Source organism: Pinus tabuliformis, chromosome J (assembly GCF_031772625.1).
Source record: "Pinus tabuliformis cultivar Carrire ecotype Pingquan chromosome J, CPIR1, whole genome shotgun sequence".
NCBI classification, from domain to species: Eukaryota; Viridiplantae; Streptophyta; class Pinopsida; order Pinales; family Pinaceae; genus Pinus; species Pinus tabuliformis.
The window spans coordinates 405,215,515-405,287,603 of record NC_142295.1 but is presented as its reverse complement, the minus strand read 5'-3'; the positions used below and the strand labels follow the sequence as shown (position 1 = coordinate 405,287,603).

The window sequence follows — 72,089 nt, the reverse complement described above, 5'->3', positions numbered from 1 at the left end:
GGTCGTATTTCATGGGCCCTCAGGGCCTCTATCTGAACAAATGGACTCCGGATTTTGATCCGGCTGTCGATGTTCCCAAGGCTGTCCCGGTGTGGGTTCGCCTCCCAAATCTGCCAGTTCATTGCTGGAACTGGGATTCCTTGAAGCACATAGGCAACTCTCTCGGGAAATTCATAGATCGGGCAAATAACAAGGATCAGTACGACTATGCTAGGATCTGCATAGAGGTAGATCTAGAGGTGGGTCTCCCAGAGGCAATCAAAATCAAAGTCAGCAGTTGGTCTCATGTGAAGATCTTGGATTATGAGCAACTGCCATTCAAATGCAGGAAATGTCATGTTCATGGACACTTTGCTAGAAACTGTCCATCCAACGCAAAGCCAGAGAAAGGGAACGAAGAGGGTTGGAACCAAGTCAAGCGAGCAAAAATTAATCACAAAGGACAGAAACCGGGAGGACCCTCTGGAAAAGGTTATCTTCAGGCTAATGTCCAACGTCCCCCTCCCAAAAAGGTGCAAGAAAACAAATTTGATCCACTAAGCCAGCAGACAGAAGACACTCTGGAGATCGAGACCCAAAAACCAGTTTCTCCAAGCAAATGTACTCCCTCAGCCTCCCTCAAAGGAGCTGAAGATCCAAAAGGTATGACTATAGAAGCTGAGGAAGAAGAGCAGGAAATGGACGAGTCAGAGGAGGAAGGAGAAATAGGAGAGTCCCAAACTTCGGTAAGAAGATCTACAAGAGGCCGTAAAACAGACAGGGAAAAAAGAGAGCAGGAGACTTACAAAGACAAGCTACAGGGCAGCCAACCAACTCTGGAAAAATTGCTAGCCTCAAAGCCCAGGATGTTGAAAAATCAGCCCCAAGGCTCCAAGGGAGCCCACCAGAAACATAAATAATGAAGGTCATCTCCTGGAATTGTAGAGGTATGGGGAGTAAAGTTAAGGAAGAAGCCATGAGAAGCTTAATAAGAACAGAAACTCCAGACATACTTCTCGTCCAGGAGACTAAGCTGGAAGACATAGTCTTCCTGCAAGCAAGAAAGAAAATTTGGTCTAAAAGTGAAGCAAGATCAATCTCAGTGTAGGGTGCCTCGGGAGGGATTGGTACTCTATGGAACGCCAACAAATTTGCAGTCATCTTTGAGGAGAGTAATACTCACTGGTTGCTGCTGAAAATGCAGAACTTGGATACTAAGGAAATCTTTTGCCTTTTCAATGTATACTCTCCAGTCAATATCGGGGAAAAAAAGGATTGTTGGGATTCTATAAGGCACCAAGCAGACTTGATAAATCTGGAAAATATAATTATTGCTGGAGACCTCAACCTCACTCTTCATTCGTCTGAAAAAAGGGGAGGCAGCGCAGTCCGAGATCCGGCAAGAGAATGGGTGGAGGATCTTATGCAGGACTGGGACTTGCTGGATATCAAGCCTTCTTCCGGTAAGTTCACTTGGTCTAACAAAAGAATAGGTCCTAGTCATATTGCTACCAGATTAGATAGATTTTTCATTCAAAGCTCATATCTGTTACTAGGTTTAGAACCCAGAATGCACATTCTTGCCAGCAGTGTCTCTGACCATAAGCCCTTAAAGCTAGAGCTCCTAGCCCATCGAGATCTGGGTCCTATCCCCTTTCGATTTAGTCCCCTCTGGGTCAAGGAGCCAAACTTCATGCAAACAATCAAGGATTGTTGGAGTCAGCCTGTCAAAGGATCACCTTTCTTCATCTGGGAGGAAAAGCTGAGAAGGGTAAAAGGAGTTCTAAAACGTTGGGCCAAATCCCTGTCCAACCCTGTTACAGAAAGGAAAGTCATTAAAGCCTCTCTTGCCTCTCATCAAACTCATATGGAGAGCGCTACAGTCACAGAGGAGCTGTTAGAACAAGAAACTCAGCTGCAACAGAGCTTTCATAAGGCCTGCTTAGCTGAAGAAGAATACTGGAGATTGAAATCTCGAAATCTCTGGCTCAAAGCAGGGGACAGGAACACTGCTTTTTTTCACAAACAAGCCCAGGCCAGGAAGTGCTTCAACACTATTTCTGAGATCAAGGAGGATAACGACACGCACAAGGACTTTGCAGACATCAAGAAAGCAACCTTTTCTCACTTCCAAAACTTGTACAATGATGATAAGGATCCGTTCCAATACCCAGAGCTGTTAGACGTCATCCCTTCAGCAATCTCTCCTCGTATGAACGGGATACTTGAGGCCAAAATCACTAAAGATGAAGTTAAAAAGGCCCTCTTTGATATGGATCCGGACAAGGCCCCGGGGCCAGATGGCTTCTCCGCCAGGTTTCTCCAAGTTTGTTGGCCGATTGTTGAAAAGGACCTTCTCAAAATGGTTCAAAAGTCTCAAAACATTCAGAAAATAGGAGGCAGCACAAACTCGGCTTTCTTAGCCCTCATACCCAAGGAAAAAGGCGCCAACAACTTCAGCAGATTCCGCCCGATTTCCTTATGCAACACTGGGTACAAGTTAATCACCAAAGTAATTGCAAATAGACTGAAGCCCATTCTTCCCAGAATAATTCCAGAAAACCAAGGAGGCTTCATCCAAGGAAGGCAGATCGTGGACAACTTCACACTCGTACAAGAGGCAATCCATTCAAGTCTTCTTCGAAAAGAACAAGGTATGGTGGTCAAACTCGATTTAGCAAATGCCTTTGATCAAGTAAACCATAGCTTTCTTTTAAAAGTCATGAGAAAGTTTGGTTTTGCAGCAAATTTCATTAAATGGGTCCAAGCATGCATCTCAGAGCCATGGATTACTCCTCTTGTAAATGGAAGAGCCACTAATTATTTCAAAGCTTCTAGAGGGCTTAGGCAGGGGTGTCCCCTATCCCCTCTGCTATTTGTCATCCAAGCCTCTGTTCTCAGCTTCCTGTTAGAAAAAAAGATGCAAGGTCAAGAAATTAATGGACTGTGTATTGCAAGAGGGGTCAAAAACATAAACCATGCCTTATTTGCGGATGATACTCTGCTTTTAGGTAATGCCTCTCTTTCCTCCGCCTCTAAATTTAAAGCAGTTTTGGATGAATTCAGTGAGGCCTCAGGCAGCGCTGTAAATAAGAACAAATGCCACATCTTCAGCTGGAACACTTCGCCCAGATTGCTCTCCACTATTTCTAGATGTTTGGGTTTTGCAGCCTCCTCTTCTTGGACCTCTTTCAAATATTTGGGCCTCCCTGTTTTTCATAAGAGACTTACAAGCAAAGACTGGCTCCCTCAGCTTGAAAAATTCAAATCTAGGATCCAAGCCTGGGGCTTCTCCTGGCTCAACTCTGCTGGAAAATCTGTCCTAATAAAATCTATGCTCACCAGCCTCCCTCTATTTCAATTTGCTGGACTTCTAGCTCCTGCAATCATATTAAAAAAAATGGAAGAGTTCATGCACAGGTTCTTTTGGAAGGGCGGAAAATAGAATGAAAAAAAGATTCCCCTTATCAGCTTGGAAACCATCTCCAAGCCACTGTGGGAGGGTGGATTGAATTTCAAAAATCTCTGTCAGTAGAATGTGGCTATGGCAGCTAAGATTATCTTGAGGATCATTGCGCCCAAGCCTGGCTGGGCCCAATTGGCTCTCTGGAAAAAGTATTTCAGAGGTCCTCGTTCAAGTTGTTTAGACAATGTGATCCATTTGCCTAACTCGCCTTTCCTCAAACTGTATTTTAAAGCTGCTCCTTTAATCAAAGCGCACTCCTACTGGATCCCAGGAAACGGCAAAAAGATCAATATCTGGACTGATAAAATCATGAATATGGATCCAATCGAAGACAGAGCCTCCATTAGAGCGCTGCGATGCTGGATGGATAGAGAGGGGCTGTGTTCGTTGTGGGATATCTCTCTTTGGAGCGACTCGGTTTGGGCAGGCTAGAAACGTATTGAGGTGCCGGCTCATCTGCTCAACGAATGGACCACGTTGCTAGATCTCCTTCACGGCTTGGCGCCCACGCACATGAGAAAAAGAGACTCAAAAGGCCGAGGGCTGAATGACAGAGGTTACATTGTCTCCATGGGTTATACCAAGCTGAATGAGAGGCCTCACGTCCCCCCTGACCCAGCACCTTGGCAGGGAGTCTGGCGTTTTCCTTCATGGCCCAAGGTCGACTTTTTTGCATGGCTTCTTTGCCATGGCAGAATTCTAACGTATGACGTTTTGCAGAGGAAAGGGTTCCACAGTCCCTCCATCTGCTCGTTGTGCAAAGAAAATGCAGAAACAGCAGTCCATTTAATTCTTGATTGCAATTTCTCTAAGCAGATCTGGTTCTCTTTTATCCACAATTTGGATCCCAACTTTCTGCTGCCCTGTTCCACTGCTGATCTTTTTTCTAATTGGGCTATCAGATATCCTGGCCCACCTCCTAAAAATCAGGTAATCAAAACTGCATGGGCTATCCTTCCAAAGGTTATTTGTTGGCAGATATGGCTAGAAAGAAATAGAAGAATTTTCAGAAATACTAATCAGAATCACAAGGCCTTAGAAATCAAGATTAAATGCCATATAAAGGAGTGCTTGACTGATATAAAAGATGACTCTAATCTCAGCCAACAGGACATTGCTTGGGGATCATTCCTTGACTTGCAATTTCATCCAACAGTCAGAAACGCCCCTCCTCTTAAAGACTGGCAAATAAGAAAATCTGAAACTAACTTTCAAGACTGGCTCAAATCGCACTCAAGGCACTCTCTCTTCTTTGATGGGGCAGCAAAGGGCAATCCGGGCAAAGCTGGTGCAGGAGGTGTTGTTGTAAATCCATTTGGGGAAAAAATTCATTCATTTGCTTGGGGGCTTGGACATTCATCCAGCATTCAAGCTGAGGCTTTGGCCCTCTTTCAAGGCCTCAAGATCCTCAAAGATTTAAATATAAGTGAAGCTAATGTTATAGGTGACTCCCAGATCATTATAAATGCAATGATTTCCAACTCCCCAGCATTGGATCTTAAACTAGCAAGGCTGATATCCAGAATCAAGGGCTTGGAAAACGCTTTTCAGAAGCTGAATTACTACCATGTGTTGAGAACTCATAATAAAGAGGCGGACATTGAAGCCAACAAAGTTGCCCTCCTCTCTACAGGGGTCAAGATGAAAGATGAAGAAGAATCATGGCAACCCATCCCATAAGCAAATTACTGCCATGTATTACTGCCTGCTCTTAAATAAATTTGTTTGTATCTTCAAGTGGGGAAAAATATCTGAAATCGAAAATATAGATTCCTTATCAAGGAAGAAGTCTTCAAGTTTCAGCTGCATTCTCTTTCTTAGCAGTGAGATGCAACAGGACACAGATGTCCTCATTGTAATCAGATTTTCGGCATTCAGGCCAAGATGAATATAAATACCCCATAACCGTTTCTGTCAAAAAAAAAAAACATTATTTTTAAACCAACATATAAGTAACGCAAATCTTCCTTAATCCCTTTCAATCTTTAATACTCCATTTTATAGATAATTAATCTCACAAAAACGCTACCCATTAATAGAAACTTTGTTAAATCAACCCGCTTATAAGTGTTAATTCTTAACATTGATTACAATACCAACTCCATTATTACAAACCCAAAAAGAATACCAAGAATAAGTTTACAAGATCATGCTAGTAGTATGAGAACTTATTAGGAATCATTTTGTATAACACATGAAATGAGGTTTGTGACTTTTTGTACCTTATAAACCACGGGATACGTGACTAGGACTAGCACTAGCATTCACTACCTTTGTATTGCTATGCGAGAATCAAACTCACAACAATGACCATGAATTATAGCCTACCCACAGCCATGAAATGAATCTGAGGGTATTGAACATGGCAATGCGATCAATGGGGAAATTATAATAATGTTGGATATATGAGAGTGAATGTTTTAGGTTTAGTTGGTTAGAAATAGTGGAAATATTTTTATTTATTTATTTATTTTTATTTTTATTTTTAAATTTAAAATAAATTAAATTTTAGTTCATGTATAAAACATAAAATAAAATAAATTATTGATTTTATATGTTTTATTGTGTTGAGAAATTCTTTACAATCTAGTATAAGGTAGATGTATAAGTGTTAGGTGCTAGATGTGTAGTCAAATATGTGAATATTTTGTAAATGTTTGGTTTATAAGTATATATTTGTTATATTATGTAAATATTTTGGCTTATTCAAATTAGATAAAATAAATAAATAAATAATTAATAATCAATGATTAAAATAAATTTGAGATAAAATAATAATTTTACTAGAGGTTTTTGGGTTTAGGTTTTCGCAACTCATGGTTTTTCCTATAGTATTTTCTCTAATTGTCAAATTACATACAAAAAATTAAAAAAAATGAAATAAAATAAAAATTAATGGCTAATAATTTTAATAAAATTAATATGAAATAGTAAATTTATGGATGAATGTTTTTGGGGTCTAGGTTTTCACAACCCATGGTTTTTTCTTATGGTATTTTTCTGTAATGTTCAAATTACATTTAAAATAAAAAATAAAAAAAATTAATTAATTAATAATTAAAATAAAATTGAGATAAAATAGTAAATTCATAGATCGAAGTTTTTGGGCTAGAGGTTTTCACAACCCATGATTTTTCCCATGGTATTCTTCTCTAATGTACAGCTTATTCAAAGGTATTCTTCACTAATGTGAGATATTCATTGCAATAAAAGCTTTTAGCTAGATCAAAATAAATCATAATTTCCACAACAAATATCATAACCCTGAGCAATTTTCATATTCGATTTGGCAAAGAAAACCACTCAATAAAGAAACTTTACACAAAGACTTTATAGCTCTGAGGATGCATGTCTTCCAAGTAAAACTTGGGAAAAACAACCTTGCTCACTTTGTTACATAGCCTTCAAAGATTAGATTTTTCCAAGTTGTTTGTATGTTATTCATTTTATTTTATATGTTTGAAATTTTACTCTTGAGTCTAAAGAGAAACGTGAGCACGACAAAAAAATAAAATATGTTGCATGTAGTCTTACATTTTGTTTATATTTTTTTATCCACATTAAAATTGACTGGAGTTGCTCAGATTAGTTGTGTCAATTGTGAACCTCCCTATGAAAATTCACTGGAATATGTCTCTCAGATGTTCATAATAACTTAGTTTAGATGTAATTGTTATTGAGTTTTATTTGGGAGATCAAATGATAACATAAAAATAATAATTAAACCAAGGATAGTTAATATCCTCGACTCTGCAAAGACAAAGGTATATATTCTTATTATGTTTTACGTTTAACAACAAAGCTTCAAGTAGATTGCCTTAATTATCGAGCTTATATATATCAAACCAACCTAGATCTTTCTTAACTCGAGATCTATTAAGCGTCGAGAGGGATCAAATCTTTTGAGGTGTAAACAGGTTGGTTAATATTCAAATTAAAATACATATAAATATACAATGTAAAATGTAAAGTAACGTCAAATCATTTCACCTTGTTCATTTTAATTTATATAAAAAAAAAAAATAAGAAACAAAAATTAATAAATTAGATAAATATAAAGTACAAAGCTCTAACAAAACCATGGACAAAAACTAATAGATTAAATAAATATAAAGTACAAAACCTACCTTCGTCATCTTAATTTATAAAAGAAAATTTAAGAAACAAAAATTAATAAATTGGATAAATATAAATTATTAACAAAACCACAGGCAAAATTGGGTGCTTTTTTTTCGCTCTGCAATAGCGCGCACGATTCCGCTGAGGAGTTTAGGTCTGCGCTGTAGGTCGCAGCCTCTTGCCGCTGATTGCCCTTGCTGGGCCTTACCCAAGGTCGCCCGCCTCCATGGAGGTGTTGGGTTCTCCTAAGGGGCCACCCATCTCCCCTCCTCCGCCTTCTACCTCTGAAGCATTCAACTCTCTGCTTGCATCCTTGCCTAAGAAGAAGAAAGTCGAAGCTGCAAAGTTTGTGAAGAAACTGGATGAAATCCCTGAGATTTCTCTCCCGCCAGAAGGGCTGATCCAAGTCGCTCTGTCTCTAGCAGATCGAGCCCTCATCGACCAATTCACAGGGCTTTGGCCTTCCCCTAAATCCATAGAGAACTGGGTCGCCAAGAACTAGGCACCCTTGATTAAAAAAAGAGTAACCTCATACTTTCTTAGGAGAGGCTACTTTCTGTTTGAGTTCACTGCAAAAGAGGACAAGGATTTGACTTTCCGAAATGGACCTTACTTCATGGGCCCTCAGGGATTGTATCTGAATAAATGGACGCCAGACTTCGATCCGGCAGTGGATGTTCCCACAGCGGTCCCAGTGTGGGTGAGACTCCCCAACCTCTTAGTGCATTGTTGGAATTGGGATTCATTGAAGCACATAGGCAACACTCTAGGAAAATTCATTGATTGAGCTAACAACAAAGACCAGTACGACTGCGCCAGAATCTGCGTGGAGGTAGATCTAGAGGTAGGGCTCCCGGAAGCCATCAAAATCATCGTAGGTCCCTGGACTCATTTGCAAAAACTCGACTATGAGCAGCTGCCCTTCAAATGCCGGAAATGCCATGTCTACGGCCACTTTGCCAGAGGTTGTCCGTCCAATGGGGCGAAAGAAAAAGGGAAAGAAGAAGGCTAGAACCAAGTCAAGCACACCAAGACCTCTCACAAGAAGACTGCAAATGCAAATGTTAAAGCCTCTTAGATGGCTCCTGTTCAGCAACCAACAATGGAAGGTCAAGGGAACAAATTCGAACTCCTAAGATATGAAACTGTGACCTCCCAAGAGGTTGAGATCCCAAAGGAAATTTCTCCTGCCATAGCTTCCCCCTCCTTCTCGATCAAAGATGGAAGTTCAATAGAAAGATCCAAAGGGAAGCTCTCAGAAGAGGAGGAGGAAGTCCAAGAATCTGAGGAATCGAAAGAAGAAGGAGAAATAGGAGACTCTCAATCTTCTCCCTGAAGATCCACAAGAGGACGCAAGTATGCCAAGGAAAAAAGAGAGCAAGAAACCTACAAAGACAAGCTTCAAGGTAGCCAACCAACTCTAGAGAAGCTACTGGCAAAAACCCCGAAGACGACGAGGAATCAACCTCAAGGCTCCAAGGGAGCTCACCATAACAAAAATAAATGATGAATATCGTCTCCTGGAATTGTAGGGGTATGGGCACTAGATCCAAGGAAGAAGTAATGAAAATCTTAACAAGATTGGAAGCCCCGGATATCCTCCTCATCCAGGAGACCAAACTAGAGGATACAACTTTCCTCCAAGTAAGCAAAAAAATTTGGAATAAAAGCGAAGCGCAAGCTATCTCTGCTCGTGGAGCCTCGGGAGGGCTTGGATCACTCTGGAATGCCAACAAGTTCTCAATAATCTCTGAGACTTTGAACACCCACTAGATTTTCTTAAAGATGCAGCATCTAGTTACCAAGGAGATCATTTGTCTATTCAATGTGTATGTTCCTAATAATGCAGGGGAGAAAAATATTTGCTGGGACTCCATAAAAAATCTGGCAGACCTAGAGAATCTAGAAAATATCATCATCGCTGGAGACCTCAACCTCACCCTTCTTTCGTCAGAAAAAAGAGGAGGCAACATTGTAAGGGATTCGGCAAGGGAATGGGTGGAGGATCTGATGCAGGACTGGGACCTGCTAGACATTAAGCCTTTAACTGGTAAGTACACTTGGTCAAATAAGAGAGTCGATCCTGGTCATATAGCTGCAAGACTAGATAGATTTCTTGTTCAAAGCTCCTTTCTTCTTCTCGATCTAGAGGCTAGAATGCACATCCTCCACAGCAGTGTTTCAGATCACAAGCCCATCAGACTTGAGCTGCTGGCTCCCAAGGACCTGGGCCCTATCCCTTTCAGATTCAGTCCCCTATGGATCAAAGAGGCAAATTTCATGCAAAAGATTAGGGATTGTTGGAAGGACCCAGTCAAGGGTTCCCCCTTTTTTGTTTGGGAAGAAAAACTCAGAAGAGTAAAAGCAATGCTGAAAAGCTGGGCCAAGACCTTGCCCAATCCTGCAACTGAAAGGAAAAAAATCCAAAGCTCCTTAGAACTGCACCATCTTCACCTAGAAGAAACTGAAATCACAAAAGAAGATCTGGACAAGGAGACGCAGCTTCAGCAGAAATTACACAAGGCTTGCTTGGCCGAGGAAGAATTCTGGAGGCTTAAATCCAAGAGCCTTTGGCTCAAAGCTGGGGATAGAAACTCCTCCTTTTTTCATAAGCAAGCTCAAGCCAGGAAATGCTCTAACTCCATCTCTGAAATTAAAGAAGAGAACTACATCCTAAAGGATTTTACCAGCATAAAAAAGGCAGCTTCCGATCATTTTAAGAATTTGTATAGTGAGGGAATGGAGGTTGGTCATAGTTCTAAACTCCTGGATGTAGTTCCTCACCTTATCACTGCTAGAATGAATCAACTGTTAGAAGCTAAAATCAACAAAAATGAAGCCAGGGATGCCCTCTTTGATATGGACCCCGACAAAACCCCAGGACTGGACGGTTTCACAACCAGATTTCTCCAAACTGTTGGAAGATTGTGGAGAAGGAGTTCCTTAAAATGATCCTTAAATCCCAAGATTGCCAGAAAATTGGAGGTTGCACAAATTCAGCATTCCTCGCTCTTATCGCCAAGGAAAAAGGAGCAAACTCCTTCAACGGATTCCGCCCGATATCCTTATGCAACATTAGATACAAAGTGATAACCAAAGTTATAGCGAACAGATTGAGGAACATTCTCCCCAAAATCATCCTGGAGAACCAAGGGGGATTCATTCATGGCAGACAGATAGTGGACAACTTCATTTTGGTCCAAGAGGCGATCCACTCCAGCCTGCATCGAAAAGAAAAAGGTATGGTCATCAAGCTCGACCTAGCAAATACATTTGATCGAGTTAGACATAGTTTTTTGATGGATGTTCTGCACAAGATGGGTTTTGGACTAAAATTTATAAACTCGATTCAGGCTTGTATTTTGGAGCCCTAGATTGCTCCCTGGGTAAATGGTAGGGCTGCAAATTTCTTCAAAGCCTCTAGAGGACTGAGGCAGGGGTGCCCCCTCTCACCCCTCCTCTTTGTGCTACAGGCTTCTTTCCTTAGCTTTTATCTAGATAAGAAATAGCAAGACCAAGAGATAGCTGGGCTTAGCATAGCAAGAGGGGTTAAAAACATCAACCACGCCCTCTTCGCTGATGACACCTTGTTGCTGGGGGCTGCAACTTCGCTTTCAGCTGCCAGATTTAAAGAAGTGTTGGACGATTTCTGTGAAGTCTCGAGCAACAAATTAAATAATGGGAAATGTCATATTTATTGCTGGAATATTTCTCCATCTTCCTCAAACTCCATTGCTAGATGTCTAGGCTTTGCAGCCTCTTCAAATTGGACCTCTTTCAAATATCTTGGCCTTCCTATCTTCCTCAAGAGGGCCTTGAGCAAAGATTGGAACCCGCAGCTAGAGAAATTCAAAACAAAAATGCAGGCCTGGGGATCCTCCTGGCTCAATATTGTAGGCAAAGCAGTCCTTATCAAAGCAGTTCTCAATAGTCTTCCATTATTCCAATTTTCTGTTCTCTTAGTACCTGTGGGTATTCTCAAGAAGATGGAGGATCTTATTAGAAAATTTTTCTGGAAGGGAGGCAAGCAAAATGAAAAGAAAATCCCACTTGTCAACTGGGAAATTGTTTCCAAGCCACTTCAGGAGGGAGGACTGAATTTTAAAAACCTCTGTGCTCAAAATTTAGCCATGGGAGCGAAACTGATTTGGAGAATTATAGCTCCCAATCCAGGCTGGGCGCATTTAGCATTATGGAAAAAATACTTCAGAGGAAGGCGACTTAGCTACTTGGATAAGCCCAAATCCCACCTCAGATCTCCCTTCAGCATTCTTAGCAACAAAGTAGCTCCTTTGGTGAATGCGCAGGCCTTCTGGATCCCTGGGAACGACCAACACATTAACCTTTGGGAATATCGCATCATGAATAGACCCCCGTTGGCTGAAACAAACCCCTTGCACGCGCTGTGGACGTGGATGACAGACGCCCATATTATCTCGTTGTGGGATATATCGTGTTGGAGAGGTAATAGTTGGACAGGTTGGAAGCAGCTCCTGGTCCCTCTTGCTCTCGAAAGTGACCTCGAAAAGCTCTATAACCTCTTGCACGGGTTGGCTTCCATTCACGCTCGGAGGAAAGATGCCTGAGGTTGGGGTCTGCAACGTGAAGGCTACTAGGTGGCACAGGGGTTCATTAAAAGCTTGGAAAGGCCATACATTCAGCCAGACCCTACTCCTTGGATTGGGATATGGAAATTCCCCTCCATCACGAAAATTGATCATTTCTGTTGGTTGCTATGCCATAAAAATACTTTAACGGATGACAGGTTGCAGAAGAGGGGATTTTTTGGCCCTTCAAGATGCATGTTATGTAAAGACAAGCCTGAATCCGCCCTTCATCTCATGCTGGAGTGTAGATTTGCAGTCCATATCTGGCAAGAGCTCCTTAGAGCTTGGAAATCTAGCTTCACTCTCCCCTGCACTATCCTAGATTTGTTTGCTGGATCGCTGGCCAGATACCCAGGTCCAAACCCAAAAATCATAGCAGCTTGGACTACTCTGCCCAAATTCATCAGTTAGCAGATTTTGTTAGAGAGGAATAGAAGGATATTCAGAAACAAAGAACATGATTTCAAAGTTGTTGCAACCACAGTAAAATGTCAGCTAAATGAATTCTTGAATGACAAAATGGATGATTCAAACCTATGCCAACAAGACATTGAGTTGGGTGCTGCACTCAATCTCCAATTCCAAAAATCGACCATCATCCCCGTTTCTCCCAAAGAATGGAAAATCAGAAAAAATGAAGAAGACTTTAAGACCTGGATTTCCAAGCAAACAATTCCCTCTCTCTTCTTTGACAGGGCAGCCAAGGGAAATCCAGGAATCGTTGGCACAGGAGGGCTCATAATAAATATAGAAGGAACTCCTACTCATAGATATGCTTGGGCATTGGGACACTCCTCTCGCATGCAAGCTGAAGCGTTGGCCCTTCTCCAAGGGGTCAAGCTGCTTAAAGAATTGGGACTTAAGGAGGTTAATGCTTTTGGCAATTCGCAGGTCATCATCAAAATAATGGCGACAAACTCTACTCCAGTAGCTTTGCGTCTTGCAAGGACGATCACAAGAGTCAAAGATATGGCAACGCCCCTGAAATTGGAATTTTTCCATGTGCTGAGAATACATAACAAAGAGGCAGACATTGAAGTAAACAAGGCAGTCCAGCTACCTGCTAGGACTATTCTTAGAGACAAAGAAACATCGTGGGACCCAATTCCTTAATCTTTCATGTTTTACTGCATTTTATTGAAGCAATTTGTATGCATTCACAAGCTCGAGCAAATAAAAAAAATAGATCTCATTGTAAAATGTATGAGGAGACGAAGCATATGCGCCTTGATCCTTTTGTTGGAGAAGTGCTCAGAAATCAGCTCCATTATATGTAATCTGAGTTGTGGCTTTATGCCAAGTATCTAATGAAATCCCATAACCGTTTCTGTAAAAAAAACAAAAAAACAAAGCCACGAGCAAAAATTAATAGATTAAATGAATATAAAGTACAAAACCATTGGTTATAACCGAACCATAAGCCATAACACTTTCCTCTAAAGCTACTTTAACACAATCAAATGCACTGAATAAAAATAAATGGTTTAATAAATTAACCATTGGTTAAAACCGAACAATAGGCCATAACACTTTCCTCTAAAGCTACTTTAACACAATCAAGTGCAATGAATAAATATATATGGTTTAATAAATTATAGACAAACCATTGGTTATAAGAGAACTATAGGCCATAACACTTTCCTCTAAAGCTACTTTAACACGATCAAATGCAACTAATAAAAATAAATGATTTAATAAATTATAGACAAACTATTGGTTATAACAGAACCATAGGCCATAACACTTTCCTCTAAAGCTACTTTAACAATTAAATGCAGCTAAGAAAACTAAATGGTTTAATAAATCATAGATTCAATTGATATTTATAATTTAATAGAAATTAAAAAAATCGTAATTTAATAATATTTTTAAAATTAATTAAAAAAATAATTAATATTAATGTAAAGTAGTTAAGTTTAACCATCAAAATTTAACACATTAGTAAATTTATTATACAAATTAGGTGTAATATATATGAAAATGTCCATCTTAAATTGAAAAATTACAAATAATAAATCAAGAATTAAACACTATAATTTATAAATAGATTAATAATTAAATGTTATGACATTTTTTAATCAAGATTATGAATTAAGTTTGGGTAGTCTAATAAATAGATGAAATGACTTCATTTGAAGCATTATTCTTTGGTCAATTTATTCAAATTCTTGTACAAATTTTTAAAAATCATATGTTTCAGCTGTTTAATTTGCAAAGATCAAGTGCTTATCTTGCTAGAAATTGTATTGCCGCCAAAAATAAATCATCTATTCATTAGACTACCCCAAATTAAGTTATAATAATTAATTTTTATTAATTTACAAATTTAAATTTCAACAATTAAAAATTAATAATTTTAAAAAATAATAAATATTCATTTATTATATATATTTTTTCAAAATTTTCAAGATAAGTTATATTATAATTTGTATTAATTTATAAAAATAATATTTACCAAACAAAACACTGATATTAAGTATATTTGAGACATTAAATAAAAACTATAAATTATATTATTTTTAAAACCAGCTTAGATATAGATTGATGCATGTTGTTTACAAGTCATTTAATTTACATGGCTATGTTAATTTAGTTATTACTAGTCTAGATCCATCTTAACTTTGGATCTACCAAGGGCCAAGAGGGATTAAATCTCTTGAAATACAATCCTCTTTTAAAGTGAAAAGAGATTTGATCCCTCTAGGCCCTTGGTAGATCGATAGATCAGGAGTTCAGATGGAACTAAGCTATAATAACTAAACTAGCATAGCCATGTAAATTAAATGACTTGTAAGCAATAGACATCAATCTATAATAAACATCAAAACATAGGTTTATATCTCAAGAGATTTGATTTCTCTTGGCTCTTGGTAGATCTCGAGTTAAGATGGATCTAGGCTAGTAATAATGAAACTAGCATAGCCATTGTAAATTAAATTACTTGTAAACAATATGCATCAATCTATAATAAACATCAGAGCACTTACTTTATTTTACATCTCAAGTTGCTAAAATTTAAATAAATCATAAAACTAACTAAATTATACTTTATTATTAATTATAAGAAATAATAGTATATAAGTTAAACATCCATACATTTAAAAAATATGGAACAAGAATTTTAACCATGCATTATCATGGAGATTATTAATTTATGAATAAGTTTTGTTATAATACTATGAGCCAATACCATAACTTATCAATACCACATGTCCAAAAAAACCATTAAAACTTTTCTATGGTACTTGTTCATATAATAATTTTTTTAATTAATCAATTTGATTAAAAAACAAAAAAAAACATAGTCTATTCACCTAACAACTTTATATAAATCTATTATATTCTTTACTTCTAAAAAGACATGACATAATGTTTTTATCTATACAATTTTTTATAAAATTATAAAATTTTATTATTTAAATTTAATTTTCAAATAAATATAAATCTAAATCTAAATCTAAATCTGACCCCAAAATTATAAAACATTTAAATTATATACCTACTAAATAATTTAAAATTACATTTTTGGTATATTTTAATAAAATTTCAACTTCAAAAGAAATGCCCCATTAAAATAAACCTAACGATCACATCAAGTAAGATTCAAGGACTACTGTAAATAGCTTTGAAAGAAATTGCAGTGGCAACAGTGTTTGAATCATATTTTAAAGTAAGATTCAAGGACTAATGTAAATAGCTTTGAGAGAAATTGCAGTGGCAACAGTGTTTGAATCATATTTTTTGATGGTGGAAATAGCTTCAGCAAAATTAAAACTTTTTGGGGTACTCTAAATCTTGTAATTTAACAGCTTTAACTTGAATTTAAAAAAACAATTTTTATCAAAATCTTACCCACATTTTCATGATTTTGAAAGAAAAACCAATTGGTTTAAACTACGGAGATATCCCAAAACGCATTTCATATTGCACTACTTTCCGTAAACTGCGAGAGACCTCCATCGAAAACTGTGTTTCAAGGGAGAGGCGACCTTAGAAGGGCAAACAATACTTGTCAAATTTCAATTAACATGAGTGTCCTCGAATGATGTTGAATGGAAGTACGTGAAGGGTTAAATGGGCATCACAGTGGAGGAATCGATTCCTTGTTCGTACACGATTGCCGGGAAAATATCACGGTTTTTATTTTGTAGATTATAGAAAAGTAAATGCTGGCTGATATATCAGGCATTTACCTTTCGTCTTCTTTCTCCAGGCTGTTATTTCGATTCGTATGCTATGAGAGAAAAACTAAAAGTAAATGCTTGACATGTCAGTCAGCGTTTACTTTCTATAGTTTACGAAATAAAAATTTCCAAATATCACACTGATCCCATGGTATTATCGTGTCTGGATTGTTTTCGTAAAAAAATGAGTTTTTTTTAAGTGGTAGTTTATCGTTTGAAGTTATCTTGGGCACATTTTTAAGTGGTAGTTTATCGTTTGAAGTTATCTTGGGCACATTTTTGGATTGAAATTTAAACTTTGGTTAGAGATTTGTTTAAATTATGAGTTGAATTTGTGAACTCTATAATTTACCATTTATCTAAGTGTTTCAGAATTTTTTTAAATAATCTATATATATATAAAAAGAAATTATTAAAAAACTAAAAAAATTATTTAATAATCTAAACATATAATAATAAAAGTCTATAACAAATCACAGTTCTCAACCAACTTCTACACTGAAAAATCCATTCAAAATTAAACAAAAATTTCTTCAAAACATTAAATACAATAGATAATTAAAAATAAACATTAAATCAAATAAATAATAAAAAAATAAGGAAGAAACTCTTTAAAAACATCCATTTTTTTATAACTCAAGGATTCATTTGCCACAGAACTAGGTTTGGGATCTAATTCCAAAATAATCTCATTAGTTTCACGTGGTTTTCAAAATTAATTTATTTTTTTTTTTTCTCGGTTTTTACCAATCAATCAAATCTCTTTTCGGACTGTTTGGCAATCAATAGTGTTGGGATATTCAGAGGACTTTAATGCAGTTGTCTATAATCAGATTTTTTGGAAGTTTTTTTGTTGGGTTTTTCTGGTCAAAATTTGGCAGCAATTTATTGGAATCGCAAGTTTGTTAATTAGTTTTTGCACAATCAAAGCGTTCCAGAAGTTTTTCAGAATGCTGAATCCAAATATACAATTAAAAAACCATTTTAAATAATACAAATCAAGATTTAACCTCAATATTTTCCGCTAAATTCAATTACCAGAGAGAAAACATGGTTCATGAGAGTGAATTACAGCTGACCGCTTACGTTCATGTACGTTGCCATACGTTCATGTACGTTGCCAGTCATTGGACAGAGCGGTCAACTCATAATAATCTCGACAACTGGGAGGTATGTTACGTACTCTCTTAATGTTTACAGTAAAGTAATATTTAATAATTCACCACTGTCCTACCATGTCCGTACGCACGCTGAACCGCTTCGAATCCTAGGCAGTGAGCCAGCTGTATTTTAATGTCCCCCAGATCCCCTGTTACTTTTTGAACCCGACCCTGGTTAAATTAACTGCGGTTCCTTGAAACAGAAAAAAAATGGAACCGTTGCTTAAGACACCTGTTATCAGGCATGTAGATAGGTGCCCCATAGTTGTCACCAATAATGGAGCATGTCGTGAGCACAAACGGAAATTGGCAGCAATGCAGCCGAAGTTGGTCGACTAGACGGTAAACAATAATACATGCCAGCAGGGCGCTCTTCTGTCAATCACCTTCACCTCTTGATAATCGCGCCCCACTTGCACAACTCCCCTACTTAAATCTTGTTCATCCCTGTGCTTCCTCGCAACAATCGATTTTCTCTTCTTGCCTATTTGTTTTTTCACCTTGTGTTTGTAACGAGTTATCGAGGTTACTGTGGTTTGTTCCACTGAATCGAAGGGAGTTCGCGTCTTTTAGTTGTGTGATAGATAGATAGTGGTAAAATGGCTTGTTATTTTTCTTGACTTTGCCTTGCTACAAATAACGCTATGTATAGTAATATTATTTGCAGTTCTTGCTTTTGTACCCGAGAAAACTTGGGGCTTTGGTGGAAGGGTGTTGGAAGAATCACCGCACCTCTATAGAATGCGTAATTTCCACTCTGGGGATCCTAGTTACTGGCTTGTAATGTTTACCAATACCTGCGGGTTTTGGTGTAAGGGCAAACCTCCACATGGTATCAGAGCTTGGACCCAGGTTCGATTCCCCCAAGTTGCGTTTGAGGGGAGGTGTTGGAAGAATCACCGCACCTCTATAGAATCCGTAATTTCCACCCTGTGGATCCTAGTTACTGTCTTGTAATGTTTACCAATACCTGCGGGTTTTGGTGTAACGGCAAACCTCCACAAAGGGCCATATGTTGTCTTGACTTACAACGATGTCCCTTCGGTCTCTGCCAACGGGTTGACCCACGTCCACATAATCTGGTATGGCAAATTCACCCCTGTTCAACGCTCCATTGTGGGGGATTTTCTCCAATCTCTTGGGGCAGTGGCATTAGAGGGGACAAGAAGTAAACCCTTCGCATCTACTTGGTGGAAGACCATTGAAAAGTATGTGGGCACTGCCTCTAACAAGGCTGAGCCTTCTAGTGTTATAATGCTCGGAAAGCAGAAGGTAGACCAAGATTATTCCCTTGACAAGTCGCTCAAGAGGGCTGACATTGTTGCTCTAGTTGAAGTTGTTGTTAAGTTGAGATCTTTGCCTCGACCTCTACACGAGAATAAAGCGACAAAAGAAAATGTTGTATATTTGGTGCTTATCTCTGAGGATGTTGTCATTGAGGGTTTCTGCATGAGTTCCTGTGGATTTCATGACACTCTCAATGTATTTTCGCACCAAAGTCAACAAGAAGTCGAATGATTTATGGAGAAGATTTATGATTTATCACCAATGACGTGGACTAGTGCCTTTTCCTTTAGGCATATGGAGTCAAGGATGAGATAAATACGAAAAATTGATGTCCTAGGTATCAATTGCTAACATTTAGCAACTTTTAAAGAAAATGGAGTTTGATGGAGAGATTTAATATTTCTTCCACTAAGAACATTCACTACATGTTTTACAATGAATAACATATACAATATTCAACTAGATAGCCTTTCAAAATTAATTTTCAACAATTAGAGCACAAAATAACATAACCTAGAAGCAACAATTCCATTCATTAGACAATTTCAAAATAGAAAATATTCAACAATAAGCACTTACAAAACAACATTCAGTGTATCCATTCATTGTCCAAAGAAGTAGCTCCAAGGACAATAAAAAATAGCTTCCAAATATCAAAATGCATCCAATAGATATCTAATAGCCAAGAAGGAAAAACTGTGAAATTCCTCTAAGAGGTTGAATTCCAAGTGTGATGATGATGAGAGACTAAATGAGGTCTCTCATATTTATACATGTCTAATCAAGTCTAATTTTAGCCTAAATCCCCTCTTAGTTGTCAAATGGACAGCGAAAAGTAATTGTTGTTACAAGCCAATCACATAGCCAATTTAAAATCATAAAGATAAACCCACAAGAGGGCCAATGTGATAACAACATCACTGCATGGGCCTATTGGAGGCATGTGTTGAGCTCTCTTGGTGCCAAACTGAAGGAAGAGGGCTCCAAAAATCATTCTCTAGGGGTTGGCATTTAGATATTCTTGCAAATCATCATGTGGACCCCAGATTTGTATTTGGGTCACACAATGGGTCTCGTGGGTCTCATGGTGATCAAATAGCCAGGATTTGCTCCATCATTGAGGGCTCGAATAATGGTGCTAACCCTCCCATGTCTAGAGGGGTGAGACAACCACATTTAGGCCTCGGATCTATTGTCAAACCATAGGTGCACTACTAAGCCAAGTGGGGGCATACTAGTCCAAGTGCATCATCTCATGAATAATGTGGGGGAAAGCGTATACTGTTGTGGTGATGTAGGTGCCCATGGAGTGGAATGATGATGCTTTGCAAGTAATAGGAGTCTCATGGCTCTCAAAGCTTCACTTGTAGCGTGTCATATGCTCCTCTAGTGGACTTAAGTTTCTCAACCCATGACGAAAGCACCCACCAATCACACATAATGTCCAGTGTTGCATCTTCGCGATCAAGTACAATAATCCGTTAGTGTATCTAAGTGAACCAAGCTTGTTAATCAAGGGAAAATTGAGACTTCATATGGGGTTCCCTTCCAAAGTTGGGGTTTTAATCTTGAAGTAGTGTTACCTCCCTAGGTAGGAGTGGTTAGTAAACGATCCTATTATGTGTTCCTAGCCCCTAAGGGGAAAGGCATCGTGGTTACATGAGTTACCCCAACATTTGTTTTTCCACCCCTTTTTATTTGTCTTTTTCCTTTTTTTGCTTTTTCTTTGTATTACTGCTCAAAGATTGAGGAAATGAGAGCATGTTGTGAATGATATAAACTAGTTATCACCCTCTTAAGGTGGGGAAGTTCATTGCCCACCAAGGGTTGAGACATGGATGGGTTCCTTTAATGATGTAAGGGTTACTTAGGGGCCCTAGGAACCACGGTGATGGCCATAATGATAAGGGGTAGAGCTCATGTTTGGATTTTTCTCACGTGATATATTAAATGTCTCGTCCATCTTTTGCATTTTGTAATTGTCTCTTATTTTTCTTCTTGCTTGAGGCCATGATATGTTTTTGAGTTTCTTTTGGCTGCATTAACCTCTGAGGTAATGTTTCCAAGCCTGACCTAAATATGTGAAAAAGGGGGGGGGGGGGGTATGTGCCTATGCCTTATGGACCTAGTGGTCATGTGGAGCAATGAAGGGAAATGGTGGAATAGGACTCGCAATGTGTGGAGGGGAGTGAAAATTGTGGAATAGGAAAACAAGACCACACTAACAAAATTGGAGTTTCCCAAGTAGTGTCCTTCCTAAAGCCATAGGCCAATAGGGGAGCTCCCATAGAACTAGGGTTGAATATTAACCCCCTATTTAAGGTGGGGAAACATGACCATGATCAAAGCCCTTCCTTCTTCCAAGTCACCCAATAATCCATGCCGAAGATGCCCAAATTATAAACAAGCATAAGCACCTGATTTCACAATGAAAACACATACATTTTTGGGTCGGATTGCCCACCTTCTAACATATGCTCTCAATAGATGGGTGAGGAAACATATCACTAATGCAAGGAGCAGAGATAAAGTGACACATCACATCAGCGCTCGCGTAGGGGTACCCACTTTTAGTGGACAACACAACCTTAACCATAATATCTCAAGTCTTAAGGGTCTATTGAGAAGCCATTAATATTTAGTAAGTAAAAAAAGACTTATACCAAATATGGTTTCAAATGATAGAAATATCTATGAATCATGTGAAATATTGGAAAAACAAATGAAAAACCTTTGAATGAAATCTTTAAATCAGATTTCATACATATGTGATTTATAGGATGGAAAAAAATTATTGTTAAACAAGTTTGATTTCTTAAAAAGAGAAGTAGAAAATGATCAAATGATAAATAGATTTAATAAAAGTTGAAAAGTACATCCTCGTATTGAAGTAAGAAAAGTAATCTTTAAAAAAATAGAAGTGTAATTTCTCCATAAATAGAAGAGTGCAGTTAAAATATGTTATGATCTTAATATTTTTGTCACATTTTTTCAATCGTTTTTGTGCAATATTTTGGTAAAAATTTGGAAGAGTTGCTAGAATTGCGAATGTCAATTATTGAGATTTCACAATCCACATGCACTAAGGGTTTTTGAGGGGGATATCCATTTATGTATTTAAAAATGCAATTTCAACAATAAAAAACTACAATTTCACCAAAATTTTATAAATAGATTTTGGTAATCTAAGATGACTTGGAAAAATCCAAATCATAAAATATTTAAACTTATTAAAAAATACTCTATAATTTAAAAAATTTAAAACTAAATACAATTTTTTTTAAAACATATTTGAAATCAAAATAAGAAATGTTCAATTGGAGAATTTTATTAATAAATTTTTTCAATAAAAGCCTATTTAGGATGAATTGGTAACTCTACAATACGCCAAAATTACTTAAAAGGTTTCGATGATCGTTTCCCATTGTTTCCCGTTGTGCTTAGAGGGAGAATCTTTCATGAACTAAAGGGCATGTAATCTACTTAATTATTAGCATTCTAATTAATAATACCCCTGACTTATTGCCACTTACTTGCACTGCCAACCCTTGAAGCACTTGCGGGTCTGCCTCATGCAGATCTCGTTCTTCACCAAAACACTTAGAACTAAACTATAATGCCTTAGACACTTTTGCACAACGGAAGCAGGGGTAATGGTAGAAGTTTAAGGGCCAGTACCCCGTACAAATTCTGTTCCAGGTTGTCCTTTATTATTTTTTTAATCTTAAGTACTATATATGTTAGTCTCATTCACTGTAAACTTTGGATAATATGTGTTTTGGCTCCTTTATTTTAATGTCCATGGCATTTAGGGACTACTACAAAGTATGTCACAAGTCGTATCCTCTTTTGCACAAAAAACTCTTGTTACTTGGATTGAATGCATGTTTGTCTTCTCAAAATGTTATTGACCTTTAATGGATTACTCACTTTAAGTTCCCCTCCTACGCCGATCTGTTCCAATGAGCAATCACTCCCTCAACCTTCACCAGATCGATAAACCACTATGAGCACAGATTGTTGAGAATATTTTGCTTATCAGGAAAGAAGGGAGAAGATCGTTTCACGGAGAAAGGTTGTCTTCGATCCGTTCCGGTCCAATCTGATCCTCTTACCATCAAGGGTTCCTGCTGTAATGATCCAAGGATGGGCAAACCAAAAAACAAAAGCAAAAGATGAACAAACAAACTCTCTATTTCCCTTGGCCCACGAGGGGCCAAGGCCCAGGCCCATTCAGGCTCTGATACTAAGATAAAATTTGATACTGCAGACTATCTTTATCAATTATAATATTACATATATACACGAAGTGTTGTCTCAAGATAGGGAAACTATCTTGGACACACAATCAGTTGGTTGAGAGAATATCTCAACCACACACCAAACTAGGGACATATAGATATAACCACTCCTATATAATAGGAACATACTCCTTTACGTAGAAGGTCACAACTGAGACAAGTAGGAATTACATTTTCCAACTTTTATCATGTCTAAAATGCTTCCTCTTTCCTAATGGAGATTTTATAATTATTGTGAAAGAGTCATTTAAATATTTCTCTTTCTAGATTTATTTGTGAAATGGAATTTCTAAAAGGTTTCCCTAACTTCAAAATCGTCATCTTTGTTGTATAAATACACTTTTATTTCTTAAGAACATTAAAAAATAATATTTTTTCTATAAAGGAATTCATTGCTACATTACTTTGATATGTGCAATTCTTTTAGTTTTATTAGTAAGCAATAACCATGATAAACAAGTGACTTTTTGTACTTTCTATATAAGGTATTGCTTCCTTTCAGAGTATTCAAAAGGCCCTTGCTTTGAATGGATTCAGGCACCTTCACTATATAATCATTTTGGTGGTCATTAACTAGCATGGATGGACATGATAGTAGAATTATGGCTAGAAGGGTCAGTTTTGGATGCCCTTGTACATTGGTAAGGTGCATCATGGACATATTGGGCACCCTCACTCATAGATTCTACACACCATCAACATTGGTAGGTCACAGTAGTTGGATGTACCAAGAGAAGCTTGGAAGGGAGCTTGGTGAGGAAAGGAAAAGAAGGTTGTCACAGACAACCTCATTTGCAAGCATGTATTTTGCATGACAAACAAGATTGGCATAAAGAGCTTGACTAGCTTGGGTGCTTGGACTATTAGTGAACCAATGCTGTTGGGTGGCTCACGCTTGGAGGTTGAGATGGTAAAGAGCCTCCAAACACAAGCAAGGAAAATTTTAAGGATGGAAAATTTTCTTGAAGTTTAAAAACATTGGCGAATCTCACTAATCCCTAATATGCAAACTGTAAAAAATTTATTGATATATTTGTAAAATTGTTCAAATTTATAATGATTTTATATATAGTCTCTATATAACGTTGGTGATTTTTAAGGTAAAATAATTTTATATTCTAAAATTTGGGTGAATCGTCTTTTATAAAAATTGGAAATTGGCGAATCCTTTTTGTGGAAAAATCATGGGAAATTAGCCCACTCGGCGAACATTAGCCCCTAAAATTTCCATGGACACAAGTATATGTGGATCGCAATCATAAGATTCACATGATGCATGCACATCTACCAAGCATGCATCCACCAAGCATACATTTTCCAGAAACGCTTGAGTTTAGTTGAGTGAATCAAACGGTTTGGGAGTATTGTGGGCACTCCAATGACTGGGGGATATTTAGATGGACTCAAATGATCTAGATGCAATCGTGGAAACTTAGATGGTTTGGGACGAGTTCGACATATGGACTAGGAAAACTTAGGACATATTGGATGGATGAACTGGGGGGGGCTTGGGACAAGTTAGACAAGATGAATTAACATGACTTCATATGATTTCCAGACTCGAGATGATTTGGGATAACTGTGAAAATTCAAGAATCCTCACCCGAATCTACTTACTGCAACAACTGATTAAACTTCTCCTATTTTTTAATGACTGAAACAAATTATTTATTGTTTTCTACATAAAATATCGAAGCTAACGCACTACAGTATTCACTTAATTAATTAAATTGCCCAAAACAAGAACAAAACAAATAGAGAAAAATGCACAAGTGGCATAATATTTTTTGGACAAATATCCAAGGAAAAACCAAATGCAGGAAAATTGATGCAACAACTTTGAGGGTATTTAATATTAGGTAGTAATTTTTGAATACAACTCTGGATGCCATTCCGACAATCCAGTTATAGAGAAAATAAAATGGCAGAAAAAACTTAGTGAGATTACCTCACTCTACTTGGCAATTACGGTTGTTTCGACAACTGAACCAACTGTCCTTGACCTTCTCTACATTGGCCCTGCGTCAGCCTCAACAGGTTCTATGTCAGCCCAAGTGGGAAACGTTTACCCTCTGGAGCAGTTTCCAGCCCTCCCGGCGCAGAAATCTCAGCTCCCCGGCAGATTTTTGATTTCTGCACTAGAAGACTGCTCTGCTTCTGCATGAGTCCTTCTGGCTCTGCATCAGCTCTGCGTGGGCCCTTTTGTCCCAACGTTAACCCCTCCTGGGTCTGTGTTACCTCCTCTTGGTGTCTCTCTGCCTCTCTGCTGCTGATCCTGGTGCCTGACGAAGATACTTCAACCCAACTATCCCTACCCCTCACTGCAAAATCTCACTATCAAAAATCTCTTGGCAGCTACTCTGCTTCGGAAAATCGATTCTCCGAACTCTGTGTGTGTTTTCTCCAAGTGCCCATCAAGCCTTCTGTTATAATCCTTTCGTTGATCAATCAACGACCCAGATTAGATCCTAATCAATATCTAGGTTCATATTGACTTGATCCTAATTAATTGGCCATGATCTTTATCCAGATGCATTATTTTGCAGTGTGCAGTGACAAAAGCTACTCAAGATTGAGGTTGTTCTCGATTTGTTCTCGTACTTTCTAGTTACAAAATGAATTTGCGAGAGAATTCGAAGAAATCTTGTCATGAATCTGATTGAATGAGTTTTTGTTTACTTTGCTTTGTTTGTATTACTTAAAACCAACAAAATCCTTGATTAGAAAAATCAATTTTTTAGTGTGATTATTGTGAATGTGGTGGAAGTTCCAAAGTTTTCCCTAGTTTCTTATTAAATTTTAATGAAATCTAGGATCTGGTGGATCACTCTCTAGATCTTCACCACCTACAACCAGAACTTCTGCTAGCTAAGGAGATAATGGAACAGGTAGGCTCAAAATGAATGGAGTATCTACGTATAGTATAGTTATTCAATCATGCATGCTCAACAAATGGAGATTTATTCCCCCTATCCAATTAATGGAGCAATTCCCTTCCTAAATTCGCTGAGGGCTTTAGAGATGGTTACACCTTCCATGTAAAGGCTTTCCTAAAAGGATAGATTCTTTGTACTAAGAGTGAGTAAAAGGTCCACCCACATAACACACTCCGTAAGGATTTTGCATTATGATATTTTTTTGAGCATCGATAACCATTGCATCATTCATAATCAACTTTACGTGATTATGCTTGAAATCAATGTCTTAAAAACAATTTGGGTACTCAGTGCTTAATTCCTTGCTTCATATATATATATATATATATATATATGAAGCGAGGAATTAAGCACTTAGTACCCAAATTGTATATCTATATATATATATATGATTTGCTTATATTTCATCATTGAATAGAGATTCTTTGTTTATATTTCATAATTGAACTTAAAGTTTACGATGAGAGGAAGCTTTTCTCACGAGCCTATGAATATAGTAGGATTGAGTTGCTCTTATCATTGAAAACATAAAAGCAAATAAGGTGTGAGTGGTTGCTATAAATTTTCTTTATTTTAATCCTTTCCATTCTAAACATAAAAGCAAATAATGTGTGAGTGGTTGCTAGAAGTTTTATTTATTTTAATCCTTTCTATTATGTTCTTAGCTTTAGTGAGAGTGGTATGGTTAGTCTTCAAATGGTTGGACCTAAGTGCATTGGTTTGTGATTTTTCATTTTATTAAATGGCTGCACTGGATTTTGAAAATTTCTGGAATTTGAGAGATAGAAAGTTAATATTTTTCAAATATGATTGAAAAAAAACAAGGTCAATAAACCTTAACTCTTGTCTATTATATTTTGGAATATTTTTAAAATTTCTAATCTACATAAAATACCTCAATGATATTTTGTTTATATTGTATTTTGTGAGAGCAACAAAATGAAATTTATATTTTTAAGAGAGAAAACAAATTCTACAAATTAATAACCACAAGCCACATGACTTATTTAAAAATAACCATGTAACTATTCAAGTTTTTAAAAGAAAATGGTAAAAATATTGTTTAGTAACATTATTTTTAAACCAATATATAAGCAACACAAATCTTCCTTAATCCAATATAGATTTTTCATATAAAAAAAATCCACATATTTTCCATAAATGTTGTAATGACATACATTTAAAAAAAATAATAATTAAATAATATTAAAATAAATAATTGAACCCCATGAAGTCTTGAATAGATGGTGATTGGGTGCTCTGTTAAGATACTTTTTGATGTGAAGTCACTAGTTCAATTCTCCGCTCTAATTAAAATGATAGACTAGACATGATAAAAATGTGGTCCTGCAAAACTTATAATTTTTCACTGAATCTTCCATTACCTAAATAGCGGTTGTAATTCGTTACACACGTAAATTTTGATTCATTAACTCCATATTTGTGGAAGGACATGTTGTTCACAAAATATATCTTATCATGAGGGTGCCTCAAGGAAAGTATATGTGCCTCGGTGTGCCTCGGTGCTTTTATGGTATTGTAATAATATTTAAACTATAAAACAAAGGATTTTTTTTTTTAAATTTTTATATAGGAAAAGTAATATTTAAAATAGCAAGATACATACGTTATAATTTGGTGGAGATTTTATATAGAAATAAAAATGATGATATTTAAAAAATAATTTAATTTATTTTAAATAATGAAAAAATAAATTGAAAATTTTATTTATATGTGTTTTTGATATATTTTATAATGTGTTTTTTTATTTAAGTAAAAAAATTTTGACTTAGAGAGTTGAGTTATTAATTTTATAAAAATTAAAAATGTTTAAAGTTTTATATGTTTATCTACTAAAAATATATTTCAAAAAATAATTAAATGTATTATACTAAAAAAGCTCATTAAGTAATCTCAATAAAAATGCTCACCAAATAATTTCAAAAAAAAAAAATATCTCTCTATTGCAATTAAAAAAATATCTAAATTTATTTATATATTTAAAAACATTGAAAAAAAAATTAAATACATTTTATGAAAAGAAATCACTCACCAAAAAATATACAACTTTACTTTAAAAAAAATACAGAAACTTAAAATGAGTAAACTTTATCTATGTATATTTATATGCATCTTAAAAATTAAATCAAATCAAATCTTATATATATTTATATACATTTTAAAAATTAAATTAAATCAAATCTATCTTAAATAAATATCAAAAACCTTTAAAAAAATTATACATTAAAAAATTTAATCCCTTTTCATCTTTATTTTATAGACAATTAATTTAAAAAAAAAAAAAACTTTTCTAAATCAACCCGTTTCTAAATGTTAATTCTTAACATTGATTACAATACCAACTCCCTTATCACAAACCCAAAGGCTACTTGAATTCCAATAATAAGTTTACAAGTTCATGCATAATACTATGAGAACTTTTTTGTATAACACATGAAATGAGGTTTGTGACTTTTAATACCTTATAAACCAAGGGATACGGGACTAGGACTAGCATTAGCATTCACTACCTTTGTATTGCTATGCGAGAATCAAACTCACAACAATGACCATGAATTACAGCTACCCACAGCCATGAAATGAATCCCAGGGTATTGAACATGGCAACGCGATGAATGGGGTAATTATAATAATGCTGGATATATGAGAGTGAATGTGGGGTAATTATAATAATGCTGGATATATGTGAGTGAATGTTTTATGTTTAGTTGGTTAGAAATGGAAAGGAAGGAAATATTTTTATTTATTTATTTATTTTTTAATTTAAAATAAGTTAATTTTTATTTTGGTAAAAAATAAAATAAAATATTGGTTTTATATGTTTTATTGTGTTGAGAGGTGTTCTATTGTTTAATATAAAGTAGATGTATAAGTGTTAGATGTGTAATTAAATATGTGAATATTTTGTAAATGTTTGGTTCATAAGTATACATATATTATATTATAATTAATAATCAATAATTAAAATAAATTTGAGATAAAATAGTAATTTTATTAAAGGTTTTTGGGTTCAAGTTTTTATAATTTATGGTTTTTCCCATTGTATTTTTTCTAATTGTCAAATTACGTAAATAAAATTAATAAAATTAATAAAATTAAATAAAATTAAAATTAATGATTAATAATTTTAATAAAATTGACATAAAATAGTAAATTTATGGATAGATGTTTTTGGGGTCTAGATTTTCACAACCCATGATTTTCCCTACGATATTTTTCTGTAATGTTCAAATTACATTTAAAAATTTAAAAAACAAAACAAAATAAATAATTAATAATTAAAATAAAATTGAGATAAAATAGTAAATTTATAGATCGAGGTTTTCACAACCTATGATTTTTTCCATAGTATTCTTCTCTAATGTAGCTTATTCAAAGGTATTCTTCATTAATGAGAGATATTCATTGCAATAAAAGCTTTTAGCTAAATCAAAATAAATCATAATTTCCACAACAAATATCATATACCCTGAGTAATTTTCATATTCGATTTGGTAAATAAAACCACTCAATACACAAGGACTTTATAGCTCTGCGGATGTATGTCTTCCAAGTAAAACTTGTGAAAAACAACCTTACTCACTTTGTTACATAGTCTTCAAAGATTAGATTTTTCCAGGTTGTTTGTATGTTATTCATTTTATTTTATATGTTTGAAATTTTACTCTTGACTTTAAATAAAAACGTGAGCACGACAAAAAAATAAAATATGTTGCATGCCGTCTTACATTTTGTTTATATTTTTTTATCCACATTAAAATTTATTGGAGTTGTTCAGTTTAGTTGTGTTAATCGTGAACCTCCCTATGAAAATTCATTGGAATATGTCTCTCAGATGTTCATAACAACTTAGTTTAGATATAATTGTTATTGAGTTTTATTTAGGAGATCAAATGATAACATAAAAATAATTAAACCAATGATAGTTAATATCCTAGACTCTGCAAAGACAAAGATATATATTATATCTTATTGTGTTTTACGTTTAACAACAGAGCTTCAAGTAGACTGTCTTAATTATCAAGCTTATATATATCAAACCAGCCTAGATTCATCTTAACTCGAGATCTATTAAGTATCAAGAGAGATCAAATCTCTTGAGGTGCAAACATGCTCGTTAATATTCAAATTAAAAAATATATAAGTATACAATGTAAAATGTAAAGTAACATCAAATAAATTCACCTTATTCATTTTAATTTATAAAAAGATAAGAAACAAAAATTAATAAATTAGATAAATATAAAGTACAAAGCTCTAACAAAACCATGGACAAAAACTAATAGATTAAATAAATATAAAGTACAAAATCTTTCTTCTTCATCTTAATTTATAAAAGAAAATTTAAGAAACAAAAATTAATAAATTAGATAAATATAAATTATTAATAAAACCATGAGCAAAAACTAATAGATTAAATGAATATAAAGTACAAAACCATTGGTTATAACCGAACCATAGGCCATAACACTTTCCTGTAAAGCTACTTTAACACAATAAAATGTAGTGAATAAAAATAAATGGTTTAATAAATTATAGACAAACCATTGGTTATAATCAAACCATAGGCCATAACACTTTCCTCCAAAGCTACTTTAACACAATCAAATGCAGTGAATAAAAATAAATGGTTTAATAAATTATAGACAAATCATTGGTTATAACATAACCATAGGCCATAACACTTTCCTCTAAAGCTACTTTAACACAATCAATAAATGGCTTAATCAGTTATAGACTCAATTGATATTTATATATAATATTTGATTTAATAGAAATTAAAAAATTCATAATTTAATAATATTTTTAAAATTAATTAAAAATAACCAATATTAATGTAAATTAGTTAAGTTTAACTAAAAAAATTTAATATATTAATAAATTTATTTAACATATTAGTAAATTTATTAGACAAATTATGTGTAATATATATGAAAATATCCATCTGAAATTGAAAAATTATAAATAATAAATCAAGAATTAAACATTATAATTTATAAATAGATTAATAATTAAATGTTATGACATTTTTTTTTATCAAGACTATGAATTAAGTTTGGGTAGTCTAATTAATAGATGAAATGACTTCATTTGAAAAATTATTTTTTGGTCAATTTATTCAAATTCTAGTACAAATTTTTAAAAATCATGTGTTTAAGTTGTTTAATTTACAAAGGTCAAGTGTCTTAGAGGCCTTTCAGTATGAGAATCCATTTATGCATTCAAAAATGTATTTTAAATAATAAGAAATTGCAATCTTTGCTAGAAATTGAATTATGAGAAGCCATAAAGATTTTTCCTCTATTCATTAGACTAGCCCAAGTTAAATTTAAGATAATAATTAAATTTTATTAATTTACAAATTTAAATTTCATCAATTAAAAATTAATAATTTAAAAAAATAATAAATAAATATTTATTACATTTTTTTTTTCAAAAATTTCAACAAATTATAATATAATTTGTATTAATTTATAAAAATAATATTTACCAAACAAAATACTAATATTAAGTATATTTGAGACATAAAAAAAACTATAAATTATATTATTTTTAAAACCAGTGTAGATATAGATTGATGCCTATTGTTTACAAGTCAATTAATTTATATGGCTATGCTACTTTAGTTATTACTAGTCTATATCCATAATAACTTTGGATCTACCAAGGGCCAAGAGGGATCAAATCTCTTGAGATACAAACCTCTTTTAAAGTGAAAAGAGATTTGATCCCTCTAGGCCCTTGGTAGATTGGTAGATCGGGAGTTAAGATGGATCTAAGCTATAATAACTAAACTAGCATAGCCATGTAAATTAAATCTCTTGAGATACAAACCTCTTTTAAAGTGAAAATAAATTGATCCCTCTAGACCCTTGGTAGATTGGTAGATCGGAAGTTAAGATGGATCTAAGCTATAATAACTAAACTAGCATAGCCATGTAAATTAAATGATTTGTAAACAATAGACAACAATCTATAATAAACATCAAAACATAGGTTTATATCTAAAGAGATTTGATCCCTCTTGGGTCTTAGGTAGATCCGAGTTAAGATGGATCTAGGCTAGTAATAATTAAATTAGCATATCCATGTAAATTAAATGACTTGTAAACAATATGCATCAATCTATAATAAACATCATAACACTTACTTTATTTTACATCCCAGAATAAATCATAAAACTAACTAAATTATAATTTATTATTAAATATAAAAAAATAATAATATATAAGTTAAATATCCATACATTTAGATAATATGGAACAAGAATTTTAACCATACATATTTACCCCTACTTTATCATAAAGACTATTAATTTATGAATAGGTTTTGTTATAATACTATGAGCCAATACCATAACTTATCAATACCACATGTCCAAAAAAACCATTAAAACCTTTCTATAACACTTGTTCACATGATATTGTTTTAATTAATCAATTTAATTAAAAAAACAAAAAAAACATAATCTATTCACCTAACAACTTTATATATATATATTTTTAATTCTAAAAAAGACATAATTTTTTATCTATATAGTTTCTAATAAAATTATAAAATTTCATTATTTAAATTTAATTTTTAAATATAAATAAGTATATATTTCACTCAAAATTATAAAACATTTAAATTATATACCTACTAAATAATTTAAAATTATGTTTTTGGTATATTTTAAGATGACTTGGAAAAATCCAAATCATAAAATATTTAAACTTATTCAAAAATACTTTATAATTTCAAAAATTTAAAACTAAATACATTTTTTTTTAGACATATTTGGAATCAAAATAAGAAATGTTCAATTAGAGAATTTTATTAATAAATTTTTTCAATAAAAGTCTATTTACTATGATGAATTGGTAACTCTGCAATGCGCCAATATTACTTAAAAGGTTTTGATGATCGTTTCCCATTGTTTCCCATTGTGCTTAGAGGGAGAATCTTTCATGAACTAAAGGGCATGTAATCTACTTAATTATTAGCATTCTAATTAATAATACACCTGACTTATTGCCACTTACTTGCACTGCCAACCCCTGAAGCACTTGCGGGTCTGCCTCATGCAGATCTCGTTCTTCACCAAAACACTTAGAACTAAACTATAATGCCTTAGACACTTTTGCACAACGGAAGCAGGGGTAATGGTAGAAGTTTAAGGGTCAGTACCCCATACAAATTCTGTTCCAGGTTGTCCTTTATTATTGTTTTAATCTTAAGTACTATATATGCTAGTCTTATTCACTGTAAACTTTGGATAATATGTGTTTTGGCTCCTTTATTTTAATGTCCATGGCATTTAGGGACTACTGCAAAGTATGTCACAAGTCATATCCTCTTTTGCACAAAAAACTCTTGTTACTTGGATTGAATGCATGTTGGTCTTCTCAAAATGTTACTGACCTTTAATGGATTACTCACTTTAAGTTCTCCTCCTATGTTGATCTGTTCCAATGAGCAATCACTCCCCCAACCTTCACCAGATCGATAAACCACTATGAGCATAGATCGTTGAGAATATTTTGCTTATCAGGAAAGAAGGGAGAAGATCTTTTCATGGAGAAAGGTTGTCATTGATCTGTTCTGATCCAATCCGATCCTCTTACCATCGAGGGTTCCAGCTGTAATGATCCAAGGATGGGAAAACCAAAAAACAAAAGCAAAAGATGAACAAACAAACTCTCTATTTCCCTTGGCCCATGAGGGGCCAAGGCCCAGGTCCATTCAGGCTCTGATACTAAGATAAAATTTGATACTGCAAACTATCTTTGTCAATTATAATATTACATATATACACGAAGTGTTGTCTCAAGATAGGGAAACTATCTTAGACACACAATCAGTTGGTTGAGAGAATATCTCAACCACACACCAAACTAGGGACATATAGATATAACCACTCCTATAGAATAGGAACATACTCCTTTACATAGAAGGTCACAACTGAGACAAGTAGGAATTACATTTTCCAACATTTATCATGTCTAAAATGCTTCCTCTTTCCTAATGGAGATTTTATAATTATTGTGAAAGAGTCATTTAAATATTTCTCTTTCTGGATTTATTTGTGAAATGGAATTTCTAAAAGATTTCCCTAACTTGAAAATCATCATCTTTGTTGTATAAATACACATTTAGTTCTTAAGAACATTAAAAAATAATATTTTTTCTATAAAGGAATTCATTGCTACATTACTTTGATATGTGCAATTCTTTTAATTTTATTAGTAAGCAATAACCACGATAAACAAGTGACTTTTTGTACTTTCTATATAAGGTATTGCTTCCTTTCAGAGTATTAAAAGGCCCTAGCTTTGAATGGATTCAAGCACCTTCACTATATAATCAGTTTGGTGGTCATTAACTAGCATGGATGGACATGATAGTAGAATGATGGCTAGAAGGGTCAGTTTTGGATGCCCTTGTACATTGGTAAGATGCATCATGGACATATTGGGCACCCTCACTCATAGATTTTGCACACCATCAACATTGGTAGGTCACAGTAGTTGGATGTACCAAGAGAAGCTTGGAAGGGAACTTGGTGAGGAAAGGAAAAGAAGGTTGTCACAGACAACCTCATTTGCAAACATGTATTTTGCATGACAAACAAGATTGGCATAGAGAGCTTGACTAGCTTGGGTGCTTGGACTATTAGTGAACCAATGTTGTTGGGCGGCTCACACTTGGAGGTTGAGATGGTAAAGAGCCTCCAGACACAAGCAAGGAAAATTTTAAGGATGGAAAAGTTTCTTGAAGTTTAAAAACATTGGCGAATCTCACTAATCCCTAATATGCAAACTGTAAAAATTTTATTGATATATTTGTAAAATTGTTCAAATTTATAATGATTTTATATAAAGTCTCTATATAATGTTGGTGATTTTTAAGGTAAAATAATTTTATATTCTAAAATTTGGCGAATCGTCTTTTATAAAAATTGGAAATTGGCGAATCTTTTTTGTGGAAAAATCATGGGAAATTAGCCCACTCGGCGAACATTAGCCCCTAAAATTTCCATGGACACAAGTATATGTGGATCGCAATCATGAGATTCACGCGATGCGTGCACATCTACCAAGCATGCATCCACCAAGCATACATTTTCCAGAAACGCTTGAGTGTAGTTGAGTGAATCAAACGGTTTGGGAGTATTGTGGGCACTCCAATGATTGGGGGATATTCAGATGGACTCAAATGATCTAGGTGCAATCGTGGAAACTTAGATAGTTTGGGACGAGTTGGACATATGGACTAGGAAAACTTAGGACATATTGGATGGATGAACTGGGGGGACTTGGGACAAGTTAGACAAGATGAATTAACATGACTTCATATGATTTCCAGACTTGAGATGATTTGGGCTAACTGTGAAAATTCAAGAATCCTCACCCGAATCTACTTACTGCAACAACTGATTAAACTTCTCCTATTTTTTAATGACGGAAACAAATTATTTATTGTTTTCTACATAAAATATCAAAGCTAACGCACTGCAGTCTTCACTTAATTAATTAATTTTCCCAAAACAAGAACAAAATAAATAGAGAAAAATGCACAAGTGGCATAATATTTTTTGGACAAATGTCCAAGGAAAAACCAAATGCAGGAAAACCGATGCAACAACTCTGAGGGTTTTTAATATTATGTAGTAATTTCTGAATACAACTCTGGATGCCCTTCCAACAATCCAGTTATAGAGAAAATAAAATGGCAGAAAAACTTAGTGAGATTACCTCATTCTACTTGGCAATTACGGTTGTTTCGACAACTGAACCAACTGTTCCCGACCTTCTCTGAATTGGCCCTACGTCAGTCCATGTGGGAAACATTTACCCTCTAAAGTAGTTTCCAGCCCTCCCGGCTCAGAAATGTCAGCTCCCCGACAGATTTTTGATTTCTGCACTAGAAGACTGCTCTGCTTCTGCGTGAGCCCTTCTGGCCCTACATCAGCTCTGCATGGGCCCTTTTGTCCCAGCGTTAACCCCTCTTGGGTCTGTGCTACCTCCTCTTGGTGTCTCTCTGCCTCTCTGCTGTTGATCCTGGTGCCTGGAGAAGATACTCCAACCCAACTATCCCTACCCCTCACTGCAAAAGCTCACTATCGAAAATTTCTTGGCAGCTACTCTGCTTCAGAAAATCGATTCTCTGAACTCTATGTGTGTGTTCTCCAAGTGCCCATAAAGCCTTCTCTTATAATCCTTTTGTTGATCAATCAACGACCCAGATTAGATCCTAATCAATATCTAGGTTCATATTGACTTGATCCTAATTAATTGGCCATGATCTTTATCCAGATGCATTATTTTGCAGTTTGCAGTGACAAAAGCTACTCAAGATTGAGGTTGTTCTCGATTTGTTCTCGTACTTTCCAGTTACAAAATGAATTTGCGAGAGAATTCGAAGAAATCTTGTCTTGACTCTGATTCAATGAGTTTTTGTTTACTTTGCTTTGTTTGTATTACTTAAAACCAACAAAATCCTTGTTTAGAAAAATCAATTTTTGAGTGCGATTATTGTGAATGTGGTGGAAGTTCCAAGGTTTTCCATAGTTTCTTATTAAATTTTAATGAAATCTAGGATCTGGTGGATCACGCTCTAGATCTTCACCACTTACAACCAGAACTTCTGCTAGCTAAGGAGATAATGGAACAGGTAGGCTCGAAATGAATGGAGTATCTACGTATAGGTATAGTTATTCAATTATGCATGCTCAACAAATGAAGATTTATTCCCCCTATCCAATTAACGGAGCAATTCCCTTCCTAAATTCGCCGAGGGCTTTGGAGATGGTTACACCTTCCACGTAAAGGCTTTCCTAAAAGGATAGATTCTTTGTACTAAGAGTGAGTAAAAGGTCCACCCACATAACACACTCTGTAAGGATTTTGCATTATGATATTTTTTTGAGCATCGATAACCATTGCATCATTCATAATCAACTTTACGTGATTATGCTTGAAATCAATGTCTTAAAAACAATTTGGGTACCAAGTGCTTAATTCCTTACTTCATATATATATGAAGCGAGGAATTAAGCACTTAGTACCATATATATATATATATATATATATATATATATATATATATATATATATATATATTATTTGCTTATATTTCATCATTGAATAGACATTCTTTGTTTATATTTCATAATTGAACTTAAAGTTTATGATGAGAGGGAAGCTCTTCTCACGAGCCTATGAAAATAGTAGGATTGAGTTGCTCTTATCATTGAAAACATAAAAGCAAATAAGGTGTCAGTGGTTGCTAGAAATTTTCTCTATTTTAATCCTTTCCATTCTAAACATAAAAGCAAATAATGTGTGAGTGGTTGCTAGAAGTTTTATTTATTTTAATCCTTTCTATTATGTTCTTAGCTTTAGTGAGAGTGGTATGGTTAGTCTTCAAATGGTTGGACCTAAGTGCATTTGTTTGTGATTTTTCATTTTATTAAATGGCTGCACTGGATTTTGAAAATTTCTGGAATTTGAGAGATAAAAAGTTAATATTTTTCAAATATGATTGAAAAAAAACAAGGTCAATAAACCTTAACTCTTGTCTATTAAATTTTGGAATATTTTTAAAATTTCTAATCTACATAAAATACCTCAATGATATTTTGTTTAGATTGTATTTTGTGAGAGCAACAAAATGAAATTTATATTTTTAAGAGAGAAAACAAATTCTACAAATTAATAACCACAAGCCACATGACTTATTTAAAAATAACCATGTAACTATTCAAGTTTTTAAAAGAAAATGGTGAAAATATTGTTTAGTAACATTATTTTTAAACCAATATATAAGCAACACAAATCTTCCTTAATCCAATATAGATTTTTCATATAAAAAAAATCCACATATTTTCCATAAATGTTGTAATGACATACATTTTAAAAAAATAATAATTAAATAATATTAAAATAAATATAATTGAAGCCCATGGGGTCTTGCATAGATGGTGATTGGGTGCTCTGTTAAGATACTTCTTGATATGAAGTCACCAGTTCAATTCTCCACTCTAATTAGAATGATAAACTAGACATGATAAAAATGTGACCCTGCAAAACTTAAATTTTTTTTTGTCAATTATAAATATATATATATATATATAATCACTGAATCTTCCATTGGACGTCATCATTACCTAAATAGCTGTTGTAATTCGTTACAACGTGAATTTTGATTCATTAACTCCATATTTGTGGAGGGACATGCTGTTCACAAAATATATCTTATCACGAGGGTGCCTCAAGGAAAGTATATGTGCCTTGGTGCTTTTATTGGATTGTAATAATATTTAAACTATAAAACAAAGGATTTTTTTTTTTAATTTTTATATATGAAAAGTAATATTTAAAATAGCAAGATACATACATTATAATTTGGTGGAGATTTTATATAGAAATAAAAGTGATGATATTTAAAAAATAATTCAATTTATTTTAAATAATGAAAAAATAAAATGAAAATTTTATTTATATGTGTTTTTGGTATATTTTATAATCTGTTTTTCATTTAAGTAAAAAAAATTTGAATTATAGAGTTGAGTTATTAATTTTATAAAAATTAAAAATGTTTAAAGTTTTATATGTTTATTCACAAAAATATATTTCAAAAAATAATTAAATGTATTATATTAAAAAAGCTTATTAAATAATCTCAACAAAAAAACTCATCAAATAATTTCAACAAAAATATATCTCTCTATCACAATTAAAAAAATATCTAAATTTATTTATGTATTTAAAAACATTGCAAAAAATAAAAAATAAAAAATAAAAATTTAAATACATTTTATCAAAAGAAAACACTCACCAAAAAATATACAACTTTACTTTAAAAAAATACAGAAACTTAAAATAAGTAAACTTTATCTATGCATATATTTATATTCATCTTAAAAATTAAATCAAATCAAATCTTATATATATTTATATACATTTTAAAAATTAAATTAAATAAATCTATCTTAAATAAATATTAGTCAAAAACCAAAAAATAAAATAAAATTATACATTAAAAAATTTAATCCCTTTCCATCTGGGAAAACTCTATTTTATAGATAATTAATTTCACAAAATATTTAGAAACTTTTCTTAACATTGATTACACTACCAACTCCCTTATCACACACCCAAAGGCTACTTGAATTCCAATAATAAGTTTACAAGTTCATGCATAATACAATGAGAACTTTTTTGTATAACACATGAAATGAGGTTTGTGCCTTTTAATACCTTATAAACCAAGGGATACGGACTAGGACTAGCATTAGCATTAGCATTCACTACCTTTGTATTGCTATGCGAGAATCAAACTCACAACGATGACCATGAATCACAGCTACCCACAACCATGAAATGAATCCGAGGGTATTGAACATGGCAACGCGATGAATGGGGAAATTATAATAATGCTGGATATATGAGAGTGAATGTTTTATGTTTAGTTGGTTAGAAATAGAAAGGAAGGAAATATTTTTATTTATTTATTTATTTTTTAATTTAAAATAAGTTAATTTTTATTTTGGTAAAAAATAAAATAAAATATTGGTTTTATATGTTTTATTGTGTTGAGAGGTGTTCTATTGTTTAATATAAAGTAGATGTATAAGTGTTAGATGTGTAATTAAATATGTGAATATTTTGTAAATGTTTGGTTCATAAGTATACATATATTATATTATAATTAATAATCAATAATTAAAATAAATTTGAGATAAAATAGTAATTTTATTAAAGGTTTTTGGGTTCAAGTTTTTATAATTTATGGTTTTTCCCATTGTATTTTTTCTAATTGTCAAATTACGTAAATAAAATTAATAAAATTAATAAAATTAAATAAAATTAAAATTAATGATTAATAATTTTAATAAAATTGACATAAAATAGTAAATTTATGGATAGATGTTTTTGGGGTCTAGATTTTCACAACCCATGATTTTCCCTACGATATTTTTCTGTAATGTTCAAATTACATTTAAAAATTTAAAAAACAAAACAAAATAAATAATTAATAATTAAAATAAAATTGAGATAAAATAGTAAATTTATAGATCGAGGTTTTCACAACCTATGATTTTTTCCATAGTATTCTTCTCTAATGTAGCTTATTCAAAGGTATTCTTCATTAATGAGAGATATTCATTGCAATAAAAGCTTTTAGCTAAATCAAAATAAATCATAATTTCCACAACAAATATCATATACCCTGAGTAATTTTCATATTCGATTTGGTAAATAAAACCACTCAATACACAAGGACTTTATAGCTCTGCGGATGTATGTCTTCCAAGTAAAACTTGTGAAAAACAACCTTACTCACTTTGTTACATAGTCTTCAAAGATTAGATTTTTCCAGGTTGTTTGTATGTTATTCATTTTATTTTATATGTTTGAAATTTTACTCTTGACTTTAAATAAAAACGTGAGCACGACAAAAAAATAAAATATGTTGCATGCCGTCTTACATTTTGTTTATATTTTTTTATCCACATTAAAATTTATTGGAGTTGTTCAGTTTAGTTGTGTTAATCGTGAACCTCCCTATGAAAATTCATTGGAATATGTCTCTCAGATGTTCATAACAACTTAGTTTAGATATAATTGTTATTGAGTTTTATTTAGGAGATCAAATGATAACATAAAAATAATTAAACCAATGATAGTTAATATCCTAGACTCTGCAAAGACAAAGATATATATTATATCTTATTGTGTTTTACGTTTAACAACAGAGCTTCAAGTAGACTGTCTTAATTATCAAGCTTATATATATCAAACCAGCCTAGATTCATCTTAACTCGAGATCTATTAAGTATCAAGAGAGATCAAATCTCTTGAGGTGCAAACATGCTCGTTAATATTCAAATTAAAAAATATATAAGTATACAATGTAAAATGTAAAGTAACATCAAATAAATTCACCTTATTCATTTTAATTTATAAAAAGATAAGAAACAAAAATTAATAAATTAGATAAATATAAAGTACAAAGCTCTAACAAAACCATGGACAAAAACTAATAGATTAAATAAATATAAAGTACAAAATCTTTCTTCTTCATCTTAATTTATAAAAGAAAATTTAAGAAACAAAAATTAATAAATTAGATAAATATAAATTATTAATAAAACCATGAGCAAAAACTAATAGATTAAATGAATATAAAGTACAAAACCATTGGTTATAACCGAACCATAGGCCATAACACTTTCCTGTAAAGCTACTTTAACACAATAAAATGTAGTGAATAAAAATAAATGGTTTAATAAATTATAGACAAACCATTGGTTATAATCAAACCATAGGCCATAACACTTTCCTCCAAAGCTACTTTAACACAATCAAATGCAGTGAATAAAAATAAATGGTTTAATAAATTATAGACAAATCATTGGTTATAACATAACCATAGGCCATAACACTTTCCTCTAAAGCTACTTTAACACAATCAATAAATGGCTTAATCAGTTATAGACTCAATTGATATTTATATATAATATTTGATTTAATAGAAATTAAAAAATTCATAATTTAATAATATTTTTAAAATTAATTAAAAATAACCAATATTAATGTAAATTAGTTAAGTTTAACTAAAAAAATTTAATATATTAATAAATTTATTTAACATATTAATAAATTTATTAGACAAATTATGTGTAATATATATATGAAAATATCCATCTGAAATTGAAAAATTATAAATAATAAATCAAGAATTAAACATTATAATTTATAAATAGATTAATAATTAAAGGTTATGACATTTTTTTTTATCAAGATTATGAATTAAGTTTGGGTAGTCTAATTAATAGATGAAATGACTTCATTTGAAAAATTATTTTTTGGTCAATTTATTCAAATTCTAGTACAAATTTTTAAAAATCATATGTTTAAGTTGTTTAATTTACAAAGGTCAAGTGTCTTAGAGGCCTTTCAGTATGAGAATCCATTTATGCATTCAAAAATGTATTTTAAATAATAAGAAATTGCAATCTTTGCTAGAAATTGAATTATGAGAAGCCATAAAGATTTTTCCTCTATTCATTAGACTAGCCCAAGTTAAATTTAAGATAATAATTAAATTTTATTAATTTACAAGTTTAAATTTCAACAATTGAAAGTTAATAATTTAAAAAAATAATAAATAAATATTTATTACATTTTTTTTTTCAAAAATTTCAACAAATTATAATATAATTTGTATTAATTTATAAAAATAATATTTACCAAACAAAATACTAATATTAAGTATATTTGAGACATAAAAAAAACTATAAATTATATTATTTTTAAAACCAGTGTAGATATAGATTGATGCCTATTGTTTACAAGTCAATTAATTTATATGGCTATGCTACTTTAGTTATTACTAGTCTATATCCATAATAACTTTGGATCTACCAAGGGCCAAGAGGGATCAAATCTCTTGAGATACAAACCTCTTTTAAAGTGAAAAGAGATTTGATCCCTCTAGGCCCTTGGTAGATTGGTAGATCGGGAGTTAAGATGGATCTAAGCTATAATAACTAAACTAGCATAGCCATGTAAATTAAATCTCTTGAGATACAAACCTCTTTTAAAGTGAAAATAAATTGATCCCTCTAGACCCTTGGTAGATTGGTAGATCGAAGTTAAGATGGATCTAAGCTATAATAACTAAACTAGCATAGCCATGTAAATTAAATGATTTGTAAACAATAGACAACAATCTATAATAAACATCAAAACATAGGTTTATATCTAAAGAGATTTGATCCCTCTTGGGTCTTAGGTAGATCCGAGTTAAGATGGATCTAGGCTAGTAATAATTAAATTAGCATATCCATGTAAATTAAATGACTTGTAAACAATATGCATCAATCTATAATAAACATCATAACACTTACTTTATTTTACATCCCAGAATAAATCATAAAACTAACTAAATTATAATTTATTATTAAATATAAAAAAATAATAATATATAAGTTAAATATCCATACATTTAGATAATATGGAACAAGAATTTTAACCATACATATTTACCCCTACTTTATCATAAAGACTATTAATTTATGAATAGGTTTTGTTATAATACTATGAGCCAATACCATAACTTATCAATACCACATGTCCAAAAAAACCATTAAAACCTTTCTATAACACTTGTTCACATGATATTGTTTTAATTAATCAATTTAATTAAAAAAACAAAAAAAACATAATCTATTCACCTAACAACTTTATATATATGTATATTTTTTTAATTCTAAAAAAGACATAATTTTTTATCTATATAGTTTCTAATAAAATTATAAAATTTCATTATTTAAATTTAATTTTTAAATATAAATAAGTATAAATTTCACTCAAAATTATAAAACATTTAAATTATATACCTACTAAATAATTTAAAATTATGTTTTTGGTATATTTTAATCAAATTTCAACTAAAAAAGAAATGCCCCCATTAAAATAAACCTAAGGTCGGAAGAAGTAAGATTCGAGAACTGTAAGGTCGGAAGAAGTAAGATTCGAGAACTGTAGATAGCTTTCCAAAAACATTTAAATTATATGACTACTAAATAATTTAAAATTATATTTTTGGTATATTTTAATCAAATTTCAACTTAAAAAGAAATGCCCCCATTAAAATAATCCTAAGGTCAGAAGAAGTAAGATTCGAGAACTGTAAATAGCTTTCCAAAATTATAAAATTTCATTATTTAAATTTAATTTTTAAATAAATATAAATATAAATTTGAGTCCAAAATTATAAAACATTTAAATTATATACCAACTAAATAATTTAAAACTATAAAATTATATTTTTTATATTTTAATCAAATTTCAACCTAAAAGGAAATGTCCCTTTAAAAGAAAGCTAAAATCAGATGAAGTAAGATTCAAGAATTTAAAACTATAAAATTATATTTTTTATATTTTAATCAAATTTCAACCTAAAAGGAAATGTCCCTTTAAAAGAAAGCTAAAATCAGATGAAGTAAGATTCAAGAACGGTAAATAGCTTTGGAAAAAGTAGCAGGGTTTTATGGAAAAAGAAATAAAAGATATTGAGGTGGACGAATTGTTTGGATGGTTAAAAGTAATTGGAATATAGATAAAAATAATTTCAAAATATTGTAATATTTGAATTATATTTTTAGAGTAGAAATAAATTAGTATTATCAAATTTTTAGGATTCTCTAAAATTTGACAACTTTAACTTAAATTTATAAAACCTACTAAATTTTAATTAAAATCTTACAAATTTTCATGCTACTTCCCTAAACTGCGAGAGACCTCCATCGAGCACTGTGTTTCAAGGCAGAGGCAGCCTTAGAAGGAAAGAGCTAACCAGCCATCCCCAGGGTATTTAATGCTGGGGGATATGCACGCCGGTTAATGCGATAATACGGCGAAAGCCAAGTTTCGGCATTAACTAATATTTTGACTTTCACGTGTTATCGGGCTAAGCGGCGTGCATATCCCCGAACATTAAATACCATGAAGATGACTGGTTAGCTCTTTCCGCCTGAGAAGGGCTAACAACACTGTCAAATTTCAATTAACATGAGTGTCCTCGAATGATGTGGACTGGGGTACGTGAAGGGTTAAATGGGCATCACAGTGGAGGAATCGATTCCTTGTTCGGACATGCTTGTCAGGAGTCACGATGTGCATTTCCTCGCACGGAAAATATTACACTGATCCCATGGTATTATCGTCTCTGTTTTTTTCTCACTTTTATGGATTGTTTTCATAAAAAAAAGGTTGAGTTTTCTTTTAAAGCGCTAGTTTATCGTTTTGAAATTATTCGGCACATTTTTGGATTGAATTTATTCAAAATTTGGTTAGGGGCTTCTTTAAAGTATGAGTTGAAATTGTGAACTCCGTAATTTATTTAAGATTTAACTGTTTTAGATTTTTTAAAAAATAATTTATATATTAGATTTGAGATTTTTATGATTTATATTGTAGATAAATGTTTTTTGGATTAATCATATTATTAAGATTTCGAATTAATTAAGTATTTTTTGGATTAATCACCTTATTAAAATTTGATCAACGTTTAGAACTAATTAATGTGATTCAAAGTGGGAAAAAACTCATACAATTTTCATGAATAAATATGATGCATCATTGCTCAATTCAAAATATTAAATAATTTATAACTTATTTTAGAATATTAAATAAATTTGAAATATATATATATATATATATAATCGGTTAGTTTTTAGCTTCTAAATGATGCATCCCTTCTATTTACTTATGAAGATTGTATGATTTTTTCCCACCTTATCTGAGGATAAACCACATTAATTGATTTGAAAAGTCAACCAAATCCTAGTAATGTGATTAATCAGAAAGACATTTATCTATAATCTATATCTAATAAAAAATATCACCAATAAACCAAAAAATTATTTAACTATTTCCTATAAAAACTCTAAATATATAATAACGACAATAATTAATTAGACAACCCTTTTATTAAATCAAATTTACAAAAAGCCACTAACAAATCAAACAAAATACTTGCTGAAAAAAATCAAACAAAAACTCTAAATATATAAAATAATAATTAATTAAACAAAACCTTCTTCAAACATTAAATACAATAGATATTTAAATATAAACATGAAATACAATAACTAATATAAAATAACGAAGAAACTCTATAAAAACCATCCAATTTTTTTTATAACTCAAGGATTCATTTGCTGCAGGACTAGGTTTGGCATCAAATGCCAAAATACTCCCATTATTTTCACGTGGTTTTCATTTTTTTTTCTGGGTTTTCACCAATCAAATTCCTTTCTGGACTGCCCGGCGATCAATAGCGCTGGGATACTCAGGAGGACTCGATTACAGACGACGTGACGTTTACTTCACGAGAGTGCGTTACAGCTGATAGCTTACGTTCATGTACCTCGCTAGTCATTGGACAGAGCGGCCAGCTCATATTAATCTCGGCAACTGGAGGTATGTTACGCTCTTAACGTTTAAAGTAATATTTAATAATTCACCAGTGTCCTGCCATGTCCGTACGCACGCTGAACCGCTTCGAATCCTAGGCAGTGAGCCAGCTGTATTTTAATGATCCCCGGGTCCCCTCTTATTATTTGAACCCGGCCCCGGTTAAATTAACTACAGTTCCTTGAAACAGAAAAGAACGGAAGCGTTGCTTAAGACACGTGTTATCAGGCATCTGGACAGGCGCCCCATAGCTGTAACCAATAATGGAGCATGTCGTGAGTGCGAACGAAAATGGCAGCAATGCAGGTGAAGTTGGTCGACTATACGGTAAACAATAATACATGCCAGCAGGGCGCTCTTCTGTCAATCGCCTTCACCTCTTGATAATCGCGCCCCACTTGCACAGCCTCCCCTACTTAAATATCGTTCATCCCTGTGCTTCCTCACAGCAATCGATTTTCTCTTCTTGCCTGTTTGTTTTTTCACCTTGTGTTTGTAACGAGTTATCGAGGTTACTGTGGTTTGTTCCTCTGAATCCAAGGGAGCTCGCGTCTTTTTGCTGTGTGATAGATAGAGAGCGTTAAAATGGCTTGTTCTTTTTCTTGGCTTCGACTGTCTGCCTTGCTACATATAGCGGTGTGTATAGTGATATTATCTGGAGTCCGTGCTTCTGGACAGTCGAGAAAACTTGCGGCTTTGGTGGAAGGGCCATCTGTTGTCTTGACTTACCACGATGGCCCTCTGCTTTCTGCCAGTGGATTGACCCAACTCCACGTAATCTGGTATGGAAAATTCACCCCTGTTCAACGCTCCATTGTGGGGGATTTTCTTCAATCTCTTGGCGCAGTGGCGTTAGAGGGGACAAGAAGTAAACCCTCCGCGTCTGCTTGGTGGAAGACCACTGAGAAGTATGTGGGCGCAGCCCCTAACAAGGCGGAGCCTTCCAGTGTTATAATGCTAGGAAAGCAGAAGGTAGACCAAGATTATTCCCTCGGCAAGTCACTCAAGAGGGCTGACATTGCTTCTCTAGTTGAAGCTGCTGTTAAGTCGAGATCTCTGCCTCTGCCTCGGCCTCGGCCTCTACACAAGAATAAAGCGACAAAAGAAAATGCTGTATACTTGGTGCTTACCTCTGAGGATGTTGCCGTTGAGGGTTTCTGCATGAGTTCCTGCGGATTCCATGACAGTCTCAATGTATTATCACACCAGAAGGCGACAAGAAGCCGAACGATGGGGAAGGAGAAGGAGCCTCGTCATCTTTTGCCATACGCGTGGGTTGGGAACTCTGCAAGTCAGTGTCCTGGACAGTGCGCATGGCCATTTCATCAACCCATGTATGGACCCCAGACTCCTCCATTGGTGGCACCAAACGGTGACGTGGGTATCGATGGGATGATAATCAACATTGCCACCGTTCTTGCAGGAGCAGCTACTAATACATTTAACAACGGCTATTTTCAAGGGGACTCTGCTGCGCCTCTAGAGGCGGTGTCCGCCTGCACGGGAATATATGGAAAGGGGGCTTATCCTGGGTTTCCCGGCGAGCTCTTAGTTGATAAAATGACGGGGGCAAGCTATAACTCCCATGGAGTTAATGGGAGAACATTTTTGTTACCAGCTATGTGGGATCCTGCTACCAGAACTTGCGAGACATTAGTATGAACATTTTTGTAATTTCAAGTCTGGGATTTTAAAAAGGAAGCATGAACGTAGAGTTAGGTGCATAGGGTGCAGCGTTTCTGCAGATAGAATCTTAAATATGTATTCTTTATTCTTTACACAGGGTTTTAAAGCAAATTCTTTTTGTTTTTATCAGTTTCAAAAGGGGGAAAACCATATTTTCGTTTGAATGTGTAGCAAAATTGGTGCTGGGTGTTGTTTCATTTGCCCTTGAAATGTTGTTTGGAGAGACGGAATATGATCTTAAAATTTCGATGGGACATTGGGTGTGTTAAAATGTTCATAAACCAGGATGGATATCTCTTAAATACCTAGATTTAATGGAAATTGGCTGTGCATTGAATGTTAATAAACTAGTATGGATCTATTTTAAATACCAATTTAATACTGATCTAATATGAGTTGAGAGGGATCCAGTGGATCCAGTGCCAAGAGGTGCCAAGAGGGATCCAGTTTTTCATGAGCCTACATTATTTTATGAGCTGATTTAACATAAGACTAGAGGAATTCAGTTTTTCATGAGCCTACATTATTTTATGAACTAGCATTATTTAAATGTTCTGTATAATTATTTAAATTTTTTATTTTGGCATACATCATCACAACTTCAATTTTTGTTGACAGCTCTACACATCATACTACACATCATATCATACTAAGCTGTAAAATGGATTTCTGGACTCAATAATTATTATTAATTCTGTTTATCTTTCAATACACCTACCATGGGTGGTAAGCCGGGGCTGGTGTTCAGTAGAACCATTTTCTTGATAATGGGAAGCAGTGTCTTTCAAGCATTTACTGGCTTCTATCTGGGTGGGTATTCTCTATACTACTGAAACTATGTTTTGTAAAAACCATCGAAAGCCGGCCAAAGTACACTAGAGGAGTGTGAAGGGTGCCACAATGATAAGTTTGTTCTGCATATTACTTCCCTCAACTGTGGTGTTTAACACTGGTTTTTCTAAGCAGTTTAGAATCTGTTCCACGCTGTTTTTCTTTTAGGCCGTCTTCTGAAGCAGTGAGTGCTTAACTGGCCAGTTGGATATGTTCAACAATATGTAACTGATCTAAAGAATCATGTAGCCTTGCCTTTTGTATCATTCACCAACCTTAACATAAATGGGAAGGGATAATGGAAGTGAAAAGAATTATTTAATTAGTCTTCCTATATTTAATTAATTAAAGTCTTTGCTCTGGAATAATTGATGTTTGTTCTGGAATAAGTGAAAAAGGGTTATCTCCATTTCCAGCCACTGATTACTTCCGTTGGATTTCCGTCACTAATTGCAACATTTAATTTATATTTTTATATTATCTGTCACAAGACAGTTTGCATACGTTTCCAACAAAAACCGTTTGTTTTTAAAACCCTTGACGAGGTATAGCTTCTATTTTAACATTTGCTCTTGCCACTACTTACATGTCCTCGGGGTCCTATATAATAGATGTTTGCTATGTTTCCAGTGGTTTATCCACGTTGTGATCACTGTACTTATTGATTTAGTCTCTTTTCATAGTATGCAACTTTGAAACCATTTTTTTTTCCAGTGGTTCATTCACTTGTTGGGATTACTATATTCTCTGATTTAGTCTCTTTTCATCGTATGGTACAACTTTGAAACCATTTTTCCCAGTGGTTCATTCACTTGGATCACTATTTTACTCTGATCGAGTCTTTTTTCATCATATGCTAGTTTGAAACCACCTTTTTCCAGTGGTTCATTCGCTTGTTGGATCACTATATTTCTCTGATTTATTAACTTGTATGGTTCTCTCTTTTGTCACTGACCCAACAATGCCCATTTCTTCAACTCCTAATTTCTTCTATTATATTGTTAAAAAAAGTTGTAGATCGTTCCACTTCTATTTCAGTAGTTCTTTTATTGATTTCCTTGTCCCCAAAAGTGTACAAATGCATTTGTATTGTTAAACAATGTTGTAGATGTTTCCACTTCTATTTCAGTAGTTCTTCTATTGATTTCATTGTCCCCAGAAGTGTACAAATGCAGCATGAATCTACTTATGCTAGATGCAAATGTTTTCTTGCAATGTCGCTGTTGCAACTATCTCCAGCTCTGTTTTCTTTAAAATCTACCATTCATTTTTGTTTTCATCTTCATCATTTTTCACATATGTTTAACAATATGTGTGTTATTTTTAGTGATTTCTTCCTTAAACCGATCTTCTTTATTTATTTATGTAAATTTCAGAATTTTACAATTTTTCCATTGTTTTCCTCTTCCCAGTTTCTTTCGCTAAGCAACAGCCTTGTCATATCAAATTATATAAATGCTCAAAATGCACCATGACATCTGCATGCTAGATGCAAATGTTTCTTACCCGTCCTGCATTGTTCTCTCAAAGTGTACAAATTCTCAAATGCACAATGACATCCTACTTGCATGCCAGATGCAAATATTTCCTTCTTGTCCTGTAAGGTTGCTGTTGCAATTATCTTCATATCATTTTTATTTTCATCTTAATCTCTTTTTACATATATTTAGCAATATGCGTATTATTTTTAGTGATTTCTTCCTTGAACCAATCTTTATTTACTTGTGTGAATTTTGATATCTTACGTTTTTTCATTGTCTTCCTCTCTCCCCCTCTTATTCTCATGCTAATCAACATCCTTGACAACTTTTCAATGTGCCATTCATCTCCATTTCTATCTTTTGCAGTTTTAACGCTGAATTTTTAACTCGCTCATTCATAAATCATTAAATCATCAGATAAAATATTAATATCACAAAAAAGTTTCTGTTTTTTTAACTTTAATAGCTCCATTAACAACTTCAACCCATCACCTCCTCCTATTTGCTCCTCCTATTAGATTCCTTATCACAATGAGCTTTTTTCCCTGCTTCAAATTGCACAAGAATGTAGTGGTTTTTCATTTCTACAAATCAAATTTCCAATGTCAACAATTTCAAATCTCCCTTCAGAGTACATGCCAGCTGAAGGCATCATTTTTCCAATCCCTGCACGGTTGCACGGTTCTTAATTACTATTCTTCCTTTCAGCTTCTCTTTAGTTAATTACATTTCTTGCCTGACCTGCATCATGTCTTCCTCTAATGGCATTTTTCCAATCCCTGCAATCTCTAACATTACCATGGACTTCTCAACATCAACTGCAACATTCTTGGTTGCACGGTTCTTATTTACTATTCTTCGTTTCAGCTTCTCTTTAGTTAATTACATTTCTTCCCTGACCTGCATCATGTCTTCCTCTAAAGCCATTTCCCTTTGTTAAACACTGCTTCAAATTTAACCTCTACTACCACTAATTTATTCATCTTTCATTTTCTTTATCAATAGTGTCAATGCTCTTCATTTTCTCTCCATCTGCAACCTCCCTTTGTTAAACACTACTTCAAATCTAACCTCTATTACTACTAATTTATTCATTTTTCATATTCTTTATCAATAGTGTCAATGCTCTTCATTTTCTCTCCATCTGCAACCTCATGTTCATTGTGCACATCTTTGCATGCATAAATTTCTTCACACTTTAAATGAATAACACCTTGTTTTCCCAAAGAGCATCTTTTAAGGATACATCTTCCTCTAGTGCCCACTATGATCTGTCACCATTTTCATTGCTATCTTCATCCTCAAAACCTTCTTACCACCTAAAAGACCTTCATTTTCACTACCCTCCATTTCTTTCAACTTGGGAATTTGTTTCATCTATATTAAGACGTCCATTTTTGATAGAAATTGATTCATCATTGCAAGAGCCCCAACTTCAATGAGAAGCACCTTTATTGAATCTTCAGACTTTTCTTGTGTCAAGGGATTTCTAGGGCAAGTTCTCAGATTTTTGTTTGGCCAACCCTTTCGTTGTTGTCAATGCTTCCAATCTAATCATAATTTCCCTGGACTCAACACAAGTTTCTCCTTACAAGACCATCTCTTGCTCACACTTTTAATCTTAAGGCTTTTTTTATAACCCATTTCTGTATTTTTCAACGTGTAATTTCTTTTTCAAATTATAGTGCTACCAATTGACATGTTGGAGTTGTCAAACAGGTTTTGCATCATTTTATTAATTAGTGCTACCAATTGACATGTTGGAGTTGTCAAACAGGTTTTGCATCATTTTATTAATTAGTGCTACCAATTGACATGTTGGAGTTGTCAAACAGGTTTTGCATCATTTTATTAATTAGAAGAACTATTTTTATATAATCAAATTTAGAGAGAGACAGTGGTGTCTCTCCATAACTAGAAATACGAGAAATAACTAATCTATGTTCCAACTATAATCTTATATACAAAATCTCGAAGGATTAGTTAACATTTCTCTTTTTAATTTGAAGGGGGATTTGACATGCCAAGTCGAGATTTAAAATTTTCAAACTTTTCATGTTCCAACGCGTTGTTAAAGATATTTGCAATTTGCTCTGAAGTAGGACAATGTGTTAGAGGAATTGTTTTGGCCTCAACATGATGTCGAATCAAATGATACTTAGTGTTGATATGTTTGGTTCGATCATGAAATTTTGAATTTTTGGCTAATTGAATTGCAGAAGAATTGTCAATGAATATGTTGGAAACATTGAGAGGAGGGGTGAATCAATATTTTTTTTCAATTGTTATTTTTATCAGTTAGATCACTTATATTTAGAACACAAAATGAACAATAAGAATAAATGTTTTTATTAATTTCTTCTTTACAATAAAGCGAGTACAATATATGTAGGGCTTCAATTTTAGATGAAGACAGATTTTCAATCTTCCAGGCTCCAACTTGTAATATGCCAAGCATTGACTTGGGCTTCCAAGGATCCAACCTTGTCAATTTTGAGGCACCAACTTCAAGGGCTCCAACCTTATATTCGGTTCAGGCTCCGACTTGGTTTCTTGAGGACTTCGATCTTTTAGGGCTTCAACCCTATCTTTTAAGGCACCAACCTTGTTTTTTCGAGGCTCCAACCTCTTGGGTGTTGGAAATATTGAGAGGGGGGTGAATCAATATTTATTTTCAATTGTTATGATTACTAATTTAGATTCTTTACAATTTTAATCAAAGAAATTATTTTATTAAAATATAGAAAAATATTGAATACAATATTTGATGAATTTTGTTTGCCAAGCACCAACTTGGACTTTGATGAGGCTTAATTTTTAGCGCTTTGATTCTATCTTACCAAGGCACCAACCTTGAATTTAGGAGCACAAATTCCAAAGACACCAATCTTTCCAATTCTGAGGCACCAACACCAAAGGCTCCGACCTTATAGTTTTACTCTGTCAAGAAATTTTTGATTGTATTATACTGCACCTTATTTGTGTGATTTTTGTAACAGATCGATGTCTGCACTACATAACCGCTTCAGGGGTGACTGCTTCTTCACGAGCCCTTTATAGAGATTAACCCAACCAACAAACTTGCTGGACCTTCGACTTCCTTTTTTTTGTTGGACCTTTGACTTTCTTCTTCAACGTTGGATCTTCGGCTTCCGTCTTCAACCTTTGGCTCTTTCTGTCTCTTTAAGTTCACGAGTTGTGAACTGTTGATTTTTCTGTGTGTCCAATGCTGAGATCGATGCTTAAGGTGCGGTATTATAGCTTTCATTTGGAAGGAGAGGCCGACTTTTGGATATTCATCCAATTATTCATAAACTTGTTTTATTTACGAAAAATTTCATAGTAGAGAAACCGTACCCAATGAGGACTCACATCCACGTCATCAATCACAATCACAACTTTCGAAGGTCCTGCAATCGCAACCTTTAACATTGTCGATGTAAGATAGTTGATACTCATACTGCCGATAAAGCGGACGCGATATAATATTAAAGAGTGGTCAATAGATTCGTTGGGTCCACAGTAATATTGCAATCGGCAGCCGGATTCACAAGTCTCATCGCAATTGGCAGTCCGATGGTGACAACCTTTTATGATTTGCGTAACTTCCGATACCCGAATGCGATACTACATAAAGGTGTATTCTAATGGCGCTGTCGAGTTTGCATATTATATCGCAATCGACATTTTGAATGGAACATGATTATGCAAACATAATGGTTTGCTAATATGCGATGGATGTGATATTATATTGAGTTGTATTGCAATGGTGCAACAGGTCCGCAGTGATATCATAGTCACAGTTTTCAAGTGTGACATTCCCTTGTGATACGTAACTTCTGATGCAGATGCAATATTTCATTAAGGTGTATTATAATGGTCCAACGGGTCTGCATATTATATCGCAATTGACAGATTTGTACGTGACAAGGCTTTAAAGCTAGCGATATGGCGGATGCAATATTTTTTTAGGGCATGTTGTAATGGTACCATCGGGTCTGTAACTCATATCGCAATCGGGTATCTCAATGTAACAAGCTTCAATACTTGCAGCGTAGCGAATGCGATATTGTATTGAAGTGTGTTGTATTTGAGTGATCAGGTCCATAATGCATATCGCAATCGGGAGTTTTGAGCAGTGTTACATAACTTAATATAATAGAACCGTCGATAAAGTTCCTCCACTGACACTGTTAACTCCTCTCAGCTCTTCCTCTTGGGTATATGCGTTCTAAAGGGTTTCCAACGACTTTTTCCTCTTACTCTTGGGTTGTTGCTCTTGTGAGTTCTCTGTGATTTCTTCTCATTCTTTCGATAGCTCTTCTTCCGATGATGTGTTCTTCATTGCTCCTTTCATATCGTTGTTGTTCTTGTGGCTTCACATATCTACGTCTCATTGGCTTCACATCATCATTTGGTATTCTAGAATATTGCCATATTGACATCAATGACAATCTAGATCAACTATCTCCCCTTTTGTCATTGGTGGCAATATTCCTCTTCTCTCCCCTTTGACATCAATGACAAAGGAGTACACAAGGATGCTTCCTGTCAAACTGCTCCCCCTGTGATGCGGCATCTTAAGAATCGGTTTAGTGTGCTACTAAAGCAATAACCCCCATATTTTGACAGAGATGTTAAAATGCTTCTCGAGGAAGAGGTTTGGTGAAAATATCTGCAATTTGTTCCTTAGTATTGATATATTCCAACTTTATGTGTGGTTTAGCCACTTGTTCATGGAGAAAATGATACTTGATTGATATATGTTTGGTCTTTGAGTACATCACTGGATTTTACTAAGATTGATGGCACTTGTGTTGTCACAATAAATGGTGATTGGTTGTTTAGTTTCTATGTTGACATCCTTCAAAACTTCCTTCATCAATAGTAGGTGTACAACAATTAGTTGCACTATATATTCGACTTCGGTGGTAGAGAGAGATGATTGTTTTTTGCTGAGTCAAGCTACCAGACAATCTCCCATTAAAAATGCATTGCCACTGGTGCTTTTATGATCATCCATGCTTCCAGCGCAATCAAAATCGGTATAAGTTGTCAATGTAGTGTTTGTGCTTTTGGGATACCAAAGACCAAAGTCGGGAGTTCCTTTCAAGTATCTGAGAGTTCTTTTCACAACCAACGTGGGATTGCTTATGAGCTGATTGAAATCTTCCCACCATTCCCATTGCTTGCATAATTTCGGGCCTTGTAGTAGTTAAGTATAAGAAAGATCCAATTATTGACCCTTAAAGAGTTGCATCTACTGGGGGGGATTCATCATCTTTGCTTAATTTTCAATTTGTGGTCATTGGTGTGTTCATAGATGCACATTTTTCCATTCCATATCTTTTAAGCATGTCTTTGAGATATTTTGTTTGAGAGATAAACATCCCTGTTGTGATTTGCGATACTTGTAGTCCAAGGAAGTAGGATAGCTCACCAATCATTGACATTTCAAATTCTTTTGACATATTTTGAGTAAATTCATGGCTCATTTCATCATTATTGCTAGCAAACTTAGATCATTAAAATATACAAGGGTGATTAGTAATTTATCCTCATCCATCTTCATATAGAGATTACTTCCTGCCACCCTCTTTTTGAAGTTTTGTTATTGTAGATAGTGATCCAATCTTGCATACCACACTCTAGGAGCTTGTTTTAAATTGTATAATATCTTTTTCAACTTACATACAAAGTATTTTCCTTCTGCTAGATCAAAACCTTCTGGTTGCTCCATGTAGACTTATTCTTTGAGTTCCCCATTTAGAAATGCTAATTTTACGTCAATTTGATAGACTTTGAATCCTTTTGAGCATGCAAATGACAAAAAAATCTTTATAGCTTTCATACGAGTTACTGGTGCAAAGGTTTCTTCAAAATCGTTTCTTTCAATTTGTGAGTAACCTTTACAGAGAAGTCTTGCCTTATTTCTGATGATTCATCCATCTTCATTCATTTTATTTTTGAACATCCACTTAGTTCTGATTATGTTTTTATCCTTTAGATGAGGTACCGGTTCCCATGTCTCATTTTTCTCGATTTGAGACATTTCTTTTTCCATGGCTTCCACCTAATGAGGATCCTTACTTGCTTGAGTAAACGTTTCTAGTTCTTTCATAGAGAGGAGAGCAATATCATTTCTCTTTGGTGCACTTGTTATCCTTCTTCATGTTTGTATTCCTTCATCTACATTGCCAATAATATGCTCTTCCGAGTGATGTTTTTGGAGGAATTTTACTTTTGAAGGAGTTTGAGATGGTTTTTTTTCTTTTTCTTCATTTTTAGGTTCCTCTTTACTTTCTCCAATAAAAGAGTCAACTTCATGATCTTCAATTATCTTTTCTGGAAGCCCTTCATCAATCTTCACATCAGTGCTTTCCACTATTTTTCGTAGTTGATTATTGCAACGCTTGTAAGCTTTGTTTTTCTTAGAATACCCAAGAAATATTCCTTCATCACCCCAAGAATCAAATTTTCTTGGTGAGTCATCATTGATCTTTATGAAACATTTTATTCCAAAAATTATGAAGTATTTTACTGAAGCATGTCTTCCTTTCCATAATTCATAAGGAGTCCTCTCTTTGTTTGGGCTTAGTTGAGTCCAATTCAAGGTATAAACTGCTATCCCAATTGCTTCTTTCCAAAATTTTCGCTGTAAGTCAGCTACTAGTAACATAGTTCTGGCCATTTCTTAAACAATTTGGTTTCTCCTTTCAACGACCCCATTTTGCTTAGGTGTTCTAGCAGCGGAGAGCTCTCTTTCGATTCCAGGTTCTTTACAAAATCCATCAAATTCTTTTGATGTGAATTCTCCTCCTCTATCCGTTCTAAGACATTTAATTTTGGAATCCTTTTCATTTTCTACAAGAGCTTTAAGATTCTTAAAACATTCAAATGCTTCAGATTTATATTTTATGAAATATAACCACATCATTCTAGTATAGTTATCAACAAATAAAGAAAAATACCTTTATCCTTGGAGCGTTGGAGTTTTGGTTGTCCCACATAAATTTGCATGAATGATTTTTAGAGGTTTTGATGTGGAGAACTCCTTAGTCTTGTGGTTGGTTCTAGTTTGCTTGCCATGTTGACATGGGCCACATACAACTTGATCTGGTTTGGACATCTTTGGAATGTCCCTTACTGCATTGATTTTGCTGATATTGATCAAGTTATCAAAACTTGTATGCCCCAGTCGCTTATGCCACAACCAACTTTCATCTGTTTGACTTAGATAACATTTATCTTCTTGAATTTTGTTCAGAATGTAGACGTTATCTGATGTTCTAACTCCTTTCACCACAAGTTCTCCTGAGGAAGAGTTCCTTATTTCACAATTTTTAGTGTTGAAGACAACATTATGTCCTTAATCACAGATTTGGCTAATACTGAAGAGATTGTGTTTGAGCCCATCTATCAGTAAATCATTTTGAGTTTTCCTTTTCCAATAATAAGGGTAACGGTTCTTGTTCCAACAATTTTGGCAGACCCACTCCCGAAGGATACATTTCCTTCTTTTTCATTGAATGAGACAAAGTTCCTTTTGTCACCTGTCATATCTCTGGAGCACCCACTATCCACAAACCAAAGATTTTCCTCATTGTGAGCACATAGAGCTAAACTACATTTATCCGTATTGGGATTTTCATCTTTTGCTTCTCGACTTTTGAGGGGCAGTATGAGTATCGACGGTCCGATGGTGACAACCCTTTATGATTTGCGTAACTTCCGATACTCGGACGCGATTCTACATAAAGGTGTATTATAATGGAGCCGTTGGGTCCACATATTATATCGTAATTGGCGTTGTGAATGGAACATAATTATGTAAACATAATGATTTGCGATTATGCAATGGATGCGATATTATATTAAGTTGTATTGCAATGGTGCAGCGGGTCCGCAATGATATCGCAATCGCAGTTTTCAAGTGTGGCATTCCTTTGTGATACATAACTTCCGATGCGGATGCGATATTTCATTAAGGTGTATTATAATGGTCCAACGGGTCCGCATATTATATCGCAATCGGTGGATTTGTACGTGACAAGGCTTTAAAGCTAGCGATATGGTGGATGCGATATTTCTTTAGGGCGTGTTGTAATGGGACCATCAGGTTCGTAACTCATATCGCAATCAGGGATTTCAGTGTAACAAGGCTTCAATACTTGCGGCATAGCGGATGCGATATTGTATTGAGGTGTGTTGTATTTGAGTGATTGGGTCCGCAATGCATATCACAATCGGGGGTTTTGAGCAGTGTTACATAACTTAATATAATAGAACCGCCGATAAAGTTCCTCCGATGATATTGTTAACTCCTCTCGGCTCTTCCTCTTGGGCATATGCATTTTAAAGGGTTTCCAATGACTTCTTCCTCTTACTCTTGGGTTCTCGCTCCTGTGACTTCTCTGTGATTTCTTCTCAATCTTCTGCTCTTCCGGTAGCTCTTTTTCCGATGATGTGTTCTTCTTTGCTCCTTCAATATCGTTGTTTCTCATGTGGTTTCATGGATCTGCTTCTCCTTGGATTCACATCATCATTTGGTATTCTGAGATATTGCCATATTGACATCAATGACAATCTAGATCAACTATCTCCCCTTTAGCTCCAACCCTTAGCTTTACTTCGTCAAGATATATTTGGTTATACTTCACGGCTCCCAATGTCTTCTTCAACGAGCCCTGTCAATATTCAGTTATCCTTTCACTTTAGTCTCCACGTCCTGTCATCAATGACAACCTTGTTCTTCACATGAAGGTGTCACCACTGCGCTTCATGTTACCCAAACAAAACTTTTTCAAGGTCACCTCATGATGGCTTCAATGTATCATGGTCTTCAATGATCTCCACAAATATTCATTATGTTGCTTCACAAAGTTCTCCAATTTTGCCCTATTCTGTTCTCAAGAGAAGACTTCAACAAGCTCTATTTGTGTAATCCCAATAAATCAACACTTTGATCATGACAACTACGACAACTTCAACCACAACAACTTCAACCATGACAACTACGACAACTTCGACCACGAAAACTACGACAACTTCGACCACGGTAGGTTCAAACACGACAACTATGGAAACTTCAACTATGATTGCTACGACAACTTCGATCACAACAACTACGACAACTATGGAAGCTACGAACCAAAATTTCAACCACGACAACTTCGACCATGACAAATACGACAACGTCATTAGGAAAGTTCCAAGGTAGTCTTTCGACCATCAAATGAGATATTCCACGTCATCATCTAGTCTAACATAGTTACAGATCAAATGTGAACTATTATCTCAAAACGGGTAATCGAGTCCAAAATTCCCAAAATAACATGAAAAAATAACAAAAAAAAAAAAATATTCTGCATCACCATTTTTTTTTAGAGTAAATTTTCAATATTTTTTAAAAATAACAGTGAAAAACAATAGAAGCCATTTTGTTTGGTGCAAAAAACACCTTGAAATCGAAAAGTGTTTATGCCTGAATAACATCTTTTTCTTTTCAGGGTACATTTTCAACATTTTTTAATAATGATGTTAAAAATAAAATATCGTGACTCTGAAAAACTTTAAATTTTCAATGATTTTCAAGCATGACATTAACGATAAAATATCACATCTTTGAAAACACTTAAAATTCCAACGAATTTTAAGCATGACATTAAATTTAAAATATCACTTCTTTGAAAAACCTTAAAATTCCAATAATTTTCAAGCATGGTGTTAAGAAAAAATATTTATAATTGTTTTCAACCATAATATTAAAGATAAAATATCACGACTTAGAAAAACATTAAAATCTTGACAATTTTTCAACTATGGAATTAAAACCAAAGATTATGACTACAAAGCAATCTTAAATTTTCAAAATATTTCAAGCATGACATTATGGAAAAATTTTACGACTAAAAAAACTTTAAAAATAAACCCCTGAATGAACGAGTTATTATACTAAGAATAATTTAAAAAAAATGCTAAATGTATAGCGATTCTGAAATCTTGGCCTAAGACAACTTGATACATTGCAATTTTCATGAAATTCAGGCACTATGCCATGAAGTGTCCACACAAAAAAGTTGAGTAAGAAGACCTCGCGAGGAGCAGTAGGTGAATCCTTGGCTTTATAGTTATAGCTTGACTTCACCCTTACCGCATGCATGGCCAACACAATGATGGGGAGCATGTGGTACTTGTACTCAAGTGCATTGTTACACATGACATGGTGTTGAGAGTTTTTCAGTGACCTGGAGATAAAGACCTCAAGATGCATATTGAGCTGGGGGACGACAGAAGGTACAATGTGACTGATATTGGTACAACCACCTTTCAGAGGGAGTCATGATCCCCTCTCAAACTCAAGGATGTCATGTTTGTTCCAATCTTAAAGAAGAATCTCATCTCTATAACAGTTTTTGAAGACCTTGGTTATGATGTGGTCTTCAGCAAAGGAAAAGCATTCTTGAGACATATAGCCACTGTACAAGTGAAGCAAATCGAGGTTCATGTGAAGAACTTGTACAAGTTTGATGTGGAAGATTGTGCTACATTAAGAAGTAAGGCATAGAAAGTGCAACGCCGCAATGTCGATGAAATTTAGAACAAAAGACTTGGTCATTTGCATTATGGTGCCTTAAATATTATGTTGCAAATAACCACTAGCCTCCCAAAAGGATCACTTGAGAAACATGATGTATGAAAGGGTTGTACTATGGGGAAGTATGTGAAATCCACATTCCATGATTGACAAAGAAAATCACATGCAGTTTTGGAAAGAGTCCACTCTAATGTTTTTGGACCTTTCTCGATAGCCTCCACTGGTATACATAAGTACTATGTTATATTTGTTGATTATTTCTCTAGGAAGTGCTGGATTTTCTTCATGTAGAAGAAAAATGAGACATTCTCAAAGTTTGTAGAGTTCAAGGCACTAGTTGAGAAAGAGACTAGCAAGAAGGTGAAGGTTCTCAGTGTTGAAGGAAATGTAACTAGGTTCGGTCTTCATAAATGTACTTTTGATATTTGTATTTATTCAAGAAAATAAATATTATATTTATAATATATGTCAATGAGTTTCTTGCTCATTGAAATAGGTCTAGCACATGTTGGAGTGCTATAGGTGAGTCAAATAGTCAAAAGAAAATGTTGAAGACCTTAAGAGCATGTTGCACCATATATATGTTTGTATAAGAGTCAAAGAATATCCCTCCAAGCAAAGTCAAGTTTCCTCCAAGCATGTGACACCACCAAAGAAACCAACTGATGTAAAGACAGCAAGTCCGCCGACAAACAGTCTTCAAGTCAGCCTTCTAGTCGGCCTAAAACAAGGGACAATTCTCTATATAGAGAGGTTTTCCACTCCACTATAACGTCAAGAATTTGTCTCTGAAATCAATGAAGGTAGAAGGCAAGTAAAGGGTAAAAGGAGGACAAGAAAAAGGGACTCCAACGCAGGGAAGAAAGGAGTAAGAAAACTGAAGTGTTATAGGGCTAGTTACAACCACACATGCGAGAAATTGAGAGTTGTCTCTGCGGTTATGACAACAGTAACATACAGTCCCCCATATCTCATTGTTTAGGGTTAAAACTAGGCCTACAAGGCAACTCACTCAAGCATGGAAGAAGGTTATACACCCGGAGGGAGAAGGAGAAGTTTAACATAGTTCTTGTGAGGAGATTCCCTCACACGTGCGAAGATCTAGGGTTGCATTACCACTGCTCTAAGTCTGCAATATTTGTGAAAGAGAAGAAAGCTCGGTTGGGAGGCAACAACGTCATTTCCTTAAGTTAGAAAGGCTCCATCACAATCGAAGGAAGAGAATGTCAAGGGACATTCTAGAGTGTACAATCAAAGGTCTCTACAGTTGTCAGAAGAAGTGTCGAAGGAAGAAAGACAAAGTGCTGGAAGGAGGAGGATGAAGTGTTACAAGAAGAAGTAATGTTGAAAGGGCTTGACTTGTGCTTGGAAAGTGTTGCAATAAGAAGTAATATTGAAAGGGATTGACTTGTGATTGGAGGATATTCTTGTCAAGGGTCTAGGGTTTTTCATTGATCAATAAGAAGCTTCAATAAGAGAAACTTACTAAAGGGTTTTCCTCTCAATAGAAGAGAGGTTTTGGCCCTAGCAGAGAGCCAACATCTTGTGTTCTTGTTCTTATGTTTTTGGTAGAAGTTTGATGAAGTGCACACACATGCATTAATAATAAGAAGAAGAAGATTAAGTTAACAAGAAAAAAGTAAAAATACTCCACAAATTGTTATCAAGTCAATAATAATCACATTACACCTAGTTTCCCTTGATTATTCAACATGGAATCAAAGCTAAGGTGACACATCAAGGAAACGGAATCTCAAGAACACTCATCAAGGAAGGACATCTACAAAAGTTGAAGCATCAAGCCAAGAAGTCTCAATCACATCAAAGGACAAGAACATCTACCATCTATCATTCATCAAGGAAGGCTACAAAGCAAGGAGAAGAGCCTTACACAAAGGCACCTACAAGAAGACAAAATCAAATAAGGACCTACATCAAACTACAAGTCATCAAGAAAATCTCATCATCAAGCAAGTCCACTTGGAGAAAGAAACTTGAAGAACATCAAGATCTAAGGAAGGCAAGCCATCAAGTATTCAAGGAGAAAGAAAGTCTACTAAATCTCAAAATCTATCAAGTAAGTATATGTCCCCTTCTGAATACATCAATGTATTTTTGCAAGGAAAGCAATAAATTGGTAGGTACCAATAACTTTCTTGCATGGAAGAAGAGGATTGATTTACCTCTCAAGGAGAATGAACACCTAGAACACACCAAAGAGAATTTAACATTCCTTCTAAGGAAAAAACTCAAGTCCTATCGAAGTACAATAAGGATGAGAGAAGATATCAAAGGATTATAATAGAATCCATCTAAGACTCTCTCATTCCTTGTGTCTCCAAACTTGAAACATCAAAAGAAATCTATCATAAACTAGTAGAGCTATTCTCGGTAAGCACAATTGGAGAAGTGATATCTCTTTGAAGTGAGTTGTACAAGATGAAGATATCAAATGAAGCAATAGCTCCCTACTTCATGAAGATCTCTAAGATGAGGGATCAACTTGAAGAGCTAGGGGAAGTCATGTCTGACAGATAAATGACAACCGTAGTACTCAATGCTCTACCTGAGGATTGAGGAAACTTCACATCAAGCATATATTCCAAGAAGGAAGCCACCCCACTAAGTGAAATGTGGTCTCTGTATAAGATAGAGGAAACACGACTTAAAGCAAAGGAAGATGTGGGATCAAAGGAGAAATAATTTTCTACCATGGCTAAGAGAAAGGGAAAATTTGGCAAATTTGGTCCACAAAGAACAAACAACAAAGGTATGTCCAAAATCCAATGTTATGGATGCCAACAATATGGACACTACAAAAGGAATTGTCCTAAACTAAAGAAGGACAACAACAACAAAAGAAAAAGAGAAGAAGCTCACATGACTCAAGAGGTGAAAGAAGAAGAAAAAAAGAAAAAGAAGGAAGATCCTCCAGATCTCTACTATGACTAAGTCAAACTCTTTACTTAAAGTATTCTTTCAAAGTTTTGAGTAAGATAGAAGCATGTAGGAATAGAATAAAATTGCATGGCTAGAAACATATTATAAAATCTAGAAGCATGAAGTACATAGAGATATAAATACTCACGAAGAAAGAGCATTTATAAATGAGAACAAAATGCATGGTTAGAAATATCTTCTATAATATAGGAGCATGGTATATATAGCTCAAGATATTCATGTCGAAGGAATAGGACCTCATCCAAAATGAAAGAAAATTTCTCATGATTAAGAATCTTAGAAAACCTCCATCATAAAAAGGAAAGAAACATTTGCAGGGTAAGGGTCATCAAGATCCTATGATGGGATCTTCAAAAGAATATTCATAAAAGAAGATGTGTCATTAGGAGTCCCATTCATGGGATTCAAGAAAATGATGATATGCAGGAAAGCTAAGATGAAGCAAGAAGGGCCACACCAAGGACAACCATATGAAGCTAAGATGATCAAAGGAGAATCAAGATGAGGTATGTATGCATCAAAGTTTAGTCATGTTATCATTTGTATATTGTTGAGTCATGGGAATTGTTCTATAACATGATAAAATAGGAAATAATATCTTTCACCAATGACATGCTCGAAGGCATGTACTACAATGCAATGAAGGTCAACAAAAGAAAATACTCACATAAGGAGTATAAGATTGATGACTAAGAAGCAAGTAAAGAAGAAATGCTAACTGGTCCTAGAAGCAAGCAATGAAGAAGTGCTCTCACAAGGAGAAGAAATTGGTTGACCAATATATCCAAGAAGAAGCAAATGAAGAAAGAGATCAAGCATGTGAAGAACAACATGATCACCAAGAATCACTATCTGACAAGATACTTTGAAGACATCTCCCGAAAGAAGACATGACAACTCTGACAAAGGAAGAAAAAGATCAAAGGGCCCTTGACACCTATGAGGGCCTTGGAGATATGAAAGGTGTAGATAATTGATTCTACTCTACGAAGATGTCATGGTGAAGAAGCCATCCAGAAAAAACACCATTTAATGTTGAAGCAATATCAAGATGAATTCATGAAGGCTACTAGATCAAAGCATGGGAACAAGAAAGTACAAAGAAGCATCCATGTGAAGAGTAGTCTGAAGCATAGACAAGATGACAAAGAATGACCAGATGAAAAGAGAACCTGACATATGACAAGAAGGCCACTTTCTGCGAAGGAAGTAATGACATGACAAATCAGGAAGGAAAGTGATCGATGGATGGTTCCCTACCAAGAAGAAGTATGACCAAAGACTTCATGACATCAAAGGAAGGAAGATGATCAAGCCGCTGGAGGACCCACGAAGAAGAAATTGTTGATGAATGGACAAGTCCCTAGCTAAGAGGGAGTTATAAAAAGTTCCCAATTACAAAGGAACTTGGACAAGCACCTTGTCAAAGGATACTTGGGCATGTCTTCCCCAATTGAGAGAAAGCAGCAGACACAACATTTTTGTCTTCACTTGGGAAGAAAGAATGGGAGGATTGGGTAATCATTTGGCATCCGATACTCTTTTAGGATCTGTAGGGCATCCAAGACAAGATTAGGCAAGAGGACTAATATTATTTGAGGGCTGGGAACCCAAGATAAGAATAGTCCTAGAGGGTCATACTCAGTGAACACCTAGGTGGGTATGTACCTTGAGAGACAATGACTAAGGTGTCTATAATTCATTGCTATTGCCAACATTGTGCTCTAACTTATTGAGAGATAGAGCTGCCAGTCAAGGCCTCGTTGTGGAAACAATGTTGGTTATTATGATGCTATAACATATGGATTTCCAATCCAATTTCTCTTATGCGAATTCTTCAAGATTGAAACATAGCCAGAACATCTTGTAATGTTGTATGAATACCTCCCTAATTAAGAGGGAGTGTTAAAGGAAATTTAACTAGGTTCGGTCTTCATAAATGTACTTTTGATTTTTATATTTATTCAAGAAAAGAAATATTATTTTTATAATATATGTCAATGAGTTTCTTTCTCATTGAAATAGGTCTAGCACATGTTAAAGTGCTATAGGTGAGTCAAATAGTCAAAAGAAAATGTTGAAGACCTTAAGAGCATGTTGCACCATATATATGTTTGTATAAGAGTCAAAGAATATCCCTCCAAGCAAAGTCAAGTCTCCTCCAATCATGTTACACAACCAAAGAAGCCATCTAAAGCAAAGATAGAAATTTGGTCTACAAATAGTCTTCAAGTTGGCCTTCTAGTCAACCTAAAAGGAGGGACAGTCCTCTATATATAGAGGTTTTCCACTCCACTATAACGTCAATAATACCTCTCTAAAATCAGTGAAGGAAGAAGGGAAGTAAAGGGTAACAAGAGGAAAAGAAAAAGGGTCTCCAAGGCAGCGAAGAAAGGAGGAAGAAAACCAAAGTCTTAAAGGGCTAGTTACAGCCACACGTGCGAGGAAAGGAGAGTTGTCTCTATGGTTATGACAGCAATAACTTACAATCTACCATATATCATTGTTTAGGGTTAAAAATAGGTTTACAAGGCCTCTCATTCAAGCGTGGAAGAAGGCTATATAAGCGAAGGGAGAAGGAGAATTTTAAAATAGTTCTTGTGAGGAGATTCCCTCACACATGCAAAGAACTAGGGCTGCATTACTGCTGCTCTAAGTCTCCAATATTTTTGGAAGAGAAGAAGGCTCGGTTGAGGCAACAAGGTTATCTCCTTAAGTTAGAAAGGCTCCAACACAAGCGAAGGAAGAAAAGGTCAAGGGACATTCTAGAGTGTACAATTGAAGGTCTCTACAGTCGCTAGAAGAAGTGTCGAAGGAGGAAAGACAAAGTGCTGAAAGGAGGAGGACGAAGTGCTGCAAGAAGAAGTAATCTTAAAAGGGCTTGAATTGTGCTTGGAGGATATTCTTGTCAAGGGTCTAGGGTTTGGCATTGATCAATAAGAAGCTTCAATAAGAGAAACTTACTAAAGGGTTTTCCTCTCAAGAGAAGAGAGGTTTTGGCCCTGGCAGAGAGCGAACATCTTGTATTATTGTTCTTATGTTTTTGGTAGCAGTTTGATGAAGTACACACACATGCATTAATAATAATAAGAAGAAGATTAAGCTAACAAGAGAAAGTAAAAAGACTCCACAAATCGTTATCAAGTCAAGAAGAATCACACTACACGTAATTTCCCTTGATTCTTCAACACTTAGGAGCGACAATGGAGGTGAGTATGTTTCGAATGACTTCAAAAATTTATGTGTGAAAGAAGGCATTCGAGGAGAGTTGATAACACACCACAACCCACATCAGAATAGGGTAGCCTAGAGAAAGAACCACAACATTGTTGGAGTTGCGAGAGCTATGCTACATGACCAAGGCCTACCACTACATTTGTGGGAAAAGGCATGTTACACAACAGTCTACTTGCAAAATCAGAGTCCTCATCAGATTCTTGGTATGATCACACTAGAGGAATCTTTCTCAGGAAAAAAGCCAGATGTGTCGCACTTCAGAATTTTTGGAGCCTTTGTTTACTGCCATTTCTCTAAAGAATCAAGGAAGAAGCTTGAGCTCACAACATAGTTGAGAGTTTTTGTGGGTTACACCAAAAATCCACACAATTACCACGTGTACTTGCCATCCCTTAGAATGACAGTTGTGTGAAGGTATGTACATTTTGATGAGGAGAAAACAATGCAGTTCTCTCTTGAGAGGGAGATTCAGATCCCACCAGAAGAGGATATTTTAGATCCAAAGGAGGAGCCTCAGGAAGTTGTGGAGTAGCCATAAACTGAGGAGCAGAGAGTGGAGACATCCTCTCAAGTAGAACCATCAAGAGAAGGGAGAAAAAGAACCAAGGAAGTTGATAGACTTGTGCATGATGCAAGGGAGAATGTGGGAGTTCCTTCAAATTTGCGTTGGAAAAGGAGGTCACTTGAGAGGTACACTAGCTACGTGGCTCTAATGACCGAGCTTGTAGAGACTGAGCCATCCTCTTTCGAGGAAGCAGTAGAGAAACCTGTTTGGGTTGATGCAATGGTGGAGGAAAATGAAACCCGTTTGCGTTGATGCAATGGTGGAGGAATATGAATCCATTGTAAAGAAAAGTGTTTGGGAAGTGGTCCCGAGACTAGTAAATAAATTGGGAGTGGGTTCAAGATGGATCTTCAAAGTTAAGCATGAAGCAGACGAATGCATAGAGAACTATAAAGTGGCCAAACGATTCTCTCAAGTTGAGGGAATTGACTATGAGGAAATGTAACAACCCTGATGAAAATTCCATGTAAATAAATTTAATAAAGGAAAAATAATAACCATGGTTATGGGACACTTATTCCAAGATTAATGTTGGGAAAAACATCCTAGTGTAGGTGTTCATTTGGTTTATTATGGCTAAGGAAAATGGCAAATAAAATGGTAAAGGCTTTGGAAAGGAAAAATGACATTTTTGGCAATTTATTTATAAAAATAATGAAATTAGGAGAAAAGGAAGGTGAAAGGTTACATGTTTCATGTGAGGAGGCAAATGAAGGAAAATAATGGAAAATTGAAGAAAATAGAGGCCTCATTAATAAAAAGGCTTCTGAGGATCACTTGGTACCTTTTGTTAGTTCAGTTTTGGAGCTCTCTCTCTCTCTCTCTTGGACACTTAGAGTTTTCTTGGAGAACTCTAGCATTGGATCAAGAAGAGAAAAGAAGGCAAAGGGAACCAAAGATCAAGCAGGATCAAGAAACTACAACAGGATTATTTGCAGGTATCGATTTGCATGTGTGCTTTTCCATGCTAGTTTTGGCATGCATGGTTATGCATGTGAGTTCTTGGTTCTTTTGCTATTATTGGCATGGGTTTTTCCATCTATGACTGTTTTTTTCAACGTAGCCTTTCCATTTCTAGATAGCCATGGTGTGATGGTTTTTCATGTTTTTGGTTGAGCTAATTTCCGAATGGATTCGAAGCTAAGTGAGGTGGATCTCTGAAAGGAAGAAAACATGTACTAGTGATCCCTGAACCAGACTGTGGATTGCAGCAAAGCCATGACCTAGTGACCCTGAACCCAAATTTGGGTTGCGGGAAAGCCATATTTGGTGTTGCCTCGGTGGGCCTAGGAATCCTCGACCGCTGAATGGCTGGCGGTAAATCCTAGAGGTGGGTGCTCTCAATCAGGCCTAGGAATCCCAGAATGGGATATACGGTAAAGGCTGGAGGGTGGAGTCTCGATTAGGGCCTAGTGATCTGGTGTGGATTGCGGTAAATCCCAGAGATTGGTTTCTCGAATAGGCCTAAGAATCCTCGACTGGTGAATGGTGGGATATATGGTAAATCCTAGAGACTAGGAGACAAAAAATTCCTCACAGTGTAGGTGGAGGGATCGGGTGGCATCCATGCTTGTTTTTGCCTAGTGATCCAGTGAGGATTGCAGTAAAGCCTAGTTCTATTGATGAGGGTGAGGTGGTGTATCCTTGGGAATCCCTAGTTGAGTTTTGGTTATGAGTCCCACATTCATGCTTGGAAAATGGCACGAGGGTGATTCGCTGAAAGAAAGATATGGTTCAACCAATCTATGGTCGGGTGGTTCATGGAAGTCCTATACCTAGTTGGATTTTTCATTCATTAATAAGAGTTCCTTTCCTTGGTATTTTATTAGAAAATGTATTGGTTCATATGTGGACTTTATGGTTGATGTATCCTTATTACTTCTGTTGTTTATATGTTGGTTATGAATATGTTTTATGGCAGTGATGATGTATGGCTCTCATCATGTTTGGATTTGTAAATGAATGAACAATGAATATATGACCTAATAGATGATAATGCAACTAATGTGATAAGGTATGAATGCTTCTTAGTGATTCTCAGATAAGTATGAGACCCCTATGTTCAGATCTGTTGTTATGACCTGTATAATGCATATTTGTGACATGCTTTGAAAAATGTCTGTCATAGCTAGTAGGGGTCCAGTGAAGCCCTTGTTTAAGTATTTTCATTTGTATCATTGTTTTTATGTTACTTTTCATTTCTGGAAGTTTCCTGGAGTTCTAGGAAATGGCCTGAGTCCTGGCCCTGAAAAAGTGGCGCAAAATCTAGAGTCGCTGGCATGGAACTATGTGGAAAAGTCCCCAGTCATTTTGTCTCAGGGGCTGGTCACTTGGATGGGTTGGATGGTTCCTGGGAGTTTTTTTGCATGTGTAGAAGGTCAGGTTGGCTATGTTCCATGGGTTCCACTTCCTTAGCTAATTAATAGGGAGTTGAGTCATATCATAATAACTCTTCGTCACATGTTAACCCAGTTGGCAGGTTACTTGGGTAGATGTGGGAGGAGGTTGTTACAGAGTGGCATCAAAGCATGGTTCAACCCTTTTGACTAGATGGGCGGTGTGTTAGTCATGCCTTCATTTCGATTTCATATGTGTTCCTTATACTCGTGGTCTATGCACTTGTTGCGTATCCATGGTGTTGGTCATGATTGCGTTTATGTCGCCATGTGGAAGTTGATGGTGTGTTGTTGGATTTGTTGATCATGAATATAGGTTGGTTATGCATTGGTTATGCATGACGGTGTTTGTATGTATCGTGTGTGCATGAAAGTTGTACGTATGTTGATTATGCATACATTGACATGGTTGTATTTTTCATGCATGAGGTCATGATGTGTGGTTGATAGGGTCATGCATTGATGACTCGTCTTTGTTTAGGGTGATATCTATATGTTGTTATGATTATGTTTATACTTTACTTTGCTAATATGGTTGATCTTGTAGATGAGATATCCTCCCTGAGCTACACAGAGCTATGTTGATTATGATTATATTTTTGTTTAGCTGTCATGGTATGTGTTAGCCTCCTGCTGCAGCAGGTATTCATTTTTCATGATTGACATTTTTACATGCCAAATATGTCATACTTTGCAAGCTGTAGTGTTCCATATTTCCAGATGAGGCCAAAGAAGAAAGCCATAAAGTGTCCTGGTCCAAATGCCACTGTTGTATTCCATTTTTGGTGAGTTTTTCAGTTAAGGGAAGGCCAAACAGCTAAATCTTGGCCTCCCTAGGTTTCAATTTCCGGTTTTAGAATATAGAGAATGTATCTGTCCAAACAGTTCAATCTTGGCAGATCTGTAGATAGGTAGAGAATCAAAGGGACCCAACTGCTTAATCTGGGCCCTGGCAGAAATAAGTGTAGATTTAGGTAGGAAAAATTCAAAAGAAAAAATTGTAAATCTGGGTTTGCAAGTCTAAGTGCACCCAATTCAAAAGAAGAAAAAATGTTAGGAGAGTAGGCTAGGTAGGTAGCTGTGTGGTTGCAGAATGATAATTTATGATCAATTTTGTGGTACACAGTGTTATATTTTTACAGATCACAGTGCAGGCAGTTTTCATGCAAAGGAGCTCAAAGCTGGACATAACTAACTCCCCCCTTCTTCTAATTCCCCAAGTCCCTTACTAACTTCCCAAAGAGGTCAAGATCTGCTTGATTCCTCTTAGTTTCATCATCATCCATATCAGTTGCCTTGGTGAAGATCTGCTTGACTCAAGGATTTTATTTTTTCAAATTCTTTTCCCCAAAATTAGCCTAAGGTCCCTGACCTTAGCGCTTGCTTATCACCTTCATATTAACTACTAACAATATTGTATAGCTCCCTATCAGTTTTCCCCTTTCCCCTATTAAAACTTTGTATATAAAATTCCCCTATGTGAATATCCCCTCCTTGGCAATATAGCCATATTTTTATAAGTCCGGGAAAAAACGGTCCATCCGGGGCTGTTTTTAGCCCATCCGTGTCTTAAAAGGGATTAATCCGACACCTGGCTAGATTGATAACCTCTCCCCTAGCCCTAAACCCTCAAAAACCCCCTTTTCCGCCCCTAAACCAAAGTTTTGTGCACAAATACATTGACTCGCGCGTATTAAACCCATATAACCCCCATAACCCACATAAACCTAAGTTTTAAACCCACCGCGCGCTATATTTAAAAGGGAATATTCTGCGCATATTCCCCGCCCTAACCAGCGTCGCCTCGTCCTTCCTGCCAGCCTTCCGATCGTCCGCCCCGTAGATCGATGGTGGGCGGGCCATCCCATCTCCAAAACGCCCGAGCTTTAGCGTCCGGGAGATGGGCGGTATTACCGCCGTACCTCCTGCCACGCGTCAGCTCCTAGGCTGTGGCGGAGCCCCCTGTGACAAAACCGTTCCCCCCCCAAAGGTGGTGCGCCACAAAACCACTTACCGCCTCCTGCCCGGTGACGTCACCGCTTACGTCACCCCCTGCACAATCACTGCTTACGTCACCCCCCTCTGCCCAGTCACATGTCGAGTCATCTGCCTGCGTGGCCCCTTGCCATGTGTCATGCCACGTCACCATCCGTACATGATGACGTCATCTCGCCACGTCATCATGCTAACGTCATCGCTGACGTCACCCGCTGTACAACGTCACGTCATGTTGATGTCATCAGCACTTTTTTGGCGTGAAGGAGCAAAAAATCGCACTTCGGAGCCCCGGAATCAGATTCTG

General features: G+C 34.8%; 2 protein-coding genes across 2 annotated transcripts; both read left to right on the top strand.

Annotated features, from left to right (window-relative positions):
- Positions 1-12,690: 12,690 nt before the first annotated feature.
- Positions 12,691-13,284, top strand: LOC149227540 (uncharacterized). The gene has a single exon (XM_089380530.1). It carries the CDS (start codon positions 12,691-12,693, stop codon positions 13,282-13,284), a length of 594 nt encoding a protein of 197 aa, XP_089236656.1.
- Positions 13,285-46,465: 33,181 nt separating this feature from the next.
- On the top strand, positions 46,466-47,843 carry LOC149227539 (protein EXORDIUM-like 2). Its single transcript, XM_089377807.1, has one exon. The coding sequence runs from the start codon at positions 46,619-46,621 to the stop codon at positions 47,693-47,695; it is 1,077 nt and encodes a 358-aa protein (XP_089233933.1). The 5' UTR covers positions 46,466-46,618; the 3' UTR covers positions 47,696-47,843.
- The last annotated feature ends 24,246 nt before the right edge of the window (positions 47,844-72,089 follow it).

Coding starts and splice junctions, on each gene's coding strand:
- LOC149227539 (XM_089377807.1), top strand. CDS start 46,619: ATGGCTTGTTCTTTTTCTTGGCTTCGACTGTCTGCCTTGCTACATATA.
- LOC149227540 (XM_089380530.1), top strand. CDS start 12,691: ATGGATGATTCAAACCTATGCCAACAAGACATTGAGTTGGGTGCTGCA.